This window comes from Lolium rigidum, chromosome 1 (genome assembly GCF_022539505.1).
Source record: "Lolium rigidum isolate FL_2022 chromosome 1, APGP_CSIRO_Lrig_0.1, whole genome shotgun sequence".
Taxonomy (NCBI): domain Eukaryota; kingdom Viridiplantae; phylum Streptophyta; class Magnoliopsida; order Poales; family Poaceae; genus Lolium; species Lolium rigidum.
In genome coordinates this window covers 257,422,209-257,493,869 of record NC_061508.1, presented here as the reverse complement: position 1 = coordinate 257,493,869, position 71,661 = coordinate 257,422,209, and the positions used below count along the sequence as shown (strand labels likewise).

Genomic DNA, 71,661 nt, shown 5'->3' with positions numbered 1-71,661 from the left:
TCACAGGTGCGGAAGAAACATGACAGGTGCGCAAGAACATGTAAGGGAAACACAACAGCAGTTTTTTTATTCACGGGTACTGGCAGTCACTGGTACATTGCCTGGCGTGGCGGCAGCAAAGCTAAAGCAAGAAAGACAGAAACTAAAACACTGAGAGATCACCGCGACAGAAGCGCAGCTGCTGTATCGGCCGGGAGCAGCGTCGGCGGGCTAGTTCTCCAGCTGCGCGCGCTCGGTGTCTCACATGCAGGCTGGAGAATTCGCGAAGGTGGTCACCGGGAATGATTCCCGGGCTGGCCCTGCCGTGAAGATGAGATCGGCGCCGTCCTTCCTGACTGAAGATATCGGGATCCAGAAGACGAAGTCCACGGCGACGCCGTTGAGATCTGAGAGGGTGTCGTTGTTGATCGTACCGGAGACGCTCGCCTCGTACCTTACGGTACGTGAGCCCGCAGTGACGTCGCACTGCGACGGGAGGGTGACGTCGAACTGGCCACTCACCGGGTCCAGGTGGTAGTCGACCGCTCCCAGAGGTAGCACGCCTCTCGGCAGGCCGTGGGCCTCCAGGACCTGGTACGGGTCGTCGGCGCGAACTCCGCCGCCGGTGGAAACCATGGCCACCGCCATGATGACGGCGGCGATCACAAGCGGGCGGGTGCGTGCTGCAGCCATGCTTCGCGGACTGATCGAGGTGGGTGGCAGTGTGTGATTGTATACGTGCAGGAGTTGGTTGACGTACTTGTGGTCGGTGGATGGAGTGTGCCCTAGCCCGGCCGGTGAGCCCCTGTACTTATAGGCTCATCGAGGCACACGGGCTCTCGTCAGCTAGCGGACAACCGGAGAGGCCTGCATGCATGTGCGCCCGGGCTGAACGCGTAGGACGATGCCAGCTGATTTTTTAGAAAAGGAAAGTAGGATTGGTAGGCCGTTTCATTCCTTCCCTTAATGTTTGGAGTCCGTTACATTTTGTCTCCATCGTCCACGACTGTTCGTACAAGTAAAAATAAATCTGACAAAACCAAAATCATTAGTCAATAATTTTGTTTCCGAGCTGCTTCGGATTCAATAAATCTTTTTGTGTGAAACTAGGCAGAAGTGTGATCGTATCCGGCGGCTTCGGAGTCGCCTTGGTCTACGTGGTTTCTCCGGGAAAGACAGTAATTAATGGTACGAGTGGTGCTCTAGCACTGTTATTATGTTGACATTCAAGAAGTTACTGATCGCTACATTGACGCTTTTATTCTCGAACCTCACCGGATGATCCTCTCGTACACGTGACGTTCGTATATGGTGAGCCAAGCAGGCTTGAGAATCGGCATCACATGAACCGATTGGGTATCTCTTACAGAAGAGAACAATGCCAGTTTTAAGAAAAGGAAAGTAGGATAGGGTAGGCCGTTTCAATCTTTCCACTTAATATATATGGAGTCTGTTTCCTTTTGTTTGCATTCACAGGACACGGATTTGGTGCAAGGCAGGTCGTGGAGTGGAAGCTTCATCAATTAGCATGCCTACACCAAAGTAATGGCCACCAAGTGCACATGGGCACCAGTGCTCCACGCACTTTCAAATTTTCGAAAATTTCAAAACCTCACATTTCTATGTCTTCAAAAATTACGGCGTTAAATATATAGATTGATACGTTAAGAAGGAGACTACACGAAAATGTCCTGGTAAAAAATGGAGCTTCCGGCGGGGCAAATTCCGGCCCAGCACGCGCCATCCGTTTACAGCGCGGCAGAAGCGGGATTTAGATTTAGCACACCGATTTTTAGCGCGGCTGTTGGAGATGCTCTAACAGTTCAGATGAAAACTTCGTCACAGCGGCTGCCAACTGCATCGCGTCTCTTTTCGACTTAACCTGGAATCACATAGTACCTTCGTCCCATGAAGGTTGTTTAAAATTTATTAAAATTAAATTCTGACAAATCTCGAATAATCTTCGTGAGGGGGAGGGAGTATGAACTATTGATTGCCAAGTGTATGGCATCTTCAGTTCGGTTAATCCCCACACAAAGTAGGTTGGAGAGTATTGCAGATAAAAATAGATGATGAACCATGGACCTATAAATACCGACAAAGGTTTACCCATAATTTAAATTTGAGTCACAATGCAAGTCTGCGTTCACGCGCGCAACCATTAAAGTAGTCAAATTTTAACTCACAAGGGATTTAATACACTTAATCCCCTTCAATCCACCTTAAATCTCACCTAACCAAATACAGTAAGATTTAAGAATTTAGGAACACTTCAGATTTGTTTTTCTGCGTGGTATATTATTCACGTGTTGCACCACGAGATGTGGACTGAAACAGTATTTCACCATCCAAAGAACCAACCAAAATAGGCATCTACCGTGAATAATAAGTGTGCGGTCGAAAATGCAAGTATGATTGTGAGGGCTTCATTTTCTTTTCACTTCTAAACAAAACTGCCTGTAATATCTAAGATATGAAATACTCCAAACAGACCTGTAAGAATACAAGAGTTGAGGTACAAGCACACATGGCGGTAACTGGGTACAAATTGAGACAGGCATGTGAGTAACTCACAACAATATATCAGCAACGAAACCTGAAACTTGTTCTGACTATGTATCTGAACTGTCCTGAACTCCTGATGATCCTCAGCTGGCGTGACTTGTGACAACAAAATGTACTCTGCAAGTTGCAAGCTCATGTTCCGCAAAGCACCAGTTATCCACATTGCTTCCTCTTATGGGCCTGCAAAGTGAACAAGGCATTTGTAAGTTTCATCCATATAACACAATGCATATATGTATTCAACTAATACACTGAAAACTGAAGGAAAAACCCAAACGGGTGGCAACAAAAATCATGTTGCAAGCTTCATTTAAGTACCTCTTGAAGTTTCCGGAATACTGATGCTTCCATATCAACGAATCCAGTTCCATCAATGTTGATTGCCCTCGCTGGTTCTTGGTTTCAGAAATCCTAGTAACGAAATATTCTCGGAATCGGACGAAATCAACGCCAAAGTTCCTATTTTCATCGGAAGCATCCAGAACACCCGGGAAGGACCAGAGGGGGGCCACAGGGCCACCAAACCCTAGGCTGGCGCGGCCGAGAGGGGCCGCGCCGCCCTATGGTGTGGCCCCCACTGTCGGCCCTCTGCGCCGCCTCTTCGCCTATATAAAGCCCCTGGATCAGAAAACCCGATACCAATTGACGAAACCCACGAAACCTGCCGAGCCGCCGCCATCGCGAAGCCAAGATCCGGGGGACAGGATCTCGTTCCGGCACGCTGCCGGAGCGGGGAAGTGCCCCGGAAGGCTTCTCCATCGACACCGCTGCCATCTCCATCGCCACCGCTGCCATCTCCACCGCCATCTCCATCACCGCTCGCTGCTCCCATGAGGAGGGAGTAGTTCTCCATCGAGGCTCGGGGGCTGTACCGGTAGCTATGTGGTTCATCTCTCTCCTATGTGGTTCAATACAATAATCTCATGAGCTGCCTTACATGATTGAGATTCATATGATGATGCTTGTAATCTAGATGTCATTATGCTAGTCAAGTGGGTTTTACTTATGTGATCTCCGGAGACTCCTCGTCCCACGTGTGTAAAGGTGACGAGTGTGTGCACCGTGTGGGTCTCTTAGGCTAGATTTCACAGAATACTTACTCATTGAATGGCATAGTGAGGTGCTTATTTATATCTCTTTAAGATTGCGGCATGTTGTATCACAATTTATCTATGTGCTACTCTAGTGATGTGTTATTAAAGTAGTTTATTCCTCCTGCATGTGTGCAAAGGTGACGAGTGCGTGCACCGTGTTAGTACTTGGTTTATGCTATGATCATGATCTCTTGTAGATTATGGAGTTAACTATTGCTATGATAATATTGATGTGATCTATTCCTCCTACATATGCATGAAGGTGACAGTGTGCATGCTATGCTAGTACTTGGTTTAGTAGCGTTGATCTATCTTACACTAAAGGTTACTTAAACATGAGCATTATTGTGGAGCTTGTTAACTCCGGCATTGAGGGTTCGTGTAATCCTACGCAATGTGTTCATCATCCAACAAAAGTGTAGAGTATGCATTTATCTGTTACTGTTATGTGATCGATGTTGAGAGTGTCCACTAGTGAAAGTCTATTCCCTAGGCCTTGTTCCTAAATACTGCTGAGTTACTACTTGCTTGTTTACTACTTGCTGCGTTACTACTACTTTGCGTTACTACTGCTTGTTTACTTGTTTCATTGCGTTACTACTGCTGCAATACCACCACCATCGACTACACGCCAAGCACTTTTACGGCACCGTTGCTCTCTGCTCATACTTATTTATACCACACTGTATTTCACTATCTCTTCGCCGAACTAGTGCACCTATTAGGTGTGTTGGGGACACAAGAGACTTCTTGCTTTGTGGTTGCGGGGTTGCATGAGAGGGATATCTTTGACCTCTTCCTCCACGAGTTCGATAAACCTTGGGTATCCACTTAAGGGAAACTTGCTTGCTGTTCTACAAACCTCTGCTCTTGGAGGCCCAACACTGTCTACAAGAATAGAAGCTCCCGTAGACATCAAGCACTTTTACAGCGCCGTTGTCGGGGAGGAAAGGTAAAAGGCTCTCATACTACGGTCTCGGGTAAAGTATTTTTACGGCGCCGTTGTGTGTGTGCTCGAAGCTATTTCCTTTAGATCCTGCAATTGCATCTTGTTGTTTCTTGTTTACACTAGTTTGGCATAATGTACAAGAGTGAGCTTCTTATTCTATTTCCTGATTTAAAACATGGATTGTTTGATGCGAAAATTAAAAAACCTATGGAACCTTATTTGCATGCTTTGGTAGTAATATTAGTATGAACGCTTCGAACACCATTGTTGCTAATGATATAGAAAGTTCTAAGCTTGGGGAAGCTGGTTTTCATGATCTTTGTAGTCCCCCAAGCATTGAGGAGAAAATTTTCTTTGATGATACTTTGCCTCCTATTTGTGATGATTATAATAGTGGTCTTTTGGTGCCACCTACTGCTGAGAGTAAATTTTGTTGTGATTATACTATGCCTCCTACACTTGATGAGAATAATAATGATAGCTACTTTGTTAAATTTGCTCCCACTACAACTAATAAAATTGATTATGCTTATGTGGAGAGTAATAATTTTATGCATGAGACTCATGATAAGAATGCTTTATGTGATAGTTATATTGTTGAGTTTGCTCATGTTGCTACTGAAAGTTATTATGAGAGAGGAAAATATGGTTGTAGAAATTTTCATGTTACTAAAACACCTCTCTATGTGCTGAAATTTTTGAAGCTATACTTGTTTTATCTTCCTATGCTTGTTACTTTGCTCCTCATGAACTTGTTTATTTACAAGATTCCTATGCATAGGAAGCATGTTAGACTTAAATGTGTTTTGAATTTGCCTCTTGATGCTCTCTTTTGCTTCACATACTATTTCTTGCGAGTGCATCATTAAAACTGCTGAGCCCATCTTAATGGCTAAAAAGAAAGAACTTCTTGGGAGATAACCCATGTGTTATTTTGCTACAGTACTTTGTTTTATATTTGTGTCTTGGAAGTTGTTTACTACTGTAGCAACCTCTCCTTATCTTAGTTTTGAGTTTTGTTGTGCCAAGTTAAGCCGTTGATAGAAAAGTAAGTACTAGATTTGGATTACTGCGCAGTTCCAGATTTCTTTGCTGTCACGAATCTGAGCCCACTGCCCTGCAGGAAGCTCAGAAAATTATGCGAATTTACGAGCATGATCCTCAGATATGTACGCAACTTTCATTCAATTTGAGCATTTTCGTTTGAGCAGGTCTGGTGGCCTAATAAAATCCATCTTTACGGACTGTTCTGTTTTGACAGATTCTGCCTTTTATTTCGCATTGCCTCTTTTGCTATGTTGGATGAATTTCTTTGATCCATTAATGTCCAGTAGCTTTATTCAATGTCCAGAAGTGTTAAGAATGATTGTGTCACCTCTGAACATGTTAATTTTTATTGTCCACTAACCCTCTAATGAGTTGTTTCGAGTTTGGTGTGGAGGAAGTTTTCAAGGGTCAAGAGAGGAGGATGATATACTACGATCAAGGAGAGTGAAAGCTCTAAGCTTGGGGATGCACCCGGTGGTTCATCCCTGCATATATCAAGAAGACTCAAGCGTCTAAGCTTGGGGATGCCCAAGGCATCCCCTTCTTCATCGACAAATTATCAGGTTCCTTCTCTTGAAACTACATTTTTATTCGGCCACATCTTATGTGCTTTTTCTTGGAGCGTCTGTTTGTTTGCTTTTGTTTTTGTTTTTGTTTGAATAAATTGGATTACATCATGCTTGTGTGGGAGAGAGACACGCTCTGCTGGTTCATATGAACACATGTGTTCTTAGCTCATAATATTCATGGCGAAGTTTCCTCTTCGTTAAATTGTTATATGGTTGGAATTGGAAAATGATACATGTAGTAATTGCTATAATGTCTTGGGTAATGTGATACTTGGCAATTGTTGTGCTCATGTTTAAGCTCTTGCATCATATACTTTGCACCTATTAGTGAAGAATACATAGAGCATGCTAAAATTTGGTTTGCATAATTGGTCTCTCTAAGGTCTAGATAATTTCTAGTAAGGTGTTTGAACAACAAGGAAGACGATGTATAGTCTTATAATACTTGTAATATGTCTTTTATGTGAGTTTTGCTGTACTAGTTCATCCTTGTGTTTGCCTCAAACAACCTTGCTAGCCTAAACCTTGTATCGAGAGGGAATACTTCTCATGCATCCAAATACTTGAGCCAACACTATGCCATTTGTGTCCACCATACCTACCTACTACATGGTATTTCTCCGCCATTCCAAAGTAAATTGCTTGAGTGCTACCTTTAAACAATTCAAAATTTATTACCTCTTATTTGTGTCAATGTTTTATAGCTCATGAGGAAGTATGTGGTGTTTATCTTTCAATCTTGTTGGGCAACTTTCACCAATGGACTAGTGGCTTCATCAGCTTATCCAATAATTTTGCAAAAAGAGCTGGCAATGGGATTCCCAGTCCCAAATTAATTAACAAAAATAGACACTCCTCCATGGTATGTGATTGTTGGACGGCACCCGAAGGATTCGGTTAGCCATGGCTTGTGTAAGCAAAGGTTGGGAGGAGTGTCATCATAATAAAACTAAAATAAAAAGGTACTCCTTCATGGTATGAGATTGTTGGCAGGCACCCGAGGATTCGGTTAGCCATGGTTTGTGAAAGAAAGGTTGGAAGGAGTGCCATCCAAAAATAAAATAAAATGGGAGCCGCTCTTTGAAGGTTTGTCCGGCAAGGGGTTAGAGTACCCGCTACCATTCGTTGACAACAACAAACACCTCTCAAAACTTTACTTTTATGCTCTCTTTATGTTTTCAAAAGCAAAGCTCTAGCACAAATATAGCAATCGATGCTTTCCTCTTTGAAGGACCATTCTTTTACTTTTATGTTGAGTCAGTTCACCTATTTCTCTCCACCTCAAGAAGCAAACACTTGTGTGAACTGTGCATTGATTCTTACATATTTGCATATTGCATTTGTTATATTGCTTTACATTGACAATTATCCATGAGATATACATGTTACAAGTTGAAAGCAACCGCTGAAACTTAATCTTCTTTTGTGTTGCTTCAATACCTTTACTTTGAATTATTGCTTTATGAGTTAACTCTTATGCAAGACTTATTGATGCTTGTCTTGAAGTGCTATTCATGAAAAGTCTTTGCTATATGATTCAGTTGTTTACTCATGTCATACACATTGTTTTGATCGCTGCATTCTCTACATATGCTGTACAAATAGTATGATCAAGTTTATGATGGCATGCCACTCCAGAAATTATCTTTGTTATCGTTTTACCTGCTCGGGACGAGCGGAACTAAGCTTGGGGATGCTGATACGTCTCCAACGTATCGATAATTTCTTGTGTTCCATGCCACATTATTGATGTTATCTACATGTTTTATGCACACTTTATGTCATATTCGTGCATTTTACGGAACTAACCTATTAACAAGATGCCGAAGTGCCGGTTCCTGTTTTCTGCTGTTTTTGGTTTCGAAATCCTAGTAACGAAATATTCTCGGAATCGGACGAAATCAACGCCAAAGTTCCTATTTTCATCGGAAGCATCCGAACACCCGGGAAGGACCGAGAGGGGGCCACGGGGCCACCAAACCCTAGGCCGGCGCGGCCGAGAGGGGCCGCGCCGCCCTATGGTGTGGCCCCCCTGTCAGCCCTCCTGCGCCGCCTCTTCGCCTATATAAAGCCCCTGGATCAGAAAACCCGATACCAATTGACGAAACCCACGAAACCTGCCGGAGCCGCCGCCATCGCGAAGCCAAGATCCGGGGACGGGATCTCCGTTCCGGCACGCTGCCGGAGCGGGGAAGTGCCCCCGGAAGGCTTCTCCATCGACACCGCTGCCATCTCCATCGCCACCGCTGCCATCTCCACCGCCATCTCCATCACCGCTGCTGCTCCCATGAGGAGGGAGTAGTTCTCCATCGAGGCTCGGGGCTGTACCGGTAGCTATGTGGTTCATCTCTCTCCTATGTGGTTCAATACAATAATCTCATGAGCTGCCTTACATGATTGAGATTCATATGATGATGCTTGTAATCTAGATGTCATTATGCTAGTCAAGTGGGTTTTACTTATGTGATCTCCGGAGACTCCTCGTCCCACGTGTGTAAAGGTGACAAGTGTGTGCACCGTGTGGGTCTCTTAGGCTAGATTTCACAGAATACTTACTCATTGAATGGCATAGTGAGGTGCTTATTTATATCTCTTTAAGATTGCAGCATGTTGTATCACAATTTATCTATGTGCTACTCTAGTGATGTGTTATTAAAGTAGTTTGTTCCTCCTGCATGTGTGCAAAGGTGACAGTGCGTGCACCGTGTTAGTACTTGGTTTATGCTATGATCATGATCTCTTGTAGATTATGGAGTTAACTATTGCTATGATAATATTGATGTGATCTATTCCTCCTACATATGCATGAAGGTGACGAGTGTGCATGCTATGCTAGTACTTGGTTTAGTAGCGTTGATCTATCTTACACTAAAGGTTACTTAAACATGAGCATTATTGTGGAGCTTGTTAACTCCGGCATTGAGGGTTCGTGTAATCCTACGCAATGTGTTCATCATCCAACAAAAGTGTAGAGTATGCATTTATCTCGTTACGTTATGTGATCGATGTTGAGAGTGTCCACTAGTGAAAGTCTATTCCCTAGGCCTTGTTCCTAAATACTGCTGAGTTACTACTTGCTTGTTTACTACTCGCTGCGTTACTACTCTTGCGTTACTACTTGCTTGTTTCTTGTTTCTATTGCGTTACTACTGCTGCAATACCACCACCATCGACTACACGCCAAGCACTTTTCTGGCACCGTTGCTACTGCTCATACTTATTTATACCACATGTATTTCACTATCTCTTCGCCGAACTAGTGCACCTATTAGGTGTGTTGGGGACACAAGAGACTTCTTGCTTTGTGGTTGCGGGGTTGCATGAGAGGGATATCTTTGACCTCTTCCTCCCCGAGTTCGATAAACCTTGGGTATCCACTTAAGGGAAACTTGCTGCTGTTCTACAAACCTCTCGCTCTTGGAGGCCCAACACTGTCTACAAGAATAGAAGCTCCCGTAGACATCGGAGAGATACACGCTCCGTTGTTGCATATGGACAAATATGTCCTTAGGCTTTACTCATAGTATTCATGGCGAAGGTTGAATCTTCTTCGTTAAATTGTTATATGGTTGGAAACGGGAAATGCTACATGTAGTAATTGGTAAAATGTCTTGGATAATTTGATACTTGGCAATTGTTGTGCTCATGTTTAAGCTCTTGCATCATATACTTTGCACTTATTAATGAAGAAATACATAGAGCTTGCTAAAATTTGGTTTGCATAATTGGTCTCTCTAAAGTCTAGATAATTTCTAGTATTGAGTTTGAACAACAAGGAAGATGGTGTAGAGTCTTATAATGTTTACAATATGTCTTTTATGTGAGTTTTACTGCACCATTTCATCCTTGTGTATGTTTCAAATAACCTTGCTAGCCTAAACCTTGTATCGAGAGGGAATACTTCTCATGCATCCAAAATCCTTTGAGCCAACCCCTATGCCATTTGTGTCCACCATAACTACCTACTACATGGTATTTCTCCGCCATTCCAAAGTAAATTGCTTGAGTGCTACCTTTAAAATTTCTATCCTCTATCTTTACAATATATAGCTCATGGGACAAATAGCCTAAAAACTATTGTGGTATTGAATATGTACTTATGCACTTTATCTCTTATTAAGTTGCTTGTTGTGCGATAACCATGTTCCTGGGGACGCCATCAACTACTCTTTGTTGAATATCATGTGAGTTGCTATGCATGTCCGTCTTGTCTGAAGTAAGGGCGATTTACCACTTATTTAATGGTTAGAGCATGCATAATGTTGGAGAAGAACATTGGGCCGCTAACTAAAGCCATGAATCATGGTGGAAGTTTCAGTTTTGGATATATATCCTCAATCTCATATGAGAACATTAATTGTTGCTACATGCTTATGCATTAAAGAGGAGTCCATTATCTGTTGTCTATGTTGTCCCCGTATGGATGTCTAAGTTGAGAATAATCAAAAGCGAGAAATCCAATGCGAGCTTTCTCCTTAGACCTTTGTACAGGCGGCATAGAGGTACCCCTTTGTGACACTTGGTTGAAACATATGTATTGCGATGATAATCCCGGTAATCCAAGCTAATTAGGAAAAGGTGCGGGCACTATTAGTATGCTATGCATGAGGCTTGCAACTTGTAAGATATAATTTACATGATACATATGCTTTATTACTACCGTTGACAAAATTGTTTCTTGTTTTCAAAACCAAAGCTCTAGCACAAATATAGCAATCAATGCTTCCCTCTGCGAAGGGCCTTTCTTTTACTTTTATGTTGAGTCAGTTCACCTATTTCTCTCCACCTCAAGAAGCAAACACTTGTGTGAACTGTGCATTGATTCCTACATACTTGCATATTGCACTTGTTATATTACTCTGCATTGACAATATCCATGAGATATACATGTTATAAGTTGAAAGCAACCGCTGAAACTTAATCTTCCTTTGTGTTGCTTCAATACCTTTACTTTGATTTATTGCTTTATGAGTTAATTCTTATGCAAGACTTATTGATGCTTGTCTTGAAAGTACTATTCATGAAAAGTCTCTGCTTTATGATTCATTTGTTTACTCATGTCATTACCATTGTTTTGATCGCTGCATTCATTACATATGCTTACAATAGTATGATCGAGGTTATGATGGCATGTCACTCCAGAAATTATCTTTGTTATCGTTTACCTGCTCGGGATGAGCAGAAACTAAGCTTGGGGATGCTGATACGTCTCCGACGTATCGATAATTTCTTATGTTCCATGCCACATTATTGATGATACCTACATGTTTTATGCATACTTTATGTCATATTTATGCATTTTCCGGCACTAACCTATAACGAGATGCCGAAGAGCCAGTTGATGTTTTCTGCTGTTTTTGGTTTCAGAAATCCTAGTAAGGAAATATTCTCGGAATTGGACGAAATCAACGCCCAGGGGCCTATTTTTCCACGAAGCTTCCAGAAGACCGAAGAGGAGACGAAGTGAGGCCACGGGGCGCCGCCACAGTAGGGCGGCGCAGCCCAAGGGGGGCCCGCGCGGCCCTAGTGTGTGGGGCCCCCGTGCGGCCCCCTGACCTGCCCTTCCGCCTACATATAATCTTCGTTGCGAAGCCCCCAGTACCGAGAGCCACGATACGGAAAACCTTCCAGAGACGCTGCCGCCGCCAATCCCATCTCGGGGGATTCAGTAGATCGCCTCCGGCACCCTGTCGGAGAGGGAAATCATCTCCCGGAGGACTCTTCACCGCCATGGTCGCCTCTGGAGTGATGAGTGAGTAGTTCACCCCTGGACTATGGGTCCATAGCAGTAGCTAGATGGTCGTCTTCTCCTAATTATGCTTCATTGTCGGGTCTTGTGAGCTGCCTAACATGATCAAGATCATCTATCTGTAATGCTACATGTTGTGTTTGTTGGGATTCGATGGATAGAGAATACTATGTTATGTTGATTATCAATTTATACCTAAGTGTTTTTTATGATCTTGCATGCTCTCCGTTATTAGTAGAGGCTCTGGCCAAGTTTTTACTCTTAACTCCAAGAGGGAGTATTTATGCTCGATAGTGGGTTCATGCCTCCATTAAATGCAGGACGGTGACGAGAAAGTTCTAAGGTTGTGGATGTGTTGTTGCCACTAGGGATAAAACATCGATGCTATGTCCGAGGATGTAGTTATTGATTACATTACGCACCATACTTAATGCAATTGTCTCGTTGTTTGCAACTTAATACTGGAAGGAGTTCGGATGATAACTCGAAGGTGGACTTTTTAGGCATAGATGCATGCTCGGATAGCGGTCTATGTACTTTGTCGTAATGCCCAATTAAATCTCACTATACTCATCATATCATGTATGTGCATGGTCATGCCCTCTCTATTTGTCAATTGCCCAACTGTAATTTGTTCACCCAACATGCTTATTCTTATGGGAGAGACACCTCTAGTGAACAGTGGACCCCGGTCCATTCTTTTAATCGAATACAATCTACTGCAATACTTGTTCTACTGTTTTCTGCAAACATCATCATCCACACTATGCATCTAATCCTTTGTTACAGCAAGCCGGTGAGATTGACAAACTCACTGTTACGTTGGGGCAAAGTACTTTGGTTGTGTTGTGCAGGTTCCACGTTGGCGCCGGAATCCCTGGTGTTGCGCCACACTACACTCCGCCGCCATCAACCTTCGACGTGCTTCTTGGCTCCTACTGGTTCGATAAACCTTGGTTTCTTACTGAGGGAAACTTACTGCTGTACGCATCACACCTTCCTCTTGGGGTTCCCAACGGACGCGTGTTGAACGGAAAGACATACGTCAACTACGCGCAGCAGGGGGCTTCTTATAGGCGAAGAGGCGGAGTCGGAGGGGTTACGGAGCCGCCACACAACAGGGCGGCGCGCCCCCCTCCTGGGCCGCGCCAGCCACATGTGTGGTGGCCCTGTGGCCCTCCTCTTGCCCCTCTCGGGTGTTCTGGTAGCTTCGTGGAATTATAAGATGCTGGGCGTTGATTTCGTCCAATTCCGAGAATATTTCCTTACTAGGATTTCTGAAACCAAAAACAGCAGAAAACAGGAACTGGTACTTCGGCATCTCGTCAATACGTTAGTTCCGGAAAATGCATCAAAACGGTATAAAGTGTGAACAAAACATGTATGTATTGTCATAAAACAAGCATGGAATATCAGAAATTATACATACGTTAGAGACGTATCAGCATCCCCAAGCTTAGTTCCTACTCGTCCTCGAGTAGGTAAACGATAACAAAGATAATTTCTGAGGTGACATGCTACCAACATAATCTTGATCATACTATTGTAAAGCATATGAGATGAATGCAACGATTCTAAGCAATGATGAAGATAATGACTAAACAACTGAATCATATAGCAAAGACTTTTCATGAATAGTACTTTCAAGACAAGCATCAATAAGTCTTGCATAAGAGTTAACTCATAAAGCAATAAATTCATAGTAAAGGCATTGAAGCAACACAAAGGAAGATATAAGTTTCAGCGGTTGCTTTCAACTCGTAACATGTATATCTCATGGATAATTGTCAACATAAAGCAATATAACAAGTGCAATAGGTAAACATGTAAGAATCAATGCACAGTTAACACAAGTGTTTGCTTCTAAGATGGAAGGAAATGGGTAAACTAACTCAACATAAAAGTAGAAGAATGGCCCTTCGAAGAGGGAAGCATGGATTGCTATATTTGTGCTAGAGCTTTTATTTTGAAAACATAAAGAGAGCATAAAAGTAAGGTTTTGAGAGGTGTTTGTTATTGTCAACGAATGGTAGTGGGCACTCTAACCCCCTTGCCAGACAGACCTTCAAAGAGCGGCTCCCATTAAACATTTTTATTTTTGGGTGGCACTCCTTCCAACCTTTACTTTCACAAACCATGGCTAATCGAATCGTCGGGTGCCTGCCAACAATCTCATACCATGAAGGAGTGCCTTTTTATTTTAGTTTTATTTAGATGACACTCCTCCCCACCTTTGCTTTCTCAAGCCATGGCTAACCGAATCCTCGGGTGCCGTCCAACAATCACATACCATGGAGGAGTGTCTATTTTTTTGTAAAATCATGAAAGTTAATTAATTGGGGCTGGGAACCCCATTGCCAGCTCTTTTTGCAAAACTATTGGATAAGCGGATGAAGCCACTAGTCCATTGGTGAAAGTTGCCCAACAAGATCGAAAGATAAACACCACATACTTCCTCATGAGCTATAAAACATTGACACAAATAAGAAGTAATAACTTTTGAAGTGTTTAAAGGTAGCACTCAAGCAATTTACTTTGGAATGGCGGAGAAATACCATGTAGTAGGTAGGTATGGTGGACACAAATGGCATAGTTTTTGGCTCAAGGATTTTGGATGCATGAGAAGTAATCCCTCTCAATACAAGGCTTAGGCTACCAAGGTTGTTTGAAGCAAACACAAGTATGAACCGGTACAGCAAAACTTACATAAGAACATATTGCAAGCATTATAAGACTCTACACTGTCTTCCTTGTTGTTCAAACATCTTTACCAGAAAATATCTAAACCTTAGAGAGACCAATCATGCAAACCAAATTTTAACAAGCTCTATGTATTTCTTCATTAATAGGTGCAAAGTATATGATGCAAGAGCTTAATCATGATCTATATGAGCACAACAATTGCCAAGTATAAGTTATTCAAGACATCATACCAATTACCACATGTAGCATTTCCCGTTTCCAACCATATAACAATTAACGAAGCAGTTTCAACCTTCTCCATGAAAATTAAAAGCTAAGAACACATGTGTTCATATGAACCAGCGGAGCATGTCTCTCTCCCACACAAGCATGAATTTATTCAAACAAAAACAAAAACATACAGACGCTCCAAGTAAAGTACATAGGATGTGACCGAATAAAAATATAGTTTCAAGGGAGGAACCTGATAATTTGTCGATGAAGAAGGGGATGCCTTGGGAATCCCCAAGCTTAGATGCTTGAGTCTTCTTGAAATATGCAGGGATGAACCACCGGGGCATCCCCAAGCTTAGAGCTCTCACTCTTCTTGATCATATTGTATCATCCTCCTCTCTTGACCCTTGAAAACTTCCTCCACACCAAACTCAAATCAAACTCATTAGAGGGTTAGTGCATAATAAAAAATTCACTTGTTCAGAGGTGACACACTCATTCTCAACACTTATGGACATTGCCCAAAGCTTCTGAAAGTTAATGGAACAAATAAATCCATCCAACACAGCAAAAGAGGCAATACGAAATAAAAGGCAGAATCTGTCAAAACAGAACAGTCCGTAAAGACGAATTTCTTAGAGGCACCAGACTTGCTCAAATGAAAATGCTCAAATTTAATGAAAGTTGTGTACATATCGTAGGATCACTCACGTAAATTTGCAGATTTTTCTGAGTTACCTACAGAGAACCCTGCCCAAATTCATGATAGACAGAAATCTGTTTTGCGCAGTAATCCAAATCTAGTATCAACCTTGCTATCATAGACTTTACTTGGCACAACAATGCAATAAAATAAAGATAAGGAGAGGTTGCTACAGTAGTAACAACTTCCAAGACACAAATAAAAAACAAAATTGATGTAGTAAAATAAACGCATGGGTTATCTCCCAAGAAGTTCTTTCTTTATAGCCGTAAACATGGGCTCAGCAATTTCAATGATGCACTCATAAAGATGAGAGTTGAAGCAAAAGAGAGCATCAAGAAGCAAATTCAAAACAAATTTAAGTCTAACATGCTTCCTATGAAAAGGAATCTTGTAAATAAACAAATACATGAAGCATAATGCAAAAAGCATAGGAAAACTAGACAAGCTCAACTTCAAGATTTTTAGCATATAGAGAGGTGTTTTAGTAACATGAAAATTTCTACAACCATATTTTCCTCTCTCATAAAGATTTTCAGTAGCATCATGAGAAAACTCAACAATATAACTATCACATAAAGCATTCTTATCATGAGTCTCATGCATAAAATTATTACTACCCACATAAGCATAATCAATTTTATTAGTTGTAGTGGGAGCAAATTCAACAAAGTAGCTATCATTATTATTCTCATCATCAAATATAGGATGCATATTGTAATCATAATCAAATTTATCCTCCATAACAGGCGGCACCAAAAGACTACTATCATTATAATCATCATAAATAGGAGGCAAAGTATCATCAAAGAAAATTTTCTCCTCAATGCTTGGGGGACTAAAAAGATCATGCTCATCAAAACCAGCTTCCCCAAGCTTAGAATTTTCAATATCATTAGCAACAATGGTGTTCAAAGTGTTCATACTAATATGTTCCATGGGTTCTTTAATTTTCGCATCACACAATTCATGTCTTAACTTAGGAAATAAATTAAAAAGCTCATAGTTGTTTTCCATTATGCCTTACTAGTGTAAAACAAGAAACAAAAAGATGCAATTGCAGGATCTAAAGGAAATAGCTTCGAGCACTCACCCAGAAAATAGCTTAGTTGCCGAGATCCAGAGTGTGAGTACCTTTTACCTTTCCTCCCCGGCAATGGCGCCAGAAAATAGCTTGATGTCTACGCACACTCCTTTTCCTGTAGACAGTGTTGGACCTCCAAGAGCAGAGGTTTGTAGAATGATGGCGCGTACAGCACGCGTCCGTTGGGAACCCCAAGAGGAAGGTGTGATGCGCACAGCGGCAAGTTTCCCTCAGTAAGAAACCAAGGTTTATCGAACCAGTAGGAGTCAAGAAGCACGTTGAAAGTTGATGGCGGCGAGATGTAGTGCGGCGCAACACCAGGGATTCCGGCGCCAACGTGAAACCTGCACAACACAAACCAAGTACTTTGCCCCAACGTAACAGCGAGGTTGTCAATCTCACCGGCTTGCTGTAACAAAGGATTAGATGTATAGTGTGGATGATGATTGTTTGCAGAAAACGAGTAGAACAAGTATTGCAGTAGATTGTATTTCGAGTATAGAGAATTGGACCGGGGTCCACAGTTCACTAGAGGTGTCTCTCCCATAAGATAAACGAGCATGTTGGGTGAACAAATTACGGTTGGGCAATTGACAAATAGAGAGGGCATGACCATGCACATACATATTATGATGAGTATAGTGAGATTTAATTGGGCATTACGACAAAGTACATAGACCGCTATCCAGCATGCATCTATGCCTAAAAAGTCCACCTTCAGATTATCATCCGAACCCCCTCCAGTATTAAGTTGCTAACAACAAACAATTGCATTAAGTATTGCGCGTAATGTAATCAGTAACTACATCCTCGAACATAGCACCAATGTTTTATCCCTAGTGGCAACATCACATCCATAATCTTAGAGATTTCTGTCACTTCCCGGATTCACGGAGACATGAACCCACTATCGAGCATAAATACTCCCTCTTGGAGTTAATAGCAAAAACTTGGCCAGAGCCTCTACTAATAACGGAGAGCATGCAAGATCATAAACAACACATAGATATAAATTGATAATCAACATAACATGGTATTCTCTATTCATCGGATCCCAACAAACACAACATATAGAATTACGAGATAGATGATCTTGATCATGTTCGGCAGCTCATAAGACCCGACAATTAAGCACAATGAGGAGAAGACAACCATCTAGCTACTGCTATGGACCCATAGTCCAGGGGTAGACTACTCACACATCACTCCGGAGGCGACCATGGCGGTGTAGAGTCCTCCGGGAGATGATTCCCCTCTCCGACAGGGTGCCGGAGGCGATCTCCTGAATCCCCCGAGATGGGATTGGCGGCGGCGGCGTCTCTGGAAGGTTTTCCGTATCGTGGCTCTCGGTGTCGGGGGTTTCGCAACGAAGGCTTTAAGTAGGCGGAAGGGTAGGTCAGGGGGCGACGCGAGGGGCCCAGGAGACAGGGCGGCGCGGCCAAGGGTGGGGCCGCGCCGCCTGCCCTCCTGGCCTCCTCGTGGCCCCACTTCGTTGACTCTTCGGTCTTCTGGAAGCTTCGTGGAAAAATAGGACCCTGGGCGTTGATTTCGTCCAATTCCGAGAATATTTCCTTACTAGGATTTCTGAAACCAAAAACAGCAGAAAACAGCAACTGGCACTTCGGCATCTTGTTAATAGGTTAGTTCCAGAAAATGCACGAATATGACATAAAGTGTGCATAAAACATGTAGATATCATCAATAATGTGGCATGGAACATAAGAAATTATCGATACGTCGGAGACGTATCAGCATCCCCAAGCTTAGTTTCTGCTTGTCCCGAGCAGGTAAACGATAAACAAAGATAATTTCTGGAGTGACATGCCATCATAACCTTGATCATACTATTTGTAAGCATATGTAGTGAATGCAGCGATCAAAACAATGTATATGACATGAGTAAACAAATGAATCATATAGCAAAGACTTTTCATGAATAGTACTTAAAGACAAGCATCAATAAGTCTTGCATAAGAGTTAACTCATAAAGCAATAATTCAAAGTAGAAGCATTGAAGCAACACAATGGAAGATTAAGTTTCAGCGGTTGCTTTCAACTTGTAACATGTATATCTCATGGATATTGTCAACATAGAGTAATATAACAAATGCAATATGCAAGTATGTAGGAATCAATGCACAGTTCACACAAGTGTTTGCTTCTTGAGGTGGAGAGAAATAGGTGAACTGACTCAACATTAAAAGTAAAAGAATGGTCCATCAAAGAGGAAAGCATCGATTGCTATATTTGTGCTAGAGCTTTGATTTTGAAAACAAGAAACAATTTTGTCAATGGTAGTAATAAAGCATATGTATCATGCAAATTATATCTTACAAGTTGCAAGCCTCATGCATAGTATACTAATAGTTCCCGCACCTTGTCCTAATTAGCTTGGACTACCGGGATCATCGCAATGCACATGTTTTAACCAAGTGTCACAAAGGGGTACCTCTATGCCGCCTGTACAAAGGTCTAAGGAGAAAGCTCGCATTGGATTTCTCGCTTTTGATTATTCTCAACTTAGACATCCATACCGGGACAACATAGACAACAGATAATGGACTCCTCTTTTATGCATAAGCATGTAACAACGATTAATTTTCTCATATGAGATTGAGGATATATGTCCAAAACTGAAACTTCCACCATGGATCATGGCTTTAGTTAGCGGCCCAATGTTCTTCTCTAACAATATGCACGCTCTAACCATAAGGTGGTAGATCGCCCTTACTTCAGACAAGACGAACATGCATAGCAACTCACATGAAATTCAACAAAAGGTAGTTGATGGCGTCCCCGGGAACATGGTTATCGCACAACAAGCAACTTAATAAGAGATAAAGTGCATAAGTACATATTCAATACCACAATAGTTTTTAAGCTATTTGTCCCATGAGCTATATATTGTAAAGGTGAAGAATGGAAATTTAAAGGTAGCACTCAAGCAATTTACTTTGGAATGGCGGAGAAATACCATGTAGTAGGTAGGTATGGTGGACACAAATGGCATAGTGGTTGGCTCAAGTATTTTGGATGCATGAGAAGTATTCCCTCTCGGTACAAGGTTTAGGCTAGCAAGGTTATTTGAAACAAACACAAGGATGAAGCGGTGCAGCAAAACTCACATAAAAGACATATTGAAAACATTATAAGACTCTACACCGTCTTCCTTGTTGTTCAAACTCAATACTAGAAATTATCTAGACTTTAGAGAGACCAAATATGCAAACCAAATTTTAGCATGCTCTATGTATTTCTTCATTAATGGGTGCAAAGCATATGATGCAAGAGCTTAAACATGAGCACAACAATTGCCAAGTATCACATTATCCAAGACATTTTAGCAATTACTACATGTAACATTTTCCAATTCCAACCATATAACAATTTAACGAAGAAGAAACTTCGCCATGAATATTATGAGTAAAGCCTAAGGACATAATTGTCCATATGCAACAGCGGAGCGTGTCTCTCTCCCACACAAAGAATGCTAGGATCCATTTTATTCAAACAAAACAAAAACAAAAACAAACCGACGCTCCAAGCAAAGCACATAAGATGTGATAGAATAAAAATATAGTTTCAGGGGAGGAACCTGATAATGTTGTCGATGAAAAAGGGGATGCCTTGGGCATCCCCAAGCTTAGACGCTTGAGTCTTCTTGATATATGCAGGGGTGAACCACCGGGGCATCCCCAAGCTTAGAGCTTTCACTCTCCTTGATCATGTTGTATCATCTCCCTCTCTTGATCCTTGAAAACTTCCTCCACACCAAACGTAGAACAACTCATTAGAGGGTTAGTGCACAATCAAAATATACATGTTAAGAGGTGACATAATCATTCTTAACACTTCTGTACATTGCACAAAGCTACTTAAAGTCAATGGAATCGAAATATCCATCAAACATAGCAAAATGGGCAATGCGAAATAAAAGGCAGAATCTGTCAAAAACAGAACAGTTCGTATTGACAAATTTTATTGAGGCACCAGACTTGCTCAAATGAAAATTCTCAAATTTAATGAAAGTTGCGTACATATCTGAGGATCACTCACGTAAATTGGCATAATTTTCTGAGTTACCTACAGAGATTTTTGCCCAGATTCGTGACAGCAAAGAAATCTGTTTCTGCGTAGTAATCCAAATCTAGTATGAACTTTACTATCAACGACTTTACTTGGCACAACAAAACACTAAACTAAGATAAGGAGAGGTTGCTACAGTAGTAAACAACTTCCAAGACACAAAATAAAAATAGAGGTACTGTAGTAAAAACATGGGTTGTCTCCCATAAGCGTTTTTCTTTAACGCCTTTCAGCTAGGCGCAGAAAGTGTATATCAAGTATTATCAAGAGACGAAGTGTCAACATCATAATTTGTTCTAATAATAGAATCAAAAGGTAACTTCATTCTCTTTCTAGGGAAGTGTTCCATACCTTTCTTGAGAGGAAATTGATATTTTATATTACCTTCCTTCATATCAATGATAGCACCAACGGTTCGAAGAAAAGGTCTTCCCAATATAATGGGACAAGATGCATTGCATTCAATATCCAAGAAAACAAAATCAACGGGGACAAGGTTATTGTTAACGGTAATGAGAACATTATCAACTTTCCCCAAAGGTTTCTTTGTAGAATGATCGGCAAGATTAACATCCAAATAACAATTTTTCAGCGGTGGCAAGTCAAGCATATTATAAATTTTCTTTGGCATAACAGAAATACTTGCACCAAGATCACATAAAGCATTACAATCAAAATCATTGACCTTCATCTTAATGATGGGCTCTGACACGCGTACAACACGCGTCCGTTGGGAACCCCAAGAGGAAGGTGTGATGCGTACAGCGGCAAGTTTTCCCTCAGTATGAAACCAAGGTTTATCGAACCAGTAGGAGCCAAGAAGCACGTTGAAGGTTGATGGCGGCGAGATGTAGTACGGCGCAACACCAGGGATTCCGGCGCCAACGTGGAACCTGCACAACACAAACCAAGTACTTTGCCCCAACGTAACAGCGAGGTTGTCAATCTCACCGGCTTGCTGTAACAAAGGATTAGATGTATAGTGTGGATGATGATTGTTTGCGAGAAAACGATGAGAACAAGTATTGCGGTAGATTGTATTTCGAGTATAGAGAATTGGACCGGGGTCCACATTTCACTAGAGGTGTCTCTCCCATAAGATAAACGAGCATGTTGGGTGAACAAATTACAGTTGGGCAATTGACAAATAAAGAGGGCATGACCATGCATATACATATTATGATGAGTATAGTGAGATTTAATTGGGCATTACGACAAAGTACATAGACCGCTATCCAGCATGTATCTATGCCTAAAAAGTCCACCTTCAGGTTATCATCCGAACCCCTTCCAGTATTAAGTTGCTAACAACGAGACAATTGCATTAAGTATTGCGCGTAATGTAATCAGTAACTACATCCTCGAACATAGCACCAATGTTTTATCCCTAGTGGCAACAAGCACATCCATAATCTTAGAGATTTCTGTCACTGTCCCAGATTCACGGAGACATGAACCCACTATCGAGCATAAATACTCCCTCTTGGAGTTACTAGCATCAACTTGGCCAGAGCATCTACTAATAACGGAGAGCATGCAAGATCATAAACAACACATAGACATGAATTGATAATCAACATAACAAGTATTCTCTATTCATCGGATCCCAACAAACACAACATATAGAATTACAGATAGATGATCTTGATCATGTTCGGCAGCTCACAAGACCGGACAATTAAGCACAATGAGGAGAAGACAACCATCTAGCTACTGCTATGGACCCATAGTCCAGGGGTAGACTACTCACACATCACTCCGGAGGCGACCATGGCGGCGTAGAGTCCTCCGGGAGATGATTCCCCTCTCCGGCGAGGGTGCGGAGGCGATCTCCTAAATCCCCCGAGATGGGATTGGCGGCGGCGGCGTCTCTGGAAGGTTTTCCGTATCGTGGCTCTCGGTACTGGGGGTTTCGCGACGGAGGCTATTTGTAGGCGGAAGGACAGGTCAGGGGGCCACACGAGGGGCCCAGATGACAGGGCCGCGCGGCCTAGACCTAGGCCGCGCCGCCCTGTAGTCTGGCTGCCTCGTGGCCCCACTTCGTCTCCTCTTCGGTCTTCTGGAAGCTTCGTGGCAAAATAGGACCACCGGGCGTTGATTTCGTCCAATTCCGAGAATATTTCCTTACTAGGATTTCTGAAACCAAAAACAGCGAGAAAACGACAATTGGCACTTCGGCATCTTGTTAATAGGTTAGTTCCAGAAAATGCACGAATATGACATAAAGTGTGCATAAAACATGTAGATATCATCAATAATGTGGCATGGAACATAAGAAATTATCGATACGTCGGAGATGTATCAGCATCCCCAAGCTTAGTTCTGCTCGTCCCGAGCAGGTAAACGATAAACAAAGATAATTTCTGGAGTGACATGCCATCATAACCTTGATCATACTATTTGTAAGCATATGTAGAGAATGCAGCGATCAAAACAATGTATATGACATGAGTAAATAAGTGAATCATATAGCAAAGACTTTTCATGAATAGTACTCAAAGACAAGCATCAATAAGTCTTGCATAAGAGTTAACTCATAAAGCAATAATTCAAAGTAAAGGCATTGAAGCAACACAAAGGAAGATTAAGTTTCAGCGGTTGCTTTCAACTTGTAACATGTATATCTCATGGATAGTTGTCAATGCAAAGCAATATAACAAGTGCAATAAGCAAGTATGTAAGAATCAATGCACAGTTCACACAAGTGTTTGCTTCTTGGGATGGAGAGAAATAGGTGAACTGACTCAACAATAAAAGTAAAAGAATGGTCCTTCAAAGAGGAAAGCATCGATTGCTATATTTGTGCTAGAGCTTTGATTTTGAAAACAAGAAACAATTTTGTCAACGGTAGTAATAAAGCATATGTATCATTTAAATTATATCTTACAAGTTGCAAGCCTCATGCATAGTATACTAATAGTGCCCGCATCTTGTCCTAATTAGCTTGGACTACCGGGATTATCACAATGCACATGTTTTAACCAAGTGTCACAAAGGGGTACCTCTATGCCGCCTGTACAAAGGTCTAAGGAGAAAGCTCGCATCGGATTTCTCGCTTTTGATTATTCTCAACTTAGACATCCATACCGGGACAACATAGACAACAGATAATGGACTCCTCTTTTATGCATAAGCATGTAGCAACAATTAATTTTCTCATTTGAGATTGAGGATATATGTCCAAAACTGAAACTTCCACCATGGATCATGTCTTTAGTTAGCGGCCCAATGTTCTTCTCTAACAATATGCATGCTCTAACCATAAGGTGGTAGATCGCTCTTACTTCAGACAAGACGAACATGCATAGCAACTCACATGATATTCAACAAAGAGTAGTTGATGGCGTCCCCAGGAACATGGTTATCGCACAACAAGCAACTTAATAAGAGATAAAGTGCATAAGTACATATTCAATACCACAATAGTTTTTAGGCTATTTGTCCCATGAGCTATACATTCTAAAGGTGAAGAATGGAAATTTAAAGGTAGCACTCAAGCAATTTACTTTGGAATGGCAGAGAAATACCATGTAGTAGGTAGGTATGGTGGACACAAATGGCATAGTGGTTGGCTCAAGTATTTGGATGCATGAGAAGTATTCCCTCTCGATACAAGGTTTAGGCTAGCAAGGTTATTTGAAACAAACACAAGGATGAACTGGTGCAGCAAAACTCACATAAAAGACATATTGAAAACATTATAAGACTCTACACCGTCTTCCTTGTTGTTCAAACTCAATACTAGAAGTTATCTAGACTTTAGAGAGACCAAATATGCAAACCAAATTTTAGCATGCTCTATGTATTTCTTCATTAATGGGTGCAAAGTATATGATGCAAGAGCTTAAGCATGAGCACAACAATTGCCAAGTATCACATTATCCAAGACATTTTAGCAATTACTACATGTATCATTTTCCAATTCCAACCATATAACAATTTAACGAAGAAGAAACTTCGCCATGAATACTATGTGTAGAAACTAAGGACATACTTGTCCATATGCAACAGCGGAGCGTGTCTCTCTCCCACACAAAGAATGCTAGGATCCATTTTATTCAAACAAAACAAAAACAAAAACAAACCGACGCTCCAAGCAAAGCACATAAGGCTGTGATGGAATAAAAATATAGTTTCGGGGAGGAACCTGATAATGTTGTCGATGAAGAAGGGGATGCCTTGGGCATCCCCAAGCTTAGACGCTTGAGTCTTCTTGATATATGCAGGGGTGAACTACCGGGGCATCCCCAAGCTTAGAGCTTTCACTCTCCTTGATCATGTTGTATCATCTCCCTCTCTTGATCCTTGAAAACTTCCTCCACACCAAACTTAGAACAACTCATTAGAGGGTTAGTGCACAATCAAAATATACATGTTCGGAGGTGATATAATCATTCTTAACACTTCGTACATTGCACAAAGCTACGAAAGTCAATGGAATCGAAATATCCATCGAACATAAGAAAACTGGCAATGCGAAATAAAAGGCAGAATCTGTCAAAAACAGAACAGTTCGTATTGACGAATTTTATTGGGGCACCAGACTTGCTCAAATGAAAATGCTCAAATTGAATGAAAGTTGCGTACATATCTGAGGAAATTGGCTTAATTTTCCGAGTTACCTACAGAGAATTTAGCCCAGATTCGTGACAGCAAAGAAATCTGTTTCTGCGCAGTAATCCAAATCTAGTATGAACTTTACTATCAACGACTTTACTTGGCACAACAAAACACTAAACTAAGATAAGGAGAGGTTGCTACAGTAGTAAACAACTTCCAAGACACAAATATAAAAACAAAGTGCTGTAGTAAAAACCATGGGTTGTCTCCCATAAGCGCTTTTCTTTGACGCCTTTCAGCTAGGCGCAGAAAGTGTGTATCAAGTATTATCGAGAGCTGGTGTATCAACCTTACCTTGGGCTTTACCCTTACCTTTATTGTTCTTTTTATTTCTCTTTGATTTAGGAAATATATGATTTCCCCCCGGTGTAGAGGTGAATTCCAGGGTGCCTTCTCCCACATCTATGACTGCTCCCAATAGTTTCAGCAGGGATCTTCCGAGTGTGATTTGTCCTGTCCCTACACATTCAATAACAAGGTAATCAATGGATATTGTTCTTCCAAGAATGGTTGTATGCACACCTGCGGCTATTCCCTTAGGAATTATAACAGAGTTATTAATGAGAGTTATTTCTTCTCCTCCTTCATCAACTCCCCAAAGTTTCAAAGATTTATAAATGCTCTCAGGTATAAGGCAAAATTCAGACATAATATCACAATTGGCATGAAGAGTTTGATCACCGATAACAATTTTAACGAGTAGGATCCCATAATGAAGGTTCAGAGTTCACTAAAACTTGTTCAAGACGATTACGAACATAGCGATAGTTGTCATCCAAGCGAGATGTACTTATCTCGAGATTGTTTAATCTATTATAAATGCTAATGAGGGCTGAATCAAAGTTATTAGCTGAATCATGTGATGCAACCAACTTCTTTATGGCATTAAAAGCTTGATCCCCATTGCAATGAAGGAAATCTCCTCCCACTAAAGCATCCAAAGCATATCTATAGCGAATTATAAGACCAAAATAAAAAATACTAAGGAGCAAACTTAGAGTCATTTGAGGTTCAGTTTTACGATAAGAAGTAAAAATTCTAGACCAAGCATCCTTAAAACTCTCTGCATCCCCTTGTTTAAAAGTGAAGACTAATTCTTCAGGCGAAGAAGTAACAGGTTCAGAGCTAGACATGGTAACAAAAGTAACTAATTTTTTTTTGTATTTTTAATATAGAGTGCAAGACAGTAAATAAAGCAAACTAGATAAAGTAAATGCAAGTAACTAATTTTTTTGTGTTTTTGATATAGCAAACAAGATAGCAAATAAAGTAAAACTAGCAACTAATTTTTTTGTATTTTGGTATAGTGCAGCAAACAAAGTAGTAAATAAAATAAAGCAAGACAAAAACAAAGTAAAGAGATTGCGATGTGGAGACTCCCCTTGCAGCGTGTCTTGATCTCCCCGGCAATGGCGCCAGAAAAAGTGCTTGACACGCGTACAGCACGCGTCCGTTGGGAACCCCAAGAGGAAGGTGTGATGCGTACAGCGGCAAGTTTTCCCTCAGTATGAAACCAAGGTTTATCGAACCAGTAGGAGCCAAGAAGCACGTTGAAGGTTGATGGCGGCGAGATGTAGTGCGGCGCAACACCAGGGATTCCAGCGCCAATGTGGAACCTGCACAACACAAACCAAGTACTTTGCCCCAACGTAACAGCGAGGTTGTCAATCTCACCAGCTTGCTGTAACAAAGGATTAGATGTATAGTGTGGATGATGATTGTTTGCAGAAAACAGTAGAACAAGTATTGCAGTAGATTGTATTTCAGTATAGAGAATTGGACCGGGATACACAGTTCACTAGAGGTGTCTCTCCCATAAGATAAATAGCATGTTGGGTGAACAAATTACAGTTGGGCAATTGATAAATAAAGAGGGCATGACCATGCACATACATATTATGATGAGTATAGTGAGATTTAATTGGGCATTACGACAAAGTACATAGACCGCTATCCAGCATGCATCTATTCCTAAAAAGTCCACCTTAAGGTTATCATCCGAACCCCTTCCAGTATTAAGTTGCTAACAACAGACAATTGCATTAAGTATTGCGCGTAATGTAATCAGTAACTACATCCTCGAACATAGCACCAATGTTTTATCCCTAGTGGCAACAGCACATCCATAATCTTAGAGATTTCTGTCACTTCCCCATATTCACGGAGACATGAACCCACTATCGAGCATAAATACTCCCTCTTGGAGTTACTAGCATCAACTTGTCCAGAGCATCTACTAATAACGGAGAGCATGCAAGATCATAAACAACACATAGACATGAATTGATAATCAACATAACAAGTATTCTCTATTCATCGGATCCCAACAAACACAACATATAGAATTATAGATACATGATCTTGATCATATTCGGCAGCTCACAAGACCCGAAAATTAAGCACAATGAGGAGAGGACAACCATCTAGCTACTGCTATGGACCCATAGTCCAGGGGTAGACTACTCACACATCACTCCGGAGGCGACCATGGCGGCGTAGAGTCCTCCTTGAGATGATTCCCCTCTCCGGCGGGGTGCGGAGGCGATCTCCTGAATCCCCGAGATGGGATTGGCGGCGGCGGCGTCTCTGGAAGGTTTTCCGTATCGTGGCTCTCGGTACTGGGGGTTTCGCGACGGAGGCTATTTGTAGGCGGAAGGGCAGGTCAGGGGGCCACACGAGGGGCCCAGATGACAGGGCCGCGCGGCCAAGACCTAGGCCGCGCCGCCCTGTAGTCTGGCTGCCTCGTGGCCCCACTTCGTCTCCTCTTCGGTCTTCTGGAAGCTTCGTGGCAAAATAGGACCCTGGGCGTTGATTTCGTCCAATTCCGAGAATATTTCCTTACTAGGATTTCTGAAACCAAAAACAGCAGAAAACGACGAAGCGGCACTTCGGCATCTTGTTAATAGGTTAGTTCCAGAAAATGCACGAATATGACATAAAGTGTGCATAAAACATGTAGATATCATCAATAATGTGGCATGGAACATAAGAAATTATCGATACGTCGGAGACGTATCAGGCTCCCAACCATCCTCTAGCTTTCTAGGAATAGAAGCTTCACGCTCTAATTTCTCTTCTCTAGCTTTTAAGAGAGCATTTGTAATATGTTTCGTGAAAGCCAAATTTATAGCACTAGCATTAGGACTTTTAGCAAGTTTTTGTAAGAAATTTATAACTTCAGAGATGTTGCAATCATCAAAATTCAAACCATTATAATCTAAAGCAATGGGATCATCATCTCCAATGTTGGAAAAAATTTCAGCAGTTTTATCACAGGCAGTTTCAGCAGTTTTAGCAGTTTCGAGCGGTTTCTCGCGCTTTGCATTAGAAGTGGAAACATTGCTAACACCAATTCTTTTATTAGTAATAGTAGGAGGTGCAGCAACTTGTGTAGAATTAGCATTACTAGTGGTTGTAATAGTCCAAACTTTAGCTATATTATCTTCTTTTTCATTTTCTTCTCTTTCCCACCTAGCACGCAATTCGGCCATCAATCTTATATTCTCATTAATTCTAACTTGGATGGCATTTGCTGTAGTAACAATTTTATTATGATGATTCTCATTAGGCATAACTTTTGATTTCAAAAGATCAACATCAACAGACAAGACTATCAACTTTAGAAGCAAGTATATCAATTTTCCCAAGCTTTTCTTCAACAGATTTGTTAAAAGCAGTTTGTGTACTAATAAATTCTTTAAGCATGGCTTCAAGTCCAGGGGATGTGTTCCTATTATTATTATAAGAATTCCCATAAGAATTACCATAGCCGTTGCCATTATTATAAGGATATGGCCTATAGTTGTTACTAGAATTGTTCCGGGTAAGCATTGTTGTTGAAATTATTATTTTTAATGAAGTTTACATCAACATGTTCTTCTTGGGCAACCAATGAAGCTAACGGAACATTATTAGGATCAACATTAGTCCTATCATTCACAAGCATAGACATAATAGCATCAATCTTATCACTCAAGGAAGAGGTTTCTTCGACAGAATTTACCTTCTTACCTTGTGGAGCTCTTTCCGTGTGCCATTCAGAGTAATTGATCATCATATTATCGAGAAGATTTGTTGCTTCACCAAGAGTGATGGACATAAAGGTACCTCCAGCAGCTGAATCCAATAGGTTCCGCGAAGAAAAATTCAGTCCTGCATAAAAGGTTTGGATGATCATCCAAGTAGTCAGTCCATGGGTTGGGCAATTTTTAACCAAAGATTTCATTATTTCCCATGCTTGTGCAACATGCTCAATATCCAATTGTTTAAAATTCATTATGCTACTCCTCAAATATATAATTTTAGCAGGGGATAATATCTACCAATAAAAGCATCCTTGCATTTAGTCCATGAATCAATACTATTCTTAGGCGAGAGATAGCAACCAATCTTTAGCTCTTCCTCTTAATGAGAAAGGGAACAATTTTAATTTTATAATGTCACCATCTACATCTTTATATTTTTGCATTTCACACAATTCAACAAAATTATTGAGATGGGCAGCGAGCATCATCAAAACTAACACCAGAAAATTGCTCTCGCATAACAAGATTTAGTAAAGCGAGGTTTAATTTCAAAGAATTCTGTTGTAGTAGCAGGTGGAGCAATAGGTGTGCATAAGAAATCATTATTATTTGTGGTTGTGAAGTCACACAACTTAGTATTTTCAGGAGTACCCATTTTAGCAACAGTAAATAAAGCAAACTAGATAAAGTAAATGCAAGTAACTAATTTTTTTTTGTTTTTGATATAGCAAGCAAGATAGCAAATAAAGTAAAACTAGCAACTAATTTTTTTATATTTTGATTTAGTGCAGCAAACAAAGTAGTAAACAAAAGTAAAGCAAGACAAAAACAAAGTAAAGAGATTGGGATGTGGAGACTCCCCTTGCAGCGTGTCTTGATCTCCCCAGCAACGGCGCCAGAAAAATTGCTTGATGGCGCGTACATCACGCGTCCGTTGGGAACCCCAAGAGGAAGGTGTGATGCGCACAGCGGCAAGTTTCCCTCGGTAAGAAACTAAGGTTTATCGAACCAGTAGGAGTCAAGAAGCACGTTGAAGGTTGATGGCGGCGAGATGTAGTGCGGCGCAACACCAGGGATTCCGGCGCCAACGTGAAACCTGCACAACACAAACCAAGTACTTTGCCCCAACGTAACAGCGAGGTTGTCAATCTCACCGGCTTGCTGTAACAAAGGATTAGATGTATAGTGTGGATGATGATTGTTTGCAGAAAACAGTAGAACAAGTATTGCAGTAGATTGTATTTCGAGTATAGAGAATTGGACCGGGGTCCACAGTTCACTAGAGGTGTCTCTCCCATAAGATAAACAGACATGTTGGGTGAACAAATTACAGTTGGGCAATTGACAAATAGAGAGGGCATGACCATGCACATACATATTATGATGAGTATAGTGAGATTTATTTGGGCATTACGACAAAGTACATAGACCGCTATCCGAGCATGCATCTATGCCTAAAAAGTCCACCTTCGAGGTTATCATCCGAACCCCCTCCGGTATTAAGTTGCTAACAACGGACAATTGCATTAAGTATTGCGTGTAATGTAATCGGTAACTACATCCTCGAACATAGCACCAATGTTTTATCCCTAGTGGCAACAGACACATCCATAATCTTAGAGATTTCGTCACTTCCCAGATTCACGGAGACATGAACCCACTATCGAGCATAAATACTCCCTCTTGGAGTTAATAGCAAAAACTTGGCCAGAGCCTCTACTAATAACGAAGAGCATGCAAGATCATAAACAACACATAGATATAAATTGATAATCAACATAACATGGTATTCTCTATTCATCGGATTCCAACAAAAACAACATATAGAATTACAGATAGATGATCTTGATCATGTTCGGCAGCTCACAAGACCCGACAATTAAGCACAATGAGGAGAAGACAACCATCTAGCTACTGCTATGGACCCATAGTCCAGGGGTAGACTACTCACACATCACTCCGGAGGCGACCATGGCGGTGTAGAGTCCTCCGGGAGATGATTCCCCTCTCCGGCGGGGTGCCGGAGGCGATCTCCTGAATCCCCCGAGATGGGATTGGCGGCGGCGGCGTCTCTGGAAGGTTTTCCGTATCGTGGCTCTCGGTACTGGGGGTTTCGCAACGAAGGCTTTAAGTAGGCGGAAGGGTAGGTCAGGGGGCGACGCGAGGGGCCCAGGAGACAGGGCGGCGCGGCCAAGGGTGGGGCCGCGCCGCCTGCCCTCCTGGCCTCCTCGTGGCCCCACTCCGTTGACTCTTCGGTCTTCTGGAAGTTTCGTGGCAAAATAGGACCCTGGGCGTTGATTTCGTCCAATTCCGAGAATATTTCCTTACTAGGATTTCTGAAACCAAAAACAGCAGAAAACAGACAATCGGCACTTCGGCATCTTGTTAATAGGTTAGTTCCAGAAAATGCACGAATATGACATAAAGTGTGCATAAAACATGTAGATATCATCAATAATGTGGCATGGAACATAAGAAATTATCGATACGTCGGAGACGTATCATAGAACAGCAGCAAGTTTTCCCTTAAGTGGATCACCCAAGTTTTATCGAACTCAGGGAGGAAGAGGTCAAAGATATCCCTCTCAAGCAACCCTGCAACCACAATACAAGAAGTCTCTTGTGTCCTGAACACACCTAATACACTTGTCAGATGTATAGGTGCACTAGTTCGGCGAAGAGATAGTGAAATACAGGTGGTATGAATGAATATGAGCAGTAGTAATGGCACCAGCAAATAGCTTGCTGCTACAACTGGCGTGTGGTTGATGGTGGTAATATTGCAGGTAGTAGAGATGCAGTAAAATAGTAAACAAGCAGTGATTGCAGTATTTGGGAACAAGGCCTATGGATCATACTTTCACTAGTGGACACTCTCAACATTGATCACATAACAGAATAAATAGATAAATGCTATACTCTACACTCTCTTGTTGGATGATGAACATCACTAATTGTGTAGGGCTACAAGAGCACCTCAATGCCGGAGTTAACAAGCTCCACAATATTCGATATTCATATTTAAATAACCTTAGAGTGCATGATAGATCATTGTAATTATACCAAGTACTAACATAGCATGCACACTTGTCACCTTCATACTATGAAAGGAGGAATAGATCACATCAATACCATCATAGTAATAGTTAACTTCATAATCTACAAGAGATCACAATCATAAACTACGCCAAGTACTACATGATGCACACACTGTCACTATTACATCATGGAGGAGGAATAGGGTACTTTAATAACATCACTAGAGTAGCACATAGATGAATAGTGATACAAAGCACATTGCAATCATAAAGGGATATAAATAAGCACTTCACTATGCTATTCATAATAGTGAATAAGTATTCTGTGAAATATAGCCTAAGAGACCCACACGGTGCACACACTGTCACCTTTACACACGTGGGACAAGGAGTCTCCGGAGATCACATAAGTAAAATCCACTTGAATAGCATAACGACATCTAGATTACAAAGCATCATATGGATCTCAATCATGTAAGGCAGCTCATGAGATCATTGTATTGAAGTACATAGGAGAGAGATTAACCACATAGCTACCGGTACAGCCCCTTAGCCTCGAGGGAGAACTACTCCCTCCTCATGGGAGACAGCAGCGGTGATGAAGATGGCGGTGGTGTCGATGGAGATGCCTTCCGGGGGCACTTCCCCGTCACGGCGGCGTGCCGGAACAGAGACTCCTGTCCCCCAGATCTTGGCTTCGCGATGGCGGCGGCTCTGGAAGGTTTCTCGTACCGTGGCTTCTTCGTGTCGAAGATTTAGGTCAGGGGGCTTCTTATAGGCGAAGAGGCGGAGTCGGAGGGGTTACGGAGCCGCCACACAACAGGGCGGCGCGCCCCCCTCCTGGGCCGCGCCAGCCACATGTGTGGTGGCCCTGTGGCCCTCCTCTGGCCCCTGGAAGCTTCGTGGAATTATAAGATGCTGGGCGTTAATATCGTCCAATTCCGAGAATATTTCCTTACTAGGATTTCTGAAACCAAAAACAGCGAAAACGAGAACTGGCACTTCGGCATCTCGTCAATAGGTTAGTTCCGGAAAACGCATCAAAACGGTATAAAGTGTGAACAAAACATGTAGGTATTGTCATAAAACAAGCATGGAATATCAGAAATTATAGATACGTTGGAGACGTATCAGCCGCCGGGCCTTGCCCGTGCGGTGCCGGCGGTGGCGGGCCGGACTCTACCCGCGGCTAGGACAGGGGCGCGGGGGCCTCGGGACTGCGGGGGTCTGGCTCGGCGGCGTGGTTTCCGTGCGCCGGGGTGGTCGGAGGTGCGGCGGCGTCGCCATTGGCAGCGGCACGGCGCGGCCCGGGTGGTGGCGGCGGATCCTGCTCGGCCCGGATCTAGGCCAGTTCGGGCCCCATCTGGGCTGGGCGGGCTGTAGCTCCCCCTGACCGGCGGCGGTGCTCCTGGGTTTTGGTGGCTGGGGCGGTGGTGGCAGGGTGGCGGCGGCGCCATGGCCAGCTAGCAGCAGCTTGGCGGCGTGGGCGTACCGGGCCAGGCGGGCCTGGTTGTCTCGTGCTGCCATGTCTGGTCGGCTCCCGCGATTGCGGTGGAGGTAGTTCCCTCCCGCTAGGCTATGGTGCTGCTTCCCCCGGCCACCGCCATCTTCGTTCACCTCATCCTAGGCCCTGCATCGAGGACCACCGGGGAGACAACGAGGACGACGTCAAGATCGTGGTGGCGCGTGCTTGTGGGCAGTTGGTTGGGCGGAGCACTTCGGATGAACGGGGTGGTGGTGTTGGGGGTTGGAAGAAATCCTTGTTGGCCTTGCCGACGCCGTCGCGGTGAAGCCCGAGGGTGCCGCCTTGCCTTCCTGGAGGGTGTCGGGTGTACCCCCTCGCCCAATCCCCTCCGTGGACCGGGGGAAACCCTAGGATTAGTCCGAACAGCAGCGGCGTCATCGTCGTCCTCCTTGTTGAAGGTGTTGTTTGGTACGCGGTAGTTCGGAGTGCTAGGAGTGTGGTAGGACTTTTCCGGGAGGCGCAGCGGTCGCGGGTTGTCCTTGTTCTTGTCGATCTGCCGGTGTTGGCATTCTTTTTCTTTTTCTTTTTATCTGTTGGTTTCTTTGGGTTTGGTTGTGCTGCGGCCCCAACATGCTTGTTGTATCGTGGTTGCTATATTAATATAGCAGGGCGAAAGTCTATTTCGAGAAGGTGTAGCAAATAAAAACTACAAGGGAATTGATTAAAGGGAAATGGAAAAGGCAGATTAGGGGAAATGGACTAATAGATGTCCATCAATGCAATTAGTGCGCCTACAGCAAATTACAACAAAGTCCTGGGATGGTCCATCCCAACATCGCGTCAAGAAAGGAAAAAATCCTGCCTAAGGGCATCTCTAGCGGCGCGACGCAAACGGCCGTTTTCATCCGCCGTGACCGGAAATGCGTCTGGGGCCTGTTCCAGCGGGGCGACGCAAAGTGACCGGGCCGTCCGTCGCGACGCAAACCTGGCCCAAATATGCGCCAGGTTTGCGTCGCGGCGGACGCTCGGCGGCCGCGGAAAATGTCCGCCGAAAAAGACGTAGGACCCGCGCGTCAGTGGCTGGAGGGCGATATTATTCCCGCCACGCGGCCATTCCCCCGCGCCAAATTGGAAACTAGACCGGCACGAGCAGGCCAGAAGTGATGGACGTCCTCGCCGCCGCAGCTACCGCCATGGATGCGGAGCAAACCCTCGCACCCGCCGCCGCCCCACACTCCCCCGTAGCCACGGCCATAGCCACAATGGACACTGCAGCTCCGGCGGAAGCAAAGCGGGCCGCCGACGGCGGCGGCCGGGAGGCAAAGCCGAAGGCGGCAAAGAAGGTGCTCTCCGTGGAGGATAAAGTCCTGGAGGCCGCCAAGCGTCACGGGCGGCGCAAGAACCAGAAGATCAAGACTGCCGCGGCCGCCAACCAGCGAGGCCCGGCAGATGCGGATCAAAGCCGGCGTCGCGCAAGTAGCCCTCCATCCGACCTTAGCGGAGGGCTACATGATCGTCAAGAGAGAGGGATCGCCGGCGTGCTCCTCCGGCCTCTTCGGTCAGCTCGGTAAGTTCCCGGCTGCGCCCGGAACTCCCGCTCCCTTGCGGGGCCACGCGGCGTCGCGGTTCGCCTCCGGCCTGCCGCCGGTGAAGTTGACCGGGGCGGCGGTTCCCGACCTCAACCGGACGCCTAGAAGCGGTGACTCCTGCCCGGGCGCGACACGAGAAGACGCGCCAGGTGCCGGAGGAGAGCATGCCGCAGCCCCGCATCCTGTTCGACTAAATGGCGCCGCCTGCCCGACGATGGACGACCCGGTACGTGAGCTCTGTCAATGTGTGCGAGTGCCCTGTATCATGCGTCTGATGTCCGGTCGTTCGTAGGACTATTGGAAGGACCGCCATGATTCAGACATCCAGGAAATTATCTAGGACGGCGGCTTCGTTCGCGATGATCGGGCCTGGACAGGCGCGCATGATGCGGAGGACATCGAGACCGCAAGGCAGTTCAGCACCCAGCAGACGCAAGATGCGGAGGACATCGACACCGCACGGCTGTTCGGCACCCAGCAGACGCAGCCAACACCCGTGTGCGTGGACGACTTCGACGACGCGCCAACACAGCCCGCCACCAAGAAGAAGGGGGAGAGCCGCAGGACACAAGGCTTCGTCGACGAGGAGGATAAGTGTTTGTGTGAAGCGTGGCTGGCAACGACCCAAGATTGCATCAATGGCGCCCAGCAAAAGGGCAAGGTCTATTGGGCCAAGGTCTTGCAGCAGTACAACGAGACCAGGATGCACCCGCCCTACCATATCACAGGCCCTCGGACGGAGGAGTCCCTCCGAAAAAGATGGAACTACATCAAACAAGAGACTGCCAAGTTCTGCTCGGCGGTCGAACATGCTATTAACAACCCCGTAAGCGGCACTGGCGTCATGACAGTGGTAAACACGATACAACCATCATCATTCTACACAATATGCGTCATTGCGTCAATTTGTGTCATTGTACATCATTGGCGGCTATGATTGCAGGTATCCCGCGCCTTGCTGAAGTTCAGGGCGACACACAAGAAGGGCTTCCATATGGTCCATTGTTGGGAGCTGCTCAAAAACAACAAGAAGTGGATGATAAGCTTTACGGCCTACAACGAAGCTGTGAGGAATGGGACAGCGATCAACCTCGACGGCGAAGACGATGATGAAGGTCGTCCAGTCCTTCCACCTCGTCCATGAGGCCACAAGGCTACCAAGGCCGATCTCGTCCGGGAGTCGCGGGCCATTGCTTTCACGCAGAGCATGGAGAAGATAATGGCCGACAACCGTGCCGCCATGGCTGCTAGGGACGAGAAGAGGCGTCTGGAAAAAGAGGCCGCAGCTGCCATCTACCAGAACCTCGCCAAGGAGGTCCTCGATGTCCAAAGGCTGGACATCGAGGCCAAAAAGGCAGACGCCGAGGCCAAATTGCGTGCAGAAGACACAAGGATCATGCTTGCCGACTTGAGCGGCGTCGACGACGACACCAGGGCATGGCTCATGAAGAAGCGCGCCGAAATCCGCACGCGATGGCTGATCGCCGCTGCCGGCGGCGGCGCCATGCGCCCAGCACCTTGGCCACCTTTTGGACTTCTTTTTATTGCTGTTCAGGCCTTGTTGTGCCCCTTTTGCTCCACTTTGCGCCGTACGAGCTGCAAAGTGTGATGAACTTGTTTCAGCCTTCAATTTGCGGCTGTAATTTCGTGCAAAGTCGACGCTATTTCATATTTTTTAAATTCTGGCCTGCGCCCAAAATGCGTCGCGCCGCTGGAGCCAACCCCAGACGCAAACGGACACACGACCATTTCCCCGACGTTCGCGGATATTCTGGGCGTCCGAAATACGTCGCGGCACCAGGCCCGGGCGAGCGGGAGTGCGGCCTGTGCGATGGCACAGGGCCCATAATTGTTTGGGGCCCCAAATTTTATAATTCCCAGGCTTTTATTCTGCACGTCACCCCCGATTAGTCTGCCAGGGACATAACATTTCAACCCACTAGTCAACCGTCGTCCCATGCTCCCAGCTAGCTCCGGCCAAAGTAAAACAACCCACGGAAGTAATTTGCTAACAATTCAACCCACTAGTCAACGGTTTCGATCCCAAAACGTAGGACCAAATGAACGGAAAGCAGCGCTAACCAACTATCCAGTATTCTGCATCTGATATAGATGCACATTAACTGCTTCTTATTGCCAAGGTATAATTCTAATCAACTTTTTTCTTTAAATTAGGGCCATTTCAAAATTAGGCACAGGGCCCCATTTCGGCCGGCCCGGCCCTGCGTCGCGCTGCCACTGGAGATGCCTCTAACCAGCACACGTCCCGGTGCAGCGCACTTGGGTGGAAAAGAAAAGCCAGCATGCAACTCACTCACGTTGCGACAAAGAAGAAAGCGGGGTTGGCTCGAAGGGATTAGCGGGAGCGAGCCGCACCAGCTCTTCGCGCGGAAGACTTGACCGCGGGCGCGGTCGAGTGCCACGGAGGGTTCTCGGCTCTTAGCACATGAACCAAACGGTCCCGGTCAAGGCAACCAACGCGAGGGGGGACAAGTGCGGGAACAAGAAAAACGAACGAGGTGCACGCCCCCAGCATGCGCTTCTTCTGTACCTGCGATCCGGCCAACGTGCGCCACATCTTTGTCTCTAACTTCCCCAACTACCCCAAGGGCGACGAGTTCGCCTCCTTCTTCGACACCATGGGCGGCAGCTTCTTCAACGCTGACGGTGAGTCGTGGCGCCGCTAGCGCGCCCGGGTGCAGCACCTCATGGCCAGCCCGCGGCTGCTGGCGTTCATGGCAGGGTCCTGCTGCGACAAGGTGGAAAAAGGACTCATGCCGGCGCTGGCGCGCGCGGCGAGCGCCCGGGCGCCGTTCGACATGCAGGAGTTGCTCACTAGGTTCGCCTTCGACATGACGGCCATGCCGGTCTTCGGGGTGGACCCTGGCCTTCTGTCGGTGCACATGCCGCCCATGGACGTCCCGAACGCCATGGACGCTGTCATGGAGGTTGGCTTCTTCCGGCACACCGTGCCAATGTCTTGCTGGAAGCTGATGAGGCGTCTGAGGGTTGGTCCCGAGAGGAAGCTCGCCGTGGCACAGCCGGTGCTGCGCCGGTTCGTCGCGGACATGCTCCAGAAAAGGGCACACGAGAACAACGGAGCGCACCAGCTGGACATAGTTTCTTCCTACATCGACGACCCAGAGTATGTGGGCGAGGACGGGGAGCCCAAGGACTTCCTCTACGCGACGATCATCAACTACATGTTCGCCGGGCGCGACACGGTCGGCACGACGCTGGCGTGGCTCTTGTACAACCTGACCAAGCACCCGCACGTCGTGTCCAACATCAGGAGAGAACTGGCGCCCATCGTCGCCTCCCGCAACAGCAAGAGCGCCATGGCGGTGTTCGAGCCGGACGAGACGAAACCCCTCGTTTACCTCTCGGCGGCGCTGTTCGAGTCGATGAGGCTGCACCCTCCGGGCCCGATCGAGCGCAAGGCGGTTCTGGCCGACGACGTGCTGCCGAGCGGGCACGAGGTGCGCGCGGGCGACACCGTGCTGATCTCGGTCTACTCCATGGGCAGTATGGAGCGCGTGTGGGGCGAGGACTGCGCGGACTACAGACCAGAGAGGTGGGTTACGACGGAAGACGGCGGTGGTGCGGTGCTGCGGCATGTGCCGGCGCACAGGTTCATGCCGTTCAACGCCGGGCCGAGATCGTGCCTGGGGAAGGACGTGTCGGTGGCGCAGATGAAGAGCGTTGTCGCCGCCGTGGTGTGGAACTTCGACCTGGAGGTGGTGCCAGGGCACGTCGTGGAGCCGAAGCTGTCCGTCGTGTTGCAGATGAAGAACGGGCTCGTGGTGACGGCGGCGAGGAGGGATTCAGATGCCGCCGACGAGATGACTGAGCTGTGCCGTGGCGAGCAGTAACAACAAGCTCGACACGTAAGAGTTGTAGGGGTGTAGATCGATATCTGATCACTCGTCTATAAAAAGTGGGTTTTCTACACTGTATGGATTCACCGTACTTTGTTGCTTCATGTTACATATGCATGGTGTTTCTTCAAGGTCGTTTGTGTTTGTTACGTCAGGCTTCTTGTGTTCAAAATCGTATGGCCATGTACTCAGCAAAAGTCGAGGGGCTGTGCTCCGGTGTCCCCCTGCGTATCGTTCGGGTGGTAAACGTGTGTTTGGTTCGTGACCGGAAAATATGGATGATCCCATCCCAAAAGCTAAATATTTCTGAGAAAGGCTGGACCATATGATCCGTGAATTTCATGACTAATCTCACTAGCCGCCTGAGAATCCATGACCGTCGACGCGACTCCGACACCTGCCACCGCCGTATGTGTGGCTCCCCAGCTCAGCGGCGGCCACCATGTCACGGCGAGCGGTGGGCTTGCTTTTCCACGTGGCTCCCCAGCTCGACATCGGCGGCCTCCAGGGCGCGGTAAACGGCGGACTTGATTTTCAACGTGGCTCCCTAGCTCGGCGGCGACGGCCTCCATGGCGTGGCGAACAACGAGCTTGCTACGTCTGCGGCATACCCAGTCGACAGAAACGGCCTCGCTAAATATGTGCGGGTAGTGACCTTGCTAGGCACGGGTAGGCGGCCGCCCGCTAGGTCCGGCCTCCACCACAAAGGAAAAAAGGACCCGTTAATTACATATTAACCGGTGTGTTAATGGCATATTTATCTTTTTTATTAATCGTTAATTAAACATATTTTATCACATCCCATCCTATACATGTTTGCCTATGAACCAAACACACATGTTAAGTCAATCCACGAAGGGGTATCAGCAGATCCTAGCCGTCTAAATAGAACAAAGTACGATGATCTGGACGATCGAATGATCTGTAAGTGCATTGAACCGGCGGATCCATGCAAGTTACTACCTCCATCCTAAAGGTTTATTTTTCTTTTCAGAAAGTCAAACTATATCAAGTTTGACTCAATTTTTGTCAAAAATTATTAACATGAAACGTACAAAATAAATATCATTAGATAGATAATGAAATATATTTTCATATGGTATCTATAATTGTTCATAGATTTTTCTAAAAGTTTGATTAAACTTTACTTCATCTGACTTTTTTTTAAAAAAATCTTAAACCTTGCTAACTTGGGCCGCAAACAAGAATTTCCATGTAGGAATTCCTTCAGCGATAGGGAAGCAAGGAAGGGCATTCAGAACGGCATTGCAGAGGAAAAGACAGACCACCAAAATACAGCAGGTGGCATCAGCCTCGGCATCAGAGAGGCTCATGGGAACGAAGGTAGACTTGGCCAAGTTAATAGCCAGGCCTGTAGCGTCCGCAAAGGAGTCCATGAGGATTTTAAGAGCAAGAGCAGCGGAGGGAGTAGCGCGACATATGATCAGCCTATCGTCCACATACTGTAGAACAGGGCCAGTGACCATCGTCGACAAGGGGATGCTGGAGAACGAACAAGCTTTTGGAGCAGGTCAGCAACAATCCTCCTTTTTTTTAGATTACAAATCCTCGTCTGGAGCATAACAAATAAGATGTTACAGTTCATTTGACCGCTACTCAGGAACCCAAACAGTTCGTGCTGTTGCGGTCAGAACAGCAGCCGCAACGCCGGAGCCGGCCGGCAGTGGACCTTGGGGACGAGCAGCTTGACACTGCATGTGCTGTCTAGTATACAAGAGAGGGGTTCCATTCCAGCGTGTTGTTTGATACCATCGCCAGTTGCTGCTGGGATCGTTCTCGTCACAAGGCTCCTCTTTGACAAGCCAAATGCCTCCCAAAAAAAGGCTTTTCAGGTCTTGGTGCGGTCAGCGAGGAGGCTCTGGTAGAGATGCTATGAATATCTAGAGCCAGCAGTGAAAAGCAATTAAGAATTGCGCCATGGGAAATACAAATATGAACAGTGGAGGGTTTTGTTTTCCTTTCACTTCCTATAGGAGTACAAATTACTCCAAAAAAACATACCTGTAAGAAGTTAAGAATACATAGTCGAAGTACACGCACGCAATGACAGTAACTGGGTACAGCTTGGGTCAAGCATATGCAGGAATGACAACAATATATCAGCAACAAAATCAAAAAAACTGCTCCGACTTTCTAACTGAACTGTCCTGATGATCCTCAGCTGTTGTGACCTGTGACAGCAGATGTCATCTGTAAGTTGCTAGCTCATGTTCCTCCAAGCACCAATTATCCACATTGCTTCCTCTTCTGGACCTGCAAAGTCAACAAGGCATTTGTAAGTTTCATCGATATGACACATTGCGCAATGCATATGTATATTCAACTAATAGAGTGAAAACTGAAGAAGAACCCAAACGGTTGCAACAAAAATCATGTTGCAAGCTTCATTTAAGTACCTCTTGAAGTTTCCGGAATACCAACTCTTCCATATCAACAAATCCAGTTCCATCAATGTTGATTGTACTCGGTGGCTCAGATGGTGGAGTTGCGAATGCTGGTGAGCCACCCGATTCTTCAATAGGAGTAACCATTACTGGGACCGGGAAGACATTGTACACAGAATGGTTCTTCAGTGCGGTTTTCTGTTATAAGATCAACGAGTATTTGGTTAGCCGCATAACTAAAATATATAATCAAATTCGAGACAGATAATGAAGCTTGGTAAAGTTCCAAAGGACGTTGTACACAGAATGCATCAGTTTTGAACCATAAACAACAGGTGCATAGTTAGTAAACATAGGCATGCGGACTTTGTAAAAAGTTCTTAAAGACTCCTATCAGTATCGAAGCATAAATAGAGCAAGCAACATATCATGCACGATTAATTATTAAACATAGGCATGCAGAGTTTGTAAAATTTCTTATGGGCGCCTACCTTCCAGCGGATTAATAGACTCATTATCCTTTGCTAGAAGATCTATCATTTCGATTTCAAATCTCCTATGGACTCTTATCTTGCTGCAGATTAAAACGAACTCATTATCCTGTGCTAGTTCAAGATCTATCATTTCTAGTAAAGTACTCCTTTGGACTCTAATGTGGATTACAACGAAATCTATAATCCCAGCCCAGGACTTGTAATTAAGGTGGAAAAAATCTCCCAAGACAAAAACGAGGGACAAACGGGACTTACTGCTGCCTCTTTAGTAGCCATGACAACAATTGCTGAACCCCTGTTCCTTGATTTTTTGGTCTTGATCACAATGTCTTCAACCTTGCCGAATTGCTTAAAGATCTCCTCCAACTTTGCAGCAGTATAGTAATCTGCTCCACCATCCCATGAAACCTTCAAATAATTCCCCTTGTCAGTTTTTACTCCGTTCTCTCGAGTTGCACCCTTCTTGTCTCCACGTGCCTAAAATGAAAAAGGAAATGGTAAAATTGTCGTCAGCACGGCACTTAATAATACAAATCGAAAAATATCGTGCAACTTGCAAAAAGGCACGTATTATCTTAAAATCTACGTTGATGGTAAGGCAGGGAAACGGGAAATCTGGCAAGTGCCCCTTTCTTCAATATTAGACAAAGCTATTGTACGTGGAAGGCAAGATATTTGATGCTGAATAATTTAGACATGGTCACAATGATACTTTGGATGATGAAATAATTTTCCTGATCCCTTTATGTATGCTATAAAGCCGCAAATTAGTACTCCCTCCGTTCTATATTAGTTGTCGCTGATTTAGTAATAATTCAGAAGTAAGCTATCCCCTCTGATCAACTATCACACTTCAGCAATAAACCTATCCCTTCTGATCAATTATCATACTTGGGCAGTAGCTCAGAAGCAAGCTAGTCAAGGTGCATCATTCTATCTGTCTTTTAGATCTAAGGAGAAATTCTTTCCCCAACATTCATCACCCGATAAAAAATTAGTATCTAAGATATATATAAAAAATACTCCAACAAGGCCTAGATTACAAGAGTTGAGGTACAAGCACACAGGGCAATAATTGGGTACAAATTGGGACCAGCGTGTGAGAAGCTCACAACAATATATCAGCAACGAAACCTGAAATTTGTTCCGAATATGTATCTGAACTGTCCAGAACTACTGATGATCCTCAGCTGGTGTGACTTGTGACACCAAAATGTACTCTGTAAGTTGCAAGCTCATGTTCCGCAAAGCACCAGTTATCCACATTGCTTCCTCTTATGGGCCTGCAAAGTGAACAAGGCATTTGTAAGTTTCATCCATATAACACAATGCATATATGTATTCAACTAATACAGTGAAAACTGAAGAAAAACCCAAACGGTTGCAACAAAAATCATGTTGGAAGCTCCATTTAAGTACCTCTTGAAGTTTCCGGAATACCGACGCTTCCATATCAACGAATCCAGTTCCATCAATGTTGATCGCCCTCGGTGGTTCAGATGGTGGAGTTGCGAACGCTGGACCCGATTCTTCAACAGGAGCAACCATTAATGGGACCGGGAAGACATTGTACACAGAATGGTTCTTCAGTGCGGTTTTCTGTTATAAGATCAACACAAGTATTTGGTTAGCCACATAGCTAAAATATACAATCAACTTCGAGACAGATAATGCAGCTTCTTAAAGTTCCACAGGACGTTGTACTCAGAATGGCATCGGTTCTGAACCATACACAGGTGCATAGTTATTTATCAAATATAGGCATGCGGACTTCGTAAAAAGTTCTTAAAGACTCCTATATCAGTATCAAAGCATAAATAGAGCAAGCAACATACCATGAAGGATTAATTATTAAACATAGGCATGCAGAGTTTGTAAAATTTCTTATGGGCGCCTATCTTCCAGCGGATTAATAGACTCATTATCCTTTGCTAGAAGATCTATCATTTCGATTTCAAATCTCCTATGGACTCTTATCTTGCTGCAGATCAAAACAAACTCATTATCCTGTGCTAGTTCAAGATCTATCATTTTTAGTGAAATACTCCTTTAGACTCTAATGTGGATTAAAACGAAATCTGTAATCCCACCCCATGACTTCTAATTAAGGTGGAAAAAATCTCCCAACACAAAAGAGGGAGAAACGGGACTTACTGCTGCCTCTTTAGAAGCCATGACAACAATTGCTGAACCCCTGTTCCTTGATTTTTTGGTCTTGATCACAATGTCTTCAACCTTGCCGAATTGCTTAAAGATGTCCTCCAACTTTGCAGCAGTATAGTAATCTGCTCCACCTTCCCATGAAACCTTCAAATAATTCCCCTTGTCAGTTTTTACTCCGTTCTCTCGAGTTCCACCCTTCTTGTCTCCATGTGCCTGAAATAAAAAGGAAATAATAAAGTTGTGGTCAGCACGGAAGCTAATAATACGAATCAACAAATACCATGCAACTTGCAAATAGGCTCGTAATATCTTGAAATTTATGGTAAGGCAGAGAAACGGGAAATCTGGCAAGTGCCCCTTTCTTCAATATTAGACAAAGCTATTGTACGTGGAAGGCAAGATGTTTGATGCTGAATAATTTAGACATGGTCACATTGATACTGCAGATGATGAAATACTTTTCCTGGTCCCGTTCTGTATGTTAACCCACAAATTAGACAAAGGTATTGGATGATGAATTAGTATGTACTCAACGCCACAAGTGGTCAGTTACATACTGTTCCACCTTCGTCTGTACGGCTACAATGTTACCCAACCTATCCCCTGGCTCTGATCAACTATCACACTTCAGCAATAAACCTATCCAACTATCACACTTGGCAATAATTCAGAAGTAAGCTAGCCAAGGTGCATCATCCTATCTATCTTTCAGATCTAAAGGAGAAATTCCCCAACATTCATCACCCCATAAGGCACTAGTAAGAGGTTGCAGCTACTAGAGTACAATGATATCAATCCAGCACGAAGAAACAAACGAAAGTGAATAGACTCAAGGAACAGCGAGACGTTACCGAGGTCGAAGCAGATCCGGAGATGCGCGAGTTCTTCCTGGCCTTCAACTCGCTGAGCTCGCGGTCGATGTCGGCGGCCTTGCGCTTGTCCTCGCGCCTGGCGAGCTCGTCGGGGTCGACGTACGGGCCCCCGCCGGCGGCGAAGGCGCGCTCGCGCTCCTCGAGGTCGGACCGGGGAGGGTCGGCGCGTCGAGGGCGGATCTAAGTTGTTGTTTGTGGCTCAGTGGTGGATGGTAGTTTGATTTTTGTCCAAGGCGATGAATCTACTTAGCGCAAACTGTGCTTATCTTCAAAACGTTGAAGAATCATGTAATGGCACGTGCATCAGTAGTGGGTGCCGAAAATTAATGAGAAACACATGACAAGTAAATCAATATATGAAATCATAGAGGTACAAGCAGGGCGATAGAACAAAGTTTATTGACTCGTGGTGGTCACAGGTGCGGAAGAAACATGACAGGTGCGCAAGAACATGTAAGGGAAACACAACAGCAGTTTTTTTTATTCACGGGTACTGGCAGTCACTGGTACATTGCCTGGCGTGGCGGCAGCAAAGCTAAAGCAAGAAAGACAGAAACTAAAACACTGAGAGATCACCGCGACAGAAGCGCAGCTGCTGTATCGGCCGGGAGCAGCGTCGGCGGGCTAGTTCTCCAGCTGCGCGCGCTCGGTGTCTCACATGCAGGCTGGAGAATTCGCGAAGGTGGTCACCGGGAATGATTCCCGGGCTGGCCCTGCCGTGAAGATGAGATCGGCGCCGTCCTTCCTGACTGAAGATATCGGGATCCAGAAGACGAAGTCCACGGCGACGCCGTTGAGATCTGAGAGGGTGTCGTTGTTGATCGTACCGGAGACGCTCGCCTCGTACCTTACGGTACGTGAGCCCGCAGTGACGTCGCACTGCGACGGGAGGGTGACGTCGAACTGGCCACTCACCGGGTCCAGGTGGTAGTCGACCGCTCCCAGAGGTAGCACGCCTCTCGGCAGGCCGTGGGCCTCCAGGACCTGGTACGGGTCGTCGGCGCGAACTCCGCCGCCGGTGGAAACCATGGCCACCGCCATGATGACGGCGGCGATCACAAGCGGGCGGGTGCGTGCTGCAGCCATGCTTCGCGGACTGATCGAGGTGGGTGGCAGTGTGTGATTGTATACGTGCAGGAGTTGGTTGACGTACTTGTGGTCGGTGGATGGAGTGTGCCCTAGCCCGGCCGGTGAGCCCCTGTACTTATAGGCTCATCGAGGCACACGGGCTCTCGTCAGCTAGCGGACAACCGGAGAGGCCTGCATGCATGTGCGCCCGGGCTGAACGCGTAGGACGATGCCAGCTGATTTTTTAGAAAAGGAAAGTAGGATTGGTAGGCCGTTTCATTCCTTCCCTTAATGTTTGGAGTCCGTTACATTTTGTCTCCATCGTCCACGACTGTTCGTACAAGTAAAAATAAATCTGACAAAACCAAAATCATTAGTCAATAATTTTGTTTCCGAGCTGCTTCGGATTCAATAAATCTTTTTGTGTGAAACTAGGCAGAAGTGTGATCGTATCCGGCGGCTTCGGAGTCGCCTTGGTCTACGTGGTTTCTCCGGGAAAGACAGTAATTAATGGTACGAGTGGTGCTCTAGCACTGTTATTATGTTGACATTCAAGAAGTTACTGATCGCTACATTGACGCTTTTATTCTCGAACCTCACCGGATGATCCTCTCGTACACGTGACGTAACCCCGATTGGGTATCTCTTACACAAGAGAACAATGCCACTTCAGTATCTCTTCCACCGGAGGACAATGCCAGTTTTAAGAAAAGGAAAGTAGGATATGGTAGGCCGTTTCATCTTTCCACTTAATAGATGGAGTCTGTTTCACTTTGTTTGCATTCACGGGACACGGATTTGGTGCAAGCAGGTCGTGGAGTGGAAGCTTCATCAATTAGCATGCCTACACCAAAGTAATGGCCACCAAGTGCACATGGGCACCAGTGCTCCACGCACTTTCAAATTTTCGAAAATTTCAAAACCTCACATTTCTATGCCTTCAAAAATTACGGCGTTAAATATATAGATTGATACGTTAAGAAGGAGACTACACGAAAATGTCCTGGTAAAAAATACTTTAAATTTCGAAATATACAAAAAAAACAATTTTCTGACAAACATATATACTATTTTAATATTGTTTAACTAGCATTTACTGTCAAAATTTGTCTTTTTATATTTTCCAAAATATAACGTATTTTTTAACGGGACTTGTTTGCGTACACCCGTAAACAAAAAAGCCCTGGTAAAAAATATGCATATGCATCACGCGCACTACCGGCTACATTGTCGGATTTACCATCAACCTGTCGCTAGGTGTCGCATGCATATGTGGTGGGAAAACTTGGTTCTACTTTCCGAGACTCGGTGGTGCTTATTTGTTTGTACATTGCATGCATTAGGAGGCTAACAACTCGGAATTTCCCGCTGGTTCTATCGCTAGATAATCACGTAAATTTTTTTTTGATATAGCTAGATAATCCCTGGGCATAACTGCAGGATTTTGTAAGTACTCCATTCCATATAGTTGTCCCTGGTTTAGATGTATCTAGGCACATTATGTGTATAGATACATCGGAATCTACAACGACTAGAACGGATGGAGTAGTTTTATTGGAGTTTGGAGCCCCCATATACATGCACTCCGCTCATTTGTCCCAAGCAGAGACCTGAAGATCTCGAAGATCTCTGGTTTCAATCGTGTGTCCCTGTCAGTCTGCGAAAACTGTATTTCTGAACCCACGGGAGGTGACAAGCAGAAATAATGGCAGATGATTTTACTTCCCATTTTATTATTGTGATGATGTGTAACAGGGATGCATCTAATTAGTTAACAGTATAATGAAACCACCTAGGAGCCTTCACAACGATTAGATGTCCTGAGTCGTCGGATCTGAACATCGAAGGACGTACAACGAATGACAGTTACGGAACTCCATTTCTAACGGATTCCTTGGTTCGGACCGACAAAGTAATGGCACTCGATTATTATCAACCTGGCTGCAATATTTTTCTGTCGGTACGGAACTCTATCACCAGGTCGTTTGATCACGTCAAATAGGTCATCTTTCGTAGCTAGGCTGCTACTCCGCGCATCGATTTAGGCCCCTCTTTGTTCTTTGGGCCCAAAGCCCTCAAACGGGCCTAGGGTTTGGCGTTTCATTCTCGCGAAACGTTTAATAAAAAGAAAAAATGCATAACGCCATTGTTCTGCCCGCGCCGCCGTACGTCTGAAAGAACATCTTTCACATTATGTTTTGTGTGTTTGATGTCAATATATATGATACACTAATGTTTGTTTAAGTGGTACAGGGATTACATAGATATTTATTCATGTGTGTTGGATTTGATCATGTGTCAAAAGGATTCAGAAAAAGGTTGGCCAGGCCGGATAATCCGGGCCGGATATTGTTGAAATATCCGGCCCCCCTGTTTTTGGCTAAGTGTTTGAGGAAATGTGGCTCTGGATGGGGGCCGGACATTTGCCCGGATAATGTCCCGATATTGTACCAGGGCCGGATTATCCGGGCCGGATATTTTGGAAATATCCGGCCCCCCCGTTTTTCGCTAAGGACTGGAAGAAAAGCTTCTCTGGCTATGGGCCGGACATTTGGCCGGACAATGTCACACTTTTGCCCCGAAGACCGGATTATCCGGGGGGGGCGGATTATCCGGCCCTTACTTAGGCCGGATTATCCGGCCCCCCGGAAACTGCAACGGCTCCATTTTGAGTGGGGGTATAAATACCCCCCTTCTTCCTCCTTGGTTGCTTGCTCAATCATTGTACAAGAATTCTGCCAAGCCACCTCCATTAGAGCCAACTCAAAGAAAGTCAAGATTTGCAAGATCTCCTTCCTCCCCCAACCAAATCTCTTGATCTTTGGAGATTCGAAGGAGAAGACACCGATCTACATCCTCACCGAAGCGTTCTTCATTTCCCCCTCTCTTGTTTGAGGGATCTCATGCTAGTGTTCCTATTTGGTTCCCTAGTTGATTTGTGTTGATGTATTGTTGTTGATTGTTGTGTTGTAACAGATTTGGGAGCCTCCAATTTGGTTGTGGATGTGTGCCCCAAGAACCTTGTAAAGGCCCGGTTTCCGCCTCGAGGAAATCCCTTAGTGGAAGTGGGCTAGGCCTTCGTGGCGTTGCTCACCGGAGATCCGAGTGAAGCCTTCGTGGCTGTTGGTTTGGCTTTCGTAGCAACCACACTCCTCCAAACGTAGACGTACCTTCTTGCAAAGGAAGGGAACTACGGGAATCATCTCCGTGTCATCGCGTGCTCCACTCTCGGTTACCTCTATCCTATTCTCTCTATATTGCTTAGATATATCTTGCTTAGTTGGTAGCCTTGTCATATAGGTAAATTCACTTAGTTGCATATCTAGAGAATTTACCATTTGTGTCAAGCCTAATTTGAAAAAGAACTAAAAATTGGTTAGCACCTATTCACCCCCCCCCCCCTCTAGGTGCGGCATACGATCCTTTCAACGTCGTACGTCTGCGCCGTTGAGGAGCAAAAACCCGGCGATGAGACTACATCTCCCCAAGAAACACCGACGGTACGGTACTGGCGCCTGCAGCTTGCCATGTTGCTTTTATTTTGGCCAGATTTAGAATATTCCGACCACTGATTTGGTTTCTTCTCCGGCGATGGTGGCGGCGAAGATTGTAGGCTTGCAAGCTGCAGACTAGGCTACGTTCATAGAAGCGTACGATTCGTCCATCCGCCGAAAGACCAGGACCGGACCTCTCCTTTTCTTCGAGCTAACCGAAACCGCCGGCACCGTCTCCTCACCAGCCGAGGCAATGCCTCCCTTTCCCTTCAGAGAAGGCCCGGACCACGGCGCTCGCCTCAACACCATTGCCCCAGCCACGAGCGGAAGCAAAGCTGTGACATCTGGAAATTAATTGGCAGGCTACTCGATCCCAACTTGCCGCCGGAAGAGAGCTGCAAGTCCTACGCCATCGATGGACGCCAGGGCCAGCGGCAGCATTAGTTTGAGGTAGTGGACAACTTGGTCGAAGCGAGGTGGTAAGGGCATCTCCAACCGGGCGACCCATCCCGCGCCCGCGCGTCCGGATGGGTCGAAACGGACAAAAACCCGGCCCAACGCGGGGACGCACCGCAAAAGCGGACGGCCGCGGCGTCCGGAACGACGCAAACCCGGCCCAAATCTGGGCCGGGTTTGCGTGGCCGCGGATGGCACGCGGCGTCCTCGCGTGTCCGCCCTGTCCGCCTGGCTGGCCCACCTGTCGGTGCCCCAGTCCTATTAAATGTGGATCGGGGAAGGGGACTGTCCCTATACGGTCCCCACTTTCCACTCCGGCCGCACGCGCGAGCTCGAAGCTTCCGCGCCGCCATGGCCCCGAAGCGCGAGTTCGAGCCGTCCGCCAACGACCACGAGGCCGGCAGCGGCCGGCAAGTCGCGCCGCCGGCGTTCGCAATGGGGCCGCCGGCGCCTCCCAGACGCGACCGGATCTACGTCACCGTAGCGGTGGCGCAGATGTTCTGGGACGCCGGCGTCCCAATGCCGTGGGGGGACGTGCACCTCCCCCACGGCTGGCACCTGAGCCCAGATCGGGTTCCGGTGCCGCCCATTCCGGCGACCGGCCGCGCCCGCTACGCCGAGATCCGGAGGCGCCGCGCTCAGCTGCCGGCGCACCTCCGGCAGGACCCCGCGTACGGCGACGCAAGTCCCAACTGGGACTTGTGGTTCGAGGTGGAGCACGATGCGCGCCGGCGCACATGCTTCACATCCGCGACGGCGCGGCCTCGCGCGCAGCCAGCCACACCTGCTAGGCGGGCTGGCCGCCGCCCCGGCGGCCTCTACATCAACGAGCCCGCGCCCGCGCCCCAGCCGCAGCCCCAGGAGGAGGAGAACGACCCGGAGGCCGCGGGCGGCGCTCGCGGCGTCCCGCGAGCAGCGGGACCTCGACGAGCCGGCCAAATGGCCGGACCTCGCCCGGGCGCCGCGCACCTCCCGCGCCGGAGGAGGCGGCCGAGGAAGGCCCGGGAGGACGCCCGGGCGGAGGCGTGGGCCTTCCGGAGCCGGCGCGCCGTCGGGGAGGAGGAGGAGGCTACGCGTCAGGCGGCGCTCCGGGAGGAGGAGCGCCGGGCCGCGCGCCCGCGGAGGAGGAGCGCCCGGCGGAGGAGGAGCTCCGGCGGCGGTCCGCGCGCGGGGCACGGCTGCGCGGGCCGGCGAGCCCGCGGTCCGCCCGGGAAAGGGCGCGGTGGGACCCCCGGCCGGAGTCCCCGGTGCCCTCCGGCGTGTCGAGCCGGAACGGCGCGTCGCCGCCGGGGCGTCGTCGTCATCGACGCCGACGATGACGAGTACTACTGGGGGTAGTACTGCCGGCGGCCACCGCGTGCTCGCAAACCCTGGCTAGGGTTTGCTTTTTTTTTTTAGTTTAAAGCCATATATGGCTTTCTTTTGTGTAAAATTTTCCCAAAATAGGGCTAAGTTTAATGACCAACTAGTTTAAATTCATGTTTTGTTCTTTTCCTTTTTTATTTTCATTTTTGTTTTTTTTTTATTACCCGCGCGTTGGGCGCAGCGTGCGACCCAAACGGACACGCGGACGCGGGGCGCTGTCCGGGTGTCCGTTCGGCCACGCAAACGGCCCAAAACGGACGGCCCAGCGCGTCCGTTTGGGTCGCCCGGTTGGAGATGCCCTAAGCTCCTGCGCAACGTCTTCCTATTCTTCCTTTCCCAGACTCCTGGTTGACTTATCTGAGAGCAATATTTTAAAATATTTCTTACCTTTGTTGTTTATTTTAAATTCTCTTTGGTCTGCAAGATTTTCAATTTATAATCATAGACAAATATACATATTTATTTACCTGTTGTGCCTCGGTCACCGTGACATACATATATCTGCTACCTTTCCTTTTATGTACTCCCTCTGTTCCATTCTATAGTGCATATAGTTTTCTGGCACGAAAATTAGCGCAAGAGTATGTTTTACACAAGACCCCTAGCTAAACGATTTGAGATCGATGTAAAATTTGGGAAATCCATATCTTCCTAACTTACCATGACAAATTTGGGAGTTGGACGATTTGGGAGCTGAACAGGGAGGGGGTAATTGAAAAAAAAGGTAAGCTACAACCTTATATTCTAAAACAAATGCCAAAAATCTATAGGCACTATAGAAAGGAAGGGAGGGAGTATTTTGTAACCGTGTATACCACAGGATACACTTGACATAGGATATGTAAAGATTAGGCAAGTTCAATATTGTGGCAATTAACTGTCTTCAGATTTGGGTAAATTGAAGCATCTAAGACTAGGGAATCTTTACTACAACTATAATGCTATTCTATTCTTGTTATTAGAAATCAAAACTAAGCGAGAAAGAAGAATGGACCCGAGGTATGCAAGGATGATGATGGGTTTCACATGGAACAAAGCTCACACAGCCTGTCGATGCATGCACGAATATATAAGGTATTGCTATCTTTGCCCTTTAATCTCTCACGAACACTGAAGAAGTGCAGATCATGTATTATCTAATCTAATCAGAATAAGAAGTACCGCTTAGTACTCAGTATACACTATATTTTGACCATGGGACTGCACACAAGAAAAAATACTAATGCTCTAAGACCCTCCCTTTTCCTTCATTTTTCTTACAGCAAAACCAGGATACATATTGGTTTGGTCAGACTATCTGGAAATTCAAAGGGGTACGTACTACTGCTGTTACTTATTAGTATAATGAGGAATACACATGAAAAGCATGTTCTAATCCTCACACGCAAAAGAAAATCTTTTATTCTCTGTGTGCATCAATACATCTATTGATGTAGAGGCCGGTATCCCCAGTTCGAAAAAACTATACTTGGGTAAAACAAACCACCTTTTCCACATAAAATGTGGAATCCATGGTTATATGATTAACAAACTAATCAACAAATATCTGACATTGATTTTATATTTTCAGGAACAAGCATTATGTTTCTACTGGTGAAGACAATGTAGCACAGTCGGATTCCTCTGTTCCTATCATTATTTTTGTATTTTCTACATATGCTGCATAATGCTGAGTACATATCGAGCTCTGGACATTCTTCCACATGCTATTGTGGCAAGCTGCAAGCACAAACATTGCCCTTGCAGGACTACATGTTAGATGTATCTGACATATATCAGTGCATGTTGCTATAGTTTATTTTTCAAAATGCAACAAAAAAAATGTTAAAATATTATTTGTGTTAAATAAAACTTTGATGGCTACAACCAGTTTACTCAGTTACACTTTTACGGAGAACAAATGTTGGGTCTTCCTGGATCGAATTTATTAAAAAATGAACCAGTCAAGTGCTTAGTTTAATGTGAGAATGATATGTAAGAAAGCATAATCTTACTTGAAACATACAAGTATATATTGTACCCCAATCAAAATGAACATGAACTATGCATAATAAGTCTTGATCTCGTGCGTGTTTGTCCCGCTAACCTATCTTGTACGTTGCTAATGAACACATTGAGTATGTTTTTACTCAACACAGAGATACATCTTTTTTCTGTTCTAGCTTGTTTGGTACTATATTTTCAGCACTTGAATTCTTCAAGCTTTACTTCAGAAGTGTACCATTGATATATTCTATCTTACTATATTAGTTTTTCTCTTTCTTGATGCAAAGGCAAGAGCATTCACCGAAGAAGCAAACAAGTTACCAATGCCCGCACTCCTTCCTCGAGGTATCTAGAATTTGTTGTGCTTTCAATTTAGCATAGTATAGATATAGTTCTTCCAAATCTGAAACTTTGAACAATGCTCCCAGTATTGGGAACAAAAAAATTCTAACCATATGTTTCCTTTTCAACCACAATTTTTTTACTATTATTGAAACACAATTCAATAAATGAAATTGTAAAACAAGAAAGAGTGAGTACTTTAATAAACCAGGTTCATGTACTTCTCAAATTCAAATGATTTGATTTTCCAATGGCTTTACTGGGAATATCTTATATTCTTATATAATGCTTTATGCCCACAATTTATTGAGAAAATTCCTTATTTGACACTACCTTAAAATATGGTTCCTTATTTGACACCGAAACTTTTTTTCTTCCCTATTTGACACTAACTCTAAAATTTGTTCCTTATATGACACTCCGTCCATTTTTACCACTAACTGTGTTAGATGACACATGAAAAGACTTCTATGCCCCTAATGCATTGTGTGACAAAATATCTTTATATCAGCAAAAATAGGAAAACCTATTTAGGCTACCAGCAACAGTGCTCTGTATCTGAGTGTTTGTATCAGGAAAAAAGGAAAAACCTATTTAGGCTACCAGCAACAGTGCTCTGTATCTGAGTGCGTACACAGCACCTCCTTTGTGTATGTTGTATTGAGTGTATACTTTGCATTTAGTGGTGTACACTAATTTTGTATTTCTACAATGCACCTCCATACCTCATAGACTTCTTTTTTCCGAGAATGACTCATCGACATTTTCCAGCTACCACATACATTATCAGACAGTAGTATAGCATGCAAATCACGCATCCCAGTGTGTGCAAATCTCAACATTTGAGGACTTTTTCCCTTTTTAGTGCACACCACACCAAGCGATCAATTTCACAGCACATGCCTATTTCCTCCCAAGTCTTCAAACACCGAATATGCACCAGAATCTCGCCGGGGTTGAGCGCCACGAGTCCACGACGTTGGCTGACAGGAGGACATGGCCGCACCTCAGACCGAGCCCGTGGTCGCTCTGTGGCCCAACCTTGCAGCCGTGCCCAAAATCGAGCTTACATCCACGCCCAACCCTACAACACCATGGTCAGACCTCACAGCTAAGCTCGCCGACTGACGCTTTGCCGAGCCCAACCTTGGCCGCCCACCGCAGACGAGCCTTTGTTGCCGCCCGCACCTTGCTAGTTACTTAGGCTGATGCACGAGCTTCGTGGGATGGCGCGAGACCAGTTCGTGCAGCGGCATTACAGCAACATGCGAGTGGACGTGGGATGGCACGACCGGCATACTTGCTCTGTTAGCTGATTCTCCGTTTGTTTTCAGTTGTAAGCGGATCAGATTCTTGACCGCATAAATAAGGAGAATACAGCATAAATAAGGAGAATACAAGGTGAAAAGTTGTATGTTGTACGAGCACAAAACTGTGTGTCTCTCTCGTTCGTTTTCCACTGAATTTGTGAGTGTGTGAGAGGTTTTGCAACCTTAGTGGAGACCTGGAGTCCTGGATGATTCGGTCTTAGGTCTGTACTCACGTGTATAGCAGGGGTAATTTGGTCACTCAACTAAAAACTGATCAGCCTAATTTCTACTTTGACGGAATAGTCTAACAGAGTAGACGGTAGTGTCATATAAGGAACAAATTTTAGACCTAGTGTCGAATAGGGAAGAAAAAAAAATTCAGTGTCAAATAAGGAACCACATTTTAGTGTAGTGTCAAATAAGGAATTTTCTCCAATTTATTTGGAAGCTCTAGAAATATTTTATTCTATACCTCTACTACTTTCAAATATGTTCTTATAGGCTCAACATGTGTATTTTACAAAGAAGCCATGGTATAATTTAATTTGTTTGTTTCCTTTAGATTCCTTTCGTGTATAATTTATTTGGCAATTTCCTATCTCATTTTGAATCTTTAATAATATTCATGGATAGCCTATGATGCTCATCTATCCGCATTGTTGTACTCCCTTTTATGACACGAAAGTATCTCTTATTTTAGTTTGTTTTGTTTTATGTAAGTATATGAGATAAGTTATACTGGTGAGTGTACAATATAAAGTTATCTAGGAGTAGTTCGCATTGCCATGATGCAACTTTTGTTAATCGTTTCCCGGAGCCGGGTCCTGTCTCAAGGAGGTTCTGGATGATTTCGCTGACGCCACTGGGTTAGCTATCAACTTCCATAAATCTTGCTTCATCCCTATGCATGTCCCCCCCACCGACGAAATCTGCATCGCATCTACTCTTGGGTGCCCGATCTCCTCCTTCCCTCAGCCTTACCTAGGCCTGCCTCTATCTCCTACTAAGCTTCCCATCTCTGCCTACGCTCCCCTTATCCTCTCCTTTGATCGTCGTCTCTCTGGATGGCGTGCTCTCCTCCTCTCCTCGGGCGGGCGCCTTGTGTTATGTAATGCTGTGCTAAATAATCTTGCAACCTACTATATGTGCTCGTATTTGCTTCCACAGGGTGTGCTCGAAAGTATAGATAAAAGGCGCCGCGCTTTCTTCTGGACTGGCAAGGATACTTGCTCGGGGGCTCGTTGTCTAATTGCTTGGGATAAAGTTTTGTTGTCTAAACAGGAGGGCGGCTTCGGCGTTAAGGACCTCCACCGGCAGAACAGGTGTCTTCTTCTTAACTTTGTCCATAAACTCCACCAAACTGACCCCCTACCTTGGAAAGATTGGTTCCGGCAGCACTCTGGACAGGATCTCGGTGACGCGACTTCATCTCCCTCCTTCATCGACAAAATTGTGCGGGAATGTCTCGCGCTGTACCGCGCCATCACCCGGGTTTCTGTGGTGAGTGGCACCTCTACGGCCTTCTGGCTCGACAAGTGGCTTCCTGGCATGCCGCTTGCCGACCAATACCCTGCGCTCTTCTCGCACGTCACCAGGCCTCATGCCTCTGTGGCCACGGTCATCTCGTCTGGCTTCTCGCTCCAGCCCAGGCTGAGTGGTGCGGCCGAGCGGGAGCTTCGCGACGTCGTGACCCTTGTGGGCTCCGTCGCCCTTGGTGATGGACAGGATCTCCGCTGCATCGACTCCCCCTCTGCTCCCCCGTTCAGCTCCAGGGAGGCCTACCGCATGCTCTCCCCCCGGCATGCCAAGGATGTGTCCGCCTGCACCTCCTGGGGCCTCCTCTTGCCTGCCAAGGTGCGGGTTTTCTCGTACCTCGCCGACATTGACAGGCTCAGCACTCGATCCAACCTCTTCTACAAGAACTGCGCCCCCTCCGATGTGTGCGCGGCCTGCCCCTCGACCGAGACGGGAAGGCACCTCTTCTTCGACTGTTCGCTTGCCGCCGAGGTGTGGGTGCGGTTGGGTGTTACGGTCCCTGCCGACAGGTCCTCCTTTTGGGACTTACCACCACCCCCCGGGACGCCTACTCACATATGGCACGCCGGCGTTGCGACGATCCTTTGGTCTATTTGGAAGGCTCGGAACGATCTTGTCTTCAACGCGAAGACATCCTCGGCTTCTATTGTGCTCCGCAGAGCTGGCGACGATCTCGCTATTTGGAGATGGAGATACAAGATTCATAACCGTGGGCGGCTGGACACCCTTCGTAGTTTCCTCCTGTCCGCTTCTATGTAATTTTTTGTATTTCCTCCTCTATATCCCCCTGTACCCCCCTGTTTTCACTCTTTGTACGGATGGTATGACTGCCAAGTCTCCTCGAGTAATAATAACAAGCGGTGGGATTTTTCCCCCCGTAATTCTCGAAAAAAAAAACTTTTGTTAATCTATGATGTCTAGCATCAGTTAGTTAAAGTAGTTCTGTTCATATGCTATCTTCTTCCTTTATGTATGCTCAATTTCAAGTTGTTTTTATGTGATGTTACTAATGTAATGGCATTGCTTTCATTCGAGGTCTGACCTGACATGTCGCATATTTCGAATTTCGCGTGCTTACTTTTACTATGATAAGGCATGTTGCATGCATTCTGATGGAAGCGGGGGTAATACATATGCCCTCTGGAATGCAAACATGAGTTGCAGACAATGTTGCCTTCACATATGTTATTTGTGCTCCGAACAAAGTTGGATCTGATCACTTCATCAACTCATATATGTTGCTGGGTGTATTGTCTTTGTTTCACTTGGTTTGAACTGAAAATAGTCATTCTCTTAAAGCAAATTCCTTGCAATAACTGTAATTTGAGCTATTTCATCCTCCTTCCGTAAGGATGGACGGGCGCGGCAACGCGCGCATTCATGTTCTAGTGATACTACTAAGACGGGGTGTCCTATCTGAGAAGTCATCACAGAGAAACAAACCGCTAATTCCTCCAGCCGCAAACCTAAAAGCTGAGCCCAAGCTGCAATCCGAACGCCGCGTGGAAAAGAAACAGCGTCATGATGCTGCTGCCGAGTAGTCCATGCGCACCTCTCAGCCCAGGGTTTCCCTGACAATTATTGAACATCAAAGGTTATCTATGTGAACCATTGTTGGTATATGCTACAAGCTTTCCATGTTCTGGATGTTGAAACTTCAGTTACCTCGAAGAGTGTTGGCAGGAGAGACTGGACTGTCAGGAGGGCGAGGCCGATGATTCCGGTTACCGCATGAGGACTGCCAAAGCGTTGACAGTAAATTGGTCACCAAGTTGAAGCCAAACGAGTAGTGTAACACGTTCTGAGTTCCGAGAGATGTTCTCACCTTTCGAAGATGGGTTTGCCCGACGTGAGAAGCGCGGTGACTCCGCCGGTGGCGCCGGCAGCGAAGAAGAAGAACATGCCGCCCAGGAGCTTCGGGTGGAGGTCCTTGGCCTTGGCCTTCTCCTCCTGTAATCAATCCATGCGGTGCAGGTGATGCAGCTGTCAGTTACATATTGCAGGTGTAGGTGTTTGCAGTAGAGAGTGATGCAGATGCGAATGTTGCGTGCTCACTCACCGGGTCATCCGAGAGTTTGATCCTGAATCCCAGGTACGTTCCATAGCCACCCATTGCGAAGAGCACCACAGCCTGGCAGAAAGAATGAACAACAGGTGGTCATGAACGATTTTTCCCCCCTTGCTCTTGTTGATGTTTGAGAATGTTTTTGGAGGTGAGGGTGAGGGGATCAGGGAGAAGTACCATGTTGCCCGGGTGGCCCCAGTGCACGAGCCAGTCGGGGAGGTTGAAGGTCTTGACAATGTCCACGAACGGCTGGAACGCCGCCGTCACCGACTCGGCACCAGGCAGCAGCGCCGCCAGCAGCAGAGGATACGGCGCCAACGAGTAGAGCCGCGTCGTCGTCGTCTCGCTGACCGGCCGCTTGCGCTCCACAGAGAGCTCAGTGGCTGGTGTTCGTGGAGCGGGCAATGCTGCCCGGCGGCGGCGGGTGGGTGTAGCCGCCGCACGCGGAGGACGAAGTGGGCGGGGCGACGACGACCCTCGTGGCCGGAGGGCGAGGGAGCTGCTCGCCATTGTCACGGCCCCCATCCCCATTGCCTGCTGCTACTGAAGGCGAGTGACAAGCAGCTGAAACCTTTTCAAAATCTTTGAGGTTTTGTGGGCGTGTGATGGGGGGAAGGTCCGTAGGATAGAGTTGGGGACGACGAGAAAGGGTGAGCGTGGAGAGAGCTGGGCCAAGTGACGCGAGGAGACCACACGCACCTCATGGGCAGTTGGGCACCCATGCCACATTGGTACTAGGTGGGGGCCGAGAGGCGACACGCAGGACAAGTCACGGAGAATCCATGATTTGCCACTAGAAAGATAGTTTGTCCTCTGGTGTCTTGATATACTCCCTCACTAGTCACTGGCCCTTTGCCAACCAATGGTGCCCACACGAACCATTCGTAGATGGGCATCAGGGAAATCCACATTAGAGACGGTAGTATCATTCAAATTCTCAGTTGCCAAGAAAGAACCAACCGAAAAATCACTTTGCCATGAGATTCCTCAACTAGTTGATGCGAGGCATTACAGGCATATGAACACTGAATCGATACCAATTCGTAGAGCGGCAAAAGAGTAAAGCTATTGTGCTAGTACAAACCTCTGTATATTTCCAATTCTCGGAGACTCAAGCTGGCTAAGCGGAGAATTCTGCAAAAATGAGCCCAACTCCCAGACAATGTTTCTGGCGTCCAATACTGTTAACAAAAAGAGCAAAAAATCATCGCAGCTTCGGCAAGTATGGCTCGGACATATACGAGCACGAATGCGTACTTTAACGCTGGTGCTGTTGTACAGGGAGGTGATAGGCTAATCAGGGCTTCAGAGCTATGGCCACGCCAAACCTTGCAGGCGAGCTAACCACCTTGGGGTCATACTCGGCAGAGAGGGTAACAAAGGACTTGGGCCTCCACTCGTGCTGGCAGAGGAGCCCAGCTTTCCCGCTGTTGCTAAATCTTGTCTTGACCAATGTGGAGGAATCAAGCGCATGAGAGCTCCCAATGGTGAAGTAATTCTCTTTTGTTTTCAACCTGTGTGTTACCTCAGCCGCCACTGCATTGGTTGGACTGAACAAGTGGATATAGGAAGCTTTCAATGTCTCGCCTTTATCAGCCCTATATATAGCAACAACATAGCAATTCTGTTAGCGAACCGGATGTGAGAGATATCTAAATTAGTATGTCAAACTTGCAGAAGATATCAAATATAGGAAAGGCATACAGGACAGAATACAACATAAAAACTGTCCAATCCAAAGAAATTGCTCATGATACTGGAGGCAGGCATCTCAATAACACATTGTTGTTAACCAGTTTATGTGTTATCCTACAAATATATTTTAACGAGACATGGGTTGGAACTTCAGCTCAGCTTCAGGCTCTGCTTTATATAAAGTGCACAATTAAACTACTCATTTTTACTCCCTCCATTGTGCTAAATCAGAGTTAATTAAAGGGGAACGGAGGGGGTATATTTTAAGCAATACCGGACAACAATGTGGGTAAGTTTCGCAAGCATAAAGACATAACTAGTTACATCCGAACAATGTGTAAATTCAGTTGCACAACACCTTGACCAAGAAGGAACTTGAAAAACTTACAGTAGTAAGGCAGCAGAAATATCATCTTTGCTATAGCTCATCCCATAGTTGTACTTGGTAACAGAAGCTGAAGTACTGTCAAACCCAACCTCGCCACCAATAGCAAGTTCGCTTGTGCCCACTGTTCCTGACAGCTCGAGCAATGGTGCCGACGCCAAACCAATGGATGAATTCAATGTGAAGCGATCATGAAGGTATTGCAAATCAAGCTGTCAATCAGTAATAGCAGTAAGTACTAGAAAAACAGTAAAAAAATTGTGTTATTAAAGAAAAGTAGCAGGGCAGAAATGTTTGTTACAAGCCAGTTGACAGAAGATCAATAGGTACAACACCACGAGGAGTGAAATGCAGTTCTATATTACTATCTTCCGCGTTTCAGTTAAGTTGGTGTTCCATGTCACAATATACCAACCTTTCCGGACTTTTGATCAGGAACCTTGAAGCTGAATGAAGTCTTCAAACCAGTAACTATTTCATCAACTGTGACTGTGGATGACACCTGCAGGAGAAACTACTAATAAGATACAGATAGACAACCTTGAACTCTGACATGACATGAATTAGGAAGGTTGCAAAATGAGCTATTAAAGATGGCCATATATACTTTGTAGCAGCCTGCATCTATCTAAATACCACATTCAGGAGTCAATTAGCCGGTTAAGTCGGCAAATCCTTTCTAGGCTCAAATGCCTAGCCAATGTAATATATAGATCAACTACAGATGTCTAAAGATGCTAAAGCTTCACTATATGTTTTGTACGTGAATACAGCAAGGTTTCACAAAGATATAATTAAAAGTACAGAAGCAAATATCTTAAAGATCTTACTCGAGAATCGCTGTCAACTTTGACATCAACGGTAGCTTTGCCATGCTTATGTTGCGTATGTATGTCACCAATGAAGAGCTCATCAATCCTCACGCCAGTGGCTGTGACACCCTACGATATGAAATAAAACAATTTGTTTAGATAATGAACAAACAAGAGATGAAACATGGACGGGTGGGTCTCTTACCAGACCAGAATCGCTGATTGTTGACAAAGAGAACTTTTGGTCAAAATTGTAGTCCTTGTGCAAGAGATCTATATAGAGTAAATAACAGATATGAGCTAGTGAGTGTTGACATATTAAGGCAATGCAAACTGGAACCAGAAGAAAGCTTGGTAACAAAAGATAAATAAATTTAGGCATGAAAACTATTTGTATTTCATATACAGATAAAGGCACAAAACAGTTATTGCTGCAGACTTATACGGAACGATCTAAATACTATAATGATTAAGCAATAAGAATGTTCAGTTATGAACTTATGCAGGGCACACTAAGTTGAGCTTGCTATTTATTTGAGCCTAACTCACCCATCTATATCATAGAATGTCAATACACTCTATAGTGGACAGCTCTACATGGGACTAGCATCAAATCAATGCGTTAACGGTAACAGAAACTAGAGTGGTATAAGTAACCGAAACAGGAACGGGAGTATATTAATTTGGCGATTATCATATATTTCCGGGAATACTCAGCAACACAATGCATTGTTACGACCAGCAGTCACACCCAACTGAAACTGGCTGGCGAAGTGCGGCAAAGCCATCAGGGAGGGAAGACGGAGATGCCTACCTTTTGCTCGCTTCCCGAAGTTGACGAACGGGACCGGGCCCTTGCCCATCCTTCCCAGATAGCAGCTCGAGCCTGAAGAAAAGCAGAAGGCGTGATGAATACCACGATCAATCGACGACACGGGGAAGCAAGTGGGTGGGGGGCGGATCTAGATGGCGCGCCGGGCGTGCACGGGCGCGCCCAGAAATCGTGGACCGGATGGAGGCAAGCTCGTACCTCAGAACCCAATGGGGGAAGGTCGCGGACGGGGCGGAGGGACGCGACGAGGGACAACCGGAACGGCGGCGGCGACGGCAACGAGCGTGAGAGGCGTCGTTGGCTGGGGTCGGGGAGGGGGGCTGAGGCGTCGGCGGCGGCGGTGACAGCTGTAGGGCAGGCGGGCGGTGGTAGAGTAGAGGGGAGAAGAGAAGGGATTTTAGATCCGCGGTGGGTCGGGTCGGGTTTGGTAGGTCACGACTCGGCAGAGGAAGAGGAATCTTGGCGTGGAGGAGAGGACATGGATTCTTCCCATTTTTTTTCCTTTTGAGAAAGATTCTTCCGATTTTTTTCTTGATTGTTTTTCCAAGAAAATCTCAAGATATGTAATTAGTGGATACCTAGATGAAGATATATATGCCCTAAATCTTGCATCCAAAGATGTCTATCAAGGATTCATTTTTTTCAAAAACGGTAATATTAGGTTCCCTCTTTTTTTTTCACATGTACTGTATATACATATTAACTCTAGCAGCTCCAATGTGAAATCATTAATCAAGCATTTTACTAGTCAACACCACATATAATAATAATATAATGGCATTTGAAAATGCATCATTTCAAACACTGGTACTCCCTCTGGTTCATATTAATTGACTCTAATATGGATGTATCTAGAACTAAAGTGTGTCTAGATACATCCATATTGAAGTCAATTAATTTGAATCGGTGGGAGTATTAAAATTTCTTTGAGGCCTAAATACATGACTAGACATGGCTCAAGTCTATGAACTAACATATATAGGACAAACAAAAGAAGGATATCCACGTTGCGAGGTCATCACGCCTCACCCTCGATGGTTGGACCGCCTCCTTCCATGTTTGGGCCGCCCCAAAGCAACCTTGGGCCTATGATCTCCACCTCGTGATCTCCCAACATTCCCCATTTTGATCCATCATCTCATGAGCATCTTCTCCTCGGCCACCTTCTCTTGCCTCGTCTGATTCTCCTAGAGAAGGAGGCCTACGCTCCTCGAAGGCAAAGGTTGAAACCCACAAGTATAGTGGATAGAAATTGTCTTCGCTCTGAACTATTTTGCTCTAATTTTGTATTCGACGAGAATAGTGGATCATACTGCTAAGATTTTATTAGCCACTCTCAACCACACATGTGCGTCGATATATTCACAAATTTGATAAGTAATAATAGCTCAGACTGTTGTAACATTTGTGAAATAAATAAATAGAGCATCAATTTCCGAGTAATCACCTAAAAATAACTAGAAAACTAGCAATAATTTAAAACATAGAAGCACGGTGAAAAGGGGGACATTGCATGGATGAACCCGATCATATGCTGATTATGAAACAAATAAATACATAACATAGTAGTTCTACTTCGAAAAGTAACTGTAGCCATGTGTTTCGAAAATCACCTAGACATCAAAAGATAACCCGGTAATCCTATTATCCCACACAGCATGTCACACCATGGCCATAAAAACTAAGGGCGATTAAGAATGTCATTTTCAACACCTGTGGAACAACATATTAAACAATCATCGAAACACAACGCTCTCTCTAGAGTGAATATAGAGAACTCAGACGGCATATGATGCGGAACTTCAAACTCTATTGGTCCACGATAGCTGGGAGACCTATGTAGTGGCAGAGTATTTCTTTGTTTAAGTGAAAAACTAATGAGTATGATATACATGGGGCCCACGCAGGGCAAAAAATCTCCGTGATGAGCTTCCCTTCCCCACCTACCCCTTCTCTCATTTCTCTCCTTGATCTCATATCTTCCTCAGGGCTGACATGTCGGGCAAGGCGGTAGGCTCTGTCCCCTCGATCACAATGATCCACTAAGGGCACATACAATGGGGTGATGTCACCTTCCCTTAGAGATGACAAGTCAGATTTTTTGCTTAGTTGGAGGAGAGAGAATGAAGAGAGAGAAGGTTGTCCTCCCTTAGCTAAGGGATCATCTCTTAGGAAACAAGAGAATACTATTTTTCTCCATTGTATCACATATGTCTTCCCTTAGCTAAGGGATTATCTCTTAGGAAACAAGAGAATACTATTTTTCTCCATTGTATCACATATGTCTTCCCTTAGCAACAATTTTCCTACCAAAATTTAATTATTCATATTAATTGCTAGAGATGGCTGTAAGAGATGATGCATTGTATGATGTATATCTAATGCCTTCTCTAGCTGATGTGGCGGGATAAAAGAAGGCATATCTTCTCTACCATTGTACATGTCCTAACACCCACCTACTTGGGTCCTGCCACCATTTGCGCCCAGCCCAGCTTCCTTGCATGTGCCATCCCTATTCCGTGTTGTGAGCGCCTCATTCTGCACCGTCACCATGGTCGTCCGTAGCCATGCTCTGCTCCTGGTTCCCGAACATTTCCACCGACATTGTGTTGGCCCCACAAACGTGTCTGATTGCGTCCCTTCACAACACTAGGTACCGTCTTTGTTGCCTCACCTGCTTGTGCAACATTAGCTCGTCCAGTGTGGCTACATCACATCGGGTAAGGCAACTACCTCATTTTAGGTTGGCCCCGCTGAAAGGACGAGATGTCTCTTAGAGGGGTGAATATGTATTTTATAAAATATTATAAATTTGTCTTGTAAGAATGCGGAAAAAACTAACATTTATTTTACAGCCACAAAACTTAACTAAGCTAGGATCAACTAAGTGCACCAACAACAACTGGTGGTAAAAAAGTCACAATATATAAGTAACACAAATGATAGCAAGATAGAATTACTTCAAGCTCGATGACTATCGCAATTAATGTAAACTCGGGTATAGAGATAATCGAGGCACGCGGAGAAGAAGATGTATTCCCGTGTTTCCTCACACGAAGTGAGGTACGTTGGAGAGATGTGGGATATCACAAAGGTCTCCCGAACACCATAAACGCTCACCTTCTTCTCCAAGTCAATGCCACAAACGATGAAGATATTTCCCTTATGCCTAGCTTTTCCTCCACTCCGGTGATGGCAAGATGCACAACCTCCACGAAGGAGAAGCTCAAGACTCTTCACAATCTACCACGTGAAGATCACTAGAGCACTAACCACCAAGCCAACTAGGAGGTCACCCCTCCAAGAGTAACAAGCTGATGATCTCTCAATCGAACTAGTCGTAATGGAGAGTTCAACACTATGCAAGGAGCAAAAAAAGAACACTAAAGTTGTACAAATCCTTCACACTAAAATCCCTATTGGAGATAGTCTCTAGAGGCAAATAGTAAAGAGTGTTTATTATAATATCTAAATAGTTCATAGTAAGTTTCATGCCATGATATAACTGTGTCAACCAGAAACATTGATACATGTGTGGTATGTAAACAAACGAGGGTTCCTAGCAAGCTTTATGCTAGCTTATTGATCATCCAATGATTCAGGTTTCCCGATCATGTACATGTACGTCAATTGGCAATGGGTTCATATCACTAGGTGAATGATATGATGAACATTCCCAATATAAGTATTGCAACACGATGAAGTCAAAAGTTTATCGTTGTGATAGTTATGAAAGTGTAGTAACCTGATCGTGAGTTCATATTTAATCGCTATCACCAGCGGCTGCCTTGACTACACCAACCATCACACCGTAACATGGTGATCATAAAAGTGTATCTCAGGTATTCTAGGATATATGTCAAGAGTGGGATTTGTTCATCCGCGTGATGGAAGATATTCTAGGATCACTCGGTATCCAAGTTGCAACACATGACTAGGTCATGAGGATGGAATCACATATGAACGAGTTGAATAGTATTGTCGGTAACGAGATCGAACTAGGTAGGATGATACCGATGATCACATCTCGGACAAGTCTAGTAACAAAGGGAATAGGACTCAAAATTTGCGGTTCAACGACTTTATATATTCATAGAATACACATGGATCATTATGGTTCTCCAGAACCCCATGGTGATCATTGATCGGAGAGCGTCTTGGTCATGTCTGAGCAGTTCTCAAACGGTAGGAAACACGCTTAAGCGTTCAACGAAACTTGAGATGTTTTTGTATTCGTTGGAAAAATCGGAGAATGGAGAAAAGAGAACTGAAAAGGGTTCTGGGAGAATCCGAAGGATGTTCGAAGTAGCTCGAGAGGTGTCTCGGATCAACGAGGATTAAATAATATGTATTATATATTAATTAATTATTTAATGTTAAATGTATTGATTTATTTAATAGTAAAAGGAAGCCCACCCTTAATGGGCTCCTCCTGGAGGGGAGCCCATTAGGGGGTCGACCGACCCCCCACAAGGGCCATGTGGTGGGGGCGGCTAGGGTTAGGGTTTGGAGGCATGAGGTCCATCTTGGCCTAGCCGCCCCCTCCCCTAGGGTTGGCCGGCCACCCCTCCCCCTATATAAGGTGGAGGCTTAAGGGAGGAGGAAGTACACAATCCCCCTTGAGGAAAAGGAGAGCCCCTATGGGTGCCTCCTCCCCTCTCTCTTTCTAGTTCTCTGTCTCGCATGCGGTTCCTCAAAGAGCTGCGCACGGAGGGAGTCCACTCCACCCAATAAGCAGGGGCGTTGTTTGGATCTGAATCTAAAAGATCTACTTCTACAACTCTGCTGGATCGCAGGCGGGAGCGTCGTTGAGCACCTTACGTGTGTGAAACTACGAGGTGTTGCACTTGCGCCACTTGACATCATACGAAGAGGACTGCACTCGACCCTCAGGTTGGCAACGAGTACGGCTACATCATCCATGTTCTAGCGGAACGTTATTCGCTTTCGGTTTACGAGGGCACGTCACGAAAACCTTCTTCGTTACAACATTACTCCTAGATAGATATGGGCAAAGGGGATGCCCTAGTTAGAATTGTTTTGTTTTCTGCTACGATTCCCAACAGTGGTATCAGAGACGATTTATGCGTAGCTATCCATGTAAGGATAGAATACATGGAAAATGTGGGCGTCGATTCTATAATTCTTACTCTCTCGCATGTGCATTTTTTCATATCGCATAATGGTTCGATGAAGCGGCGTCAACCAACCTTATGCGTACACTTACGTGAGACTGGTTTTGTACTTGACATATGGCTTGTACCACATATGCGGTATGGGGTACGGTGTATGTCTCTCTTACATTAGTTGGTATGACATTTGCTTCGGATGGCCCCAAAGAAGGTGTAATAGAGACAATTGTTTAATCGGTATTGTGTTTGTATGTTCGTAGGTAAGAACGGTTCTTTCATGAAAGCCCTAGCACCCACGTAAAATTTGCAAGAGATAAAAGTTGAGACGTCTAGATTTATGTTGCAAGGGGGCTTGTACTATGATATGGTCGTGGCGTAAAGTAGTTTCCTGGTTGTTGTTGCTAAGTTGTAGTAATAGCCCATCACCATGACGGTCAATCAGTTGGAGGCGCCACAAAGTGGGCACCATGGTAGAGGGCATGATGGAGATATAGTCGCGTAAATGAATCACACATAATATGCCACCTAATACATTTGATGTAGATACCTTTGGCATATTTTTGTTTAGTTGCTAGTGTTAAGTTTTCACAATGGTAGCTTTAAATAAGATGATCCCTAAACTTAATACCAATAAAAGTGTTCTCCCTTTACACCACCAAGAAGGTTCTCCGTTATGAAGCAGGCCGCGACGATCGGGTGCTAGACATACCGGCGTTCGCATATAGTGGATTCGGCAAGCCTGGCATGTACAGACATAGCCTCGTTGCAAAACGAATACACTAAGATTACTTGAGCGAGCTTAACATGTGCAAACATGACCCCGGAGCACGAAAGATTGAAAGATCGAGCATGAGTCAAATGGATGATGTGATCACTATTTCGATGTCCACCTTTGCAACTATGCCAATTGTCGTGATGATCTGGGGAGGTATAGTGAATGGGGGTCATGTGATCGCTTAATTTCTTAGGGATGATGATTTAAGTGGGAGCTCATTAATAATTTGATTAAAACTTGAACTCATAATAATTATGAACTTAGTCTTAAATGTCTTTGCAAATATCTTTATAGATCTTGACATATGTACCCCAATGTTTATATCGATTATGTCTCAAATATGCGTAATGGGAAACTTAAAATTGAAAGTACAACCAACCGCAGGAGAAGTCATCGACGGAGAAGGTATATATATGATATACACATTATAAATGCTTTCTTACAAACACTTATTGCGGTTTACAAAGTATTTGATGTTTGGTCTGTTTTTTGTTGAAAAACAGAACCTACTGCTTGAGAGTTGTTTGGAGGAGATGAGGTGACAATGTGTGTTGATGGCAATCAAGATGGTTGATGGCCAACGCCACTCTCCATCCACATATATCATTTGGATTTGAATAAATATTTGTAGTCGTCATGAGTGTGAACCTTACTAGCATGCCTTGCATCTCGCAAGACAATTATTCATATGACTGAGATACAAGTAAGTTGTCCTTCTTGTGAATAAAGTCTTTTATGTTCACATATTGGTTATGAATGAGCTATTGTTATTGTAATCACGGTGATAATAGATTGAATATTTATAAAACACTAAAGAACCTAAAAATATCCAAACTTGAGAATGACATTATTTTCAAATGACACTACCGTTTAATTCATGTCAGGTGTTATGTGCTTCATTGTGGTGACCTTGCATACCACTGCATGTTGTAGTATGCCAGTCGTTGATATAACATTCACGAAGTACCAATCCGCGAATATTACATCCCTCAGAGTAGTACAACAGAACATAGCAGGTCCATAACTCATTCATTTATTATTACAAGCATAATGTACATATCATCTCGAAGCTCCTCTTGGGTCCTAAGAGGGATACTCCTGGGTTCGAGGCGAACCCAACTCAACTTACAATATAGAAGTCTTACTAAGTTATACATTTATTTCCTCGAGCAGTTAAGTACTAAGAGTTCGTACTGCTCGGATACTGATACTACTTGGTAGGTCTATACGTGCTCTCCTCCGGAACCCTCCCCGGTTCCGTAGACTATGAGGTAGTCTACACCTTCGACACCTCCAGAGAGGTCTGGTTCTTCATAGCCGATAATGTCGGCTCCTTCAGGGTTGTCGTTGTCCTCCTCCAGATGGTTCAGACAATCTAAGCAGGGGATTTAAGAGTGGTATGAGTACGAGCGTACTCAACAAATTCATTATAGAAAAGAGGTGTTTAATGCACTAGCTACGATATTAGACCAAAAAGTCTGATACCAATGCAAGTTTTGATAAACATTTCTTCAAGAGGTTGCTTTTATTTCAAAGAACTATGTCCGTCAGCCTTCACCGGTTCACTAGAACTTTATGGAGTTCCTTTCCGGCAGCGTTCGCAGTTCCAAATCCCGGAACAAGGAGTGACAGGTCACGATTCATTACACTCTGCGGAGGTGTGTTGCTTTACCCATAAGAGATCTTAACCTTGGTGCCAACCGGGCAGCTTTCCCGTCCACACTTCCTTCGGTGTGAGGCCCGGTATAAGGTCATAGCCAATCATATTCCTCCGCTACCTCGCACACCCACCCTTTGTTGCATACCCCGACCCTGGGTCCTCGCCGGTCCTCTTACACCAATTAAGGATGGACCCCGACCGCGACAACGATTCCGGGCTCTACCATAAACTCCTTCGCCGGTAGCCGCAACCCATCATAGACCACGATACCGTGGGGAATTAGAATGGGATCCCGATACGTCTCCAACGTATCGATAATTTCTTGTGTTCCATGCCACATTATTGATGTTATCTACATGTTTTATGCACACTTTATATCATATTCGTGCATTTTCCGGAACTAACCTATTAACAAGATGCCGAAGTGCCGATTCTTGTTTTCTGCTGTTTTTGGTTTCAGAAATCCTAGTAAAGAAATATTCTCGGAATTGGACGAAATAAAAGCCCGGAGGCCTATTTTCTCACGAAGCTTCCGGAAGTCCGAAGGAGAGACGAAGAGGGGCCACGGGGCGCCAAACCCTAGGGCGGCGCGGCCCCCCTTGGCCGCGCCGGCCTGTGGTGTGGGCCCCCGTGCCGCCTCTTGACTTGCCCTTCCGCCTACAAATAGCCTCCGTGACGAAACCCCCGGTACCGAGAGCCACGATACGGAAAACATTGCGAGACGCCGTCGCCGCCGATCCCATCTCGGGGGATCCCGGAGATCGCCTCCGGCACCCTGCCGGAGAGGGGAATCATCTCCCGGAGGACTCTACACCGCCATGGTCGCCTCCGGAGTGATGAGTGAGTAGTCTACCCCTGGACTATGGGTCCATAGCGGTAGCTAGATGGTTGTCTTCTCCCCATTGTGCTATCATTGTCGGATCTTGTGAGCTGCCTATCATGATCAAGATCATCTATATGTAATTCTATATGTTGCGTTTGTTGGGATCCGATGAATAGAGAATACTTGTTATGTTGATTATCAAAGTTATGCTTATGTGTTGTTTATGATCTTGCATGCTCTCCGTTATTAGTAGATGCTCGGCCAAGTAGATGCTTTTAACTCCAAGAGGGAGTACTTATGCTCGATAGTGGGTTCATGCCTGCATTGACACCGGGACGGTGACGAGAAAGTTCTAAGGTTGTGTTGTGCTTGTTGCCACTAGGGATAAAACATTGATGCTATGTCTAAGGATGTAGTTGTTGATTACATTACGCACCATACTTAATGCAATTGTCTGTTGCTTGCAACTTAATGCTGGAGGGGTTCGGATGATAACTCTGAAGGTGGACTTTTTAGGCATAGATGCGGTTGGATGGCGGTCTATGTACTTTGTCGTAATGCCCAATTAAATCTCACTATACTCATCATGATATGTATGTGCATTGTCATGCTCTCTTTATTTGTCAATTGCCCAA

General features: G+C 45.0%; 4 protein-coding genes, 1 long non-coding RNA gene and 1 pseudogene across 5 annotated transcripts in view; 1 reads left to right on the top strand and 5 right to left on the bottom strand.

Moving 5' to 3' along the window:
* The window catches only part of LOC124657815, a 5,065-nt gene extending 4,393 nt beyond the window's left edge, over positions 1-672 (bottom strand). Inside the window, exon 1 of the mRNA XM_047196314.1 lies at positions 277-672. Coding sequence (XP_047052270.1) covers positions 277-672 — 396 coding nt within the window. The remainder of the gene's footprint in view (positions 1-276) is intronic.
* A 1,660-nt stretch (positions 673-2,332) lies between these two features.
* Positions 2,333-2,940, bottom strand: LOC124692944. The gene is made up of 2 exons (XR_006999796.1): positions 2,863-2,940; positions 2,333-2,724 (listed from the first exon to the last, which is right to left on the bottom strand). It is a non-coding gene; the product is annotated as an uncharacterized LOC124692944 (long non-coding RNA).
* Positions 2,941-38,012: 35,072 nt separating this feature from the next.
* On the top strand, positions 38,013-39,350 carry LOC124657805 (annotated as a pseudogene).
* A 1,960-nt stretch (positions 39,351-41,310) lies between these two features.
* On the bottom strand, positions 41,311-46,376 carry LOC124657797. The gene is made up of 8 exons (XM_047196304.1): positions 45,981-46,376; positions 45,270-45,470; positions 44,410-44,631; positions 43,675-43,854; positions 43,390-43,538; positions 42,511-42,732; positions 41,774-41,959; positions 41,311-41,630 (listed from the first exon to the last, which is right to left on the bottom strand). Exons 1-5 carry the CDS (start codon positions 46,374-46,376, stop codon positions 43,512-43,514), a joined length of 1,026 nt encoding a protein of 341 aa, XP_047052260.1. The 3' UTR covers positions 41,311-41,630; positions 41,774-41,959; positions 42,511-42,732; positions 43,390-43,511.
* An 11,691-nt stretch (positions 46,377-58,067) lies between these two features.
* On the bottom strand, positions 58,068-59,577 carry LOC124683554. The gene is made up of 5 exons (XM_047218050.1): positions 59,090-59,577; positions 58,907-58,978; positions 58,673-58,797; positions 58,513-58,585; positions 58,068-58,418 (listed from the first exon to the last, which is right to left on the bottom strand). Exons 1-5 carry the CDS (start codon positions 59,441-59,443, stop codon positions 58,314-58,316), a joined length of 729 nt encoding a protein of 242 aa, XP_047074006.1. The 5' UTR covers positions 59,444-59,577; the 3' UTR covers positions 58,068-58,313.
* A 239-nt stretch (positions 59,578-59,816) lies between these two features.
* On the bottom strand, positions 59,817-62,935 carry LOC124683553 (mitochondrial outer membrane protein porin 6-like). Its single transcript, XM_047218049.1, has 7 exons — positions 62,835-62,935; positions 62,619-62,690; positions 62,010-62,077; positions 61,823-61,933; positions 61,408-61,494; positions 60,996-61,204; positions 59,817-60,510 (listed from the first exon to the last, which is right to left on the bottom strand). The coding sequence occupies exons 2-7, from the start codon at positions 62,665-62,667 to the stop codon at positions 60,210-60,212; spliced, it is 825 nt and encodes a 274-aa protein (XP_047074005.1). The 5' UTR covers positions 62,668-62,690; positions 62,835-62,935; the 3' UTR covers positions 59,817-60,209.
* Positions 62,936-71,661: the final 8,726 nt, after the last annotated feature.

Excerpts from the sequence above, each read along its gene's own strand:
- LOC124657797 (XM_047196304.1), bottom strand. The coding sequence starts at position 46,376 with ATGGCTGCAGCACGCACCCGCCCGCTTGTGATCGCCGCCGTCATCATG. Across the intron at positions 45,471-45,980 it reads CAGCCCGGGAATCATTCCCG|ATCCGCCCTCGACGCGCCGA; the intron begins GTGACCACCTTC and ends ACAACAACTTAG. Across the intron at positions 43,855-44,409 it reads TGGCTTCTAAAGAGGCAGCA|AAAACCGCACTGAAGAACCA; the intron begins GTAAGTCCCGTT and ends ATCTTATAACAG.
- LOC124683554 (XM_047218050.1), bottom strand. The coding sequence starts at position 59,443 with ATGGGGATGGGGGCCGTGACAATGGCGAGCAGCTCCCTCGCCCTCCGG. Across the intron at positions 58,979-59,089 it reads GGGGCCACCCGGGCAACATG|GCTGTGGTGCTCTTCGCAAT; the intron begins GTACTTCTCCCT and ends TCTTTCTGCCAG. Across the intron at positions 58,798-58,906 it reads TCAAACTCTCGGATGACCCG|GAGGAGAAGGCCAAGGCCAA; the intron begins GTGAGTGAGCAC and ends GATTGATTACAG.
- LOC124683553 (XM_047218049.1), bottom strand. The coding sequence starts at position 62,667 with ATGGGCAAGGGCCCGGTCCCGTTCGTCAACTTCGGGAAGCGAGCAAAA. Across the intron at positions 61,934-62,009 it reads CAATCAGCGATTCTGGTCTG|GGTGTCACAGCCACTGGCGT; the intron begins GTAAGAGACCCA and ends TTCATATCGTAG. Across the intron at positions 61,495-61,822 it reads AAGTTGACAGCGATTCTCGA|GTGTCATCCACAGTCACAGT; the intron begins GTAAGATCTTTA and ends TTTCTCCTGCAG.